This window comes from Dipteris shenzhenensis, chromosome 7, assembly GCF_047967505.1.
Source record: "Dipteris shenzhenensis isolate YYH24624 ecotype China chromosome 7, Dip_SZ_1.0, whole genome shotgun sequence".
In the NCBI taxonomy this organism is placed as follows: domain Eukaryota; kingdom Viridiplantae; phylum Streptophyta; class Polypodiopsida; order Gleicheniales; family Dipteridaceae; genus Dipteris; species Dipteris shenzhenensis.
Genome location: NC_141602.1, coordinates 54,694,695 through 54,766,783, shown reverse-complemented (window position 1 = coordinate 54,766,783; position 72,089 = coordinate 54,694,695). Strand labels below are relative to the sequence as shown.

At 41.5% G+C, this 72,089-nt stretch overlaps 1 protein-coding gene across 4 annotated transcripts; it reads right to left on the bottom strand.

Annotated features, from left to right (window-relative positions):
- Nucleotides 1-45,732: 45,732 nt before the first annotated feature.
- On the bottom strand, nt 45,733-68,008 carry SE (C2H2 zinc-finger protein SERRATE (SE)). Of its 4 annotated transcripts, XR_015541295.1 has the most exons (14): nt 67,857-68,008; nt 67,179-67,623; nt 66,036-66,148; nt 55,385-55,454; nt 55,165-55,239; nt 54,998-55,072; nt 49,320-49,367; nt 49,083-49,151; nt 47,750-48,544; nt 47,555-47,597; nt 47,096-47,463; nt 46,259-46,498; nt 45,970-46,141; nt 45,733-45,939 (listed from the first exon to the last, which is right to left on the bottom strand). XR_015541295.1 is itself a non-coding variant. In XM_087376767.1 (13 exons), the coding sequence occupies exons 2-13, from the start codon at nt 67,613-67,615 to the stop codon at nt 46,081-46,083; spliced, it is 2,394 nt and encodes a 797-aa protein (XP_087232893.1). In that variant the 5' UTR covers nt 67,616-67,623; nt 67,857-68,008; the 3' UTR covers nt 45,733-46,080. The 4 variants fall into 4 exon arrangements, 3 of the variants coding, with proteins under 3 accessions (XP_087232893.1, XP_087232894.1, XP_087232895.1); XM_087376767.1 differs by having other exon boundaries at nt 45,733-46,141; XM_087376768.1 differs by having other exon boundaries at nt 45,733-46,141; nt 66,036-66,115.
- Between the last annotated feature and the right edge of the window lie 4,081 nt (nt 68,009-72,089).

Below are 72,089 nucleotides of genomic sequence, written 5' to 3'. Positions count from 1 at the left end.
AGTAGAAAGAAGACTAGGCACAAAGTCAAGGTCCAAAAAAAAAAAGAAGAAAAGGCATTTCGACTCTGACACAGACTCTAAAACAGAGACCATTAATGTAGAAGACGAGTATAGTGATGATACAGAAGATGAAAAGAATGAAGAAGAGTGCTCAAAGAAAAAGAAAAAATAGACCAAGAACAGAGAGAAATCAAAAGCCAAGAAGAAGACAGACAAGCTCTCTAAGTTAGAGCAAATGATTAAAGAGCAATTGAAAACTTTAAAAACACTCCCACCCCCACCTAAAGTTGCTTGTGCATTTTGTGGGAAGGACAATCGTGAGAAAGAGAGATGCTAGTATAATCCAAGTTATAGGGGGAGATTCATCCTCATGTTCAATATTCAAACAATCAAGCCCCACCCGTGGCAGCTAATCAAGTTGTAGTAGGCAGGCAAGGACGACAAAGATTCCACAATGCAGCACCAAGAAGACCTAATCAGCAAAATTGGGAAAATCAACAAGGACAAAACTAAGATCAAGCATGCACAAACTATGGCATAGAAGGCCACAGAAAAGGAACTCAATGTGAACTTTGCTGCAAACACAGAGGAGAAAGAGGAATATCTATAATCAATTATAATGCAAGAGGTAACCAAAATCAACAGTAGCAGCCACCACCAAGTGTTCATATAGTGTACTTGGCTCCTATCAATGAGGATTACAATGAACAAAATCGAAGAAATCGGTGGAACATACAGGCACTCGTAGTCACAAGATCCAGAGGTACAAAGCCAATGCCCGGACTTGGAGATGCACCAAGAGAGACAGCAAAGCCAATGAACTAGCCCAATCAAATCTGAAATAAACCACACACTTTTCCTTTTTTAGAGCTCCTCAATCCAAGCTACGGATCTCAAGTTATGACCATGGGGATCCCCATGGACATAACATGTGATATCAAGGAGCTGCAAAAGGATAAAGTATGTAACTTTTTATTATCTATTCAATGAAGTTATTCTACTTTAAAAAAATATTTGAATTTATATTTATATATTTTATATTATAATTACTATGGTATTTATTTAGTAATATATTTACCAAGGCGTTTACTATAGACTTATCCAAATGATGCACTGCCAAGATATTGGCTTTAATGGTTTATAATTTTATTTCATAGAATTTATTCATTAAAAAACTATATACATAAGAATAAATTTTAATTTACTCACATAAGAAATAAATTTATTTCACAAAATGCATTCACATAAACTCTTTTCACATAAGAAATAAACTAGTATATATTCACATAAGAGAATTACAATTACAACCCAAAAAATTTGCTTATATATTTTTTCACAAAAGAAAGAACACAAACAATCACATTTCACACAAATAACTTAAACTAATATAAATAAATACACAATTTACAATTTACACAAGAGTTGAAGATCTCAAACAAGAGATCTTAAGAATGCTAATAAATAAAAACACAAAAATAATTTACACAAGAGGTTCTAAGAAATTTAACAAACAAAAACACAAAAGTAATTTACATAAGAGATCTTAAGAAATAAAAAACAAGAGATCCTAAGGACTCTAATAAACAAAGGCACAAAAACAATTTACACAAGAGATCCTAAGAACTCTAATAACAAAAACATAAAAACAATTTATACGAGAGATCTTAAGAACTCAAAAAAGAGATCCTAATAACTCTAACAAGCAAAAACACAAAAAAATATCACAGAAGAGATCCTATGAACTCTAACGAACAAAACCACAAAAACAATTCACACAAGAGATCTTAAGAGCTTTAGAAAAGCTCCTAAGAACTCACACATACAAAAACAAAAATTCCATCTTATTTTAGACCTTAGAGATTGCTTGAGCAATCTAAGAGGCCTTCCTTGTTTTCTTTTCCTTCTTTGATCTCTATTGCTCAGCTAGAGAACCAAGCATGAGATGACCAAAGTACAAACAACTGTTGGCCTATATAGGATAAATTATTCATACTATTAGCTTTATTCATACGAATAAGCTATTTGTATGAATACTTATTATTTGTACAAATATTGATAGATGACGTGGCGAATTGTGAAAAAAACGTGACATGGCAGCAAAATTTTGCTCGTTTTTTTCCCAAACGAATTATTCGTTCGAATTTCTTGAATTTTTCAAATCACGGATTCGAATTTTTCTACTTAGGGAGACCTTGCCAACCCCAAGATAGTTTTGTTAAGTACAGGTCTTCGTCCACCTTTCAAAATGGCACTAAAGGAGATGATGTCCCAGTGGTGCAAGGAAGATACAAAATGAATCCCAACTATGCAAATCAAGTCAAAGAAGAGATTGATTAGTTGTTGAGAGTTGGTTTTATATATCCTCTCGCCCATGTTACATGGATTTCAGCTATTATCATCGTGCCCAAAAACAATGGAAAGCTCAGAATATGTGTGGACTACAGAAAGTTGAATGCTACCACCATTACTGACCCTTTCCCTCAAAGCATTTGGACTACAGCCAATGAAAATTTGCAAGAACTTCAAGCAAGTGTTAATACAAACATAAGAGACTCTAGCAATAGAAAGATCATGAACTAACAACCTCCATCCCAACTTTGAGGAATTGCAACAACAAGTGACTCTACATCAACAAGAACATGACCAGGTCTCATGGAGGAAAAGTAGGTGTTGGAGCTATAGGACTGACAACAGGCTGCCCTAATAGAGAAACTTGATGCAGCTACCCAACAAAGAGAGAACTGAGTTTAGACAATGAAGGTGTACCTTCAAATGGCATTGGCTTCCTTCCCTCCAGCATGATACCCCGATCAGAGGCAGATCCGCAATAGGTTGTAGGAAGCATCATCTCTCATGCCTCCACCCTCTACTTCACACCACACACAATGCTTGACATGTACACGTACTTCTTGCCCACACTCATAGTTGCACTACTCCCCACAGCATCAATTTTGATAATACACTAACACTGTATGACCTCAATGAGGCCTTCCACCACTCCACAGTACAAGGACATCCGATACTAGTCATGGCCTACTTCCACAAGGATTTAATTTTGGATGTAGATATGGATATCCTAACCCTCTACTACCACCCCATCATCTACAATTTTATGCATGTTGTAGAGTGCTCTGGGACTCGGCCAAGATTGCTCAATGCAAAGACCAACAATGCTGGCTGCTGCTGCACCTAAGAAATGTAAGCCTTAATCTTCTCAACATTGAGAGAGGCCAGTCTTTCTCTCTATCCTTGAACTTAAATACAAGGGCCCAAGCTAAGGTCTTTAGTAAAGAGATACATAAGCAAGCAAAAAGGGACAAGGCTAGTACATTGCAACCTAGAGAGGTAACTCCATCTATGTGTGGAAATGCTAAAGGTGTCCACTAAGATTGGAAAGGGACATGATAAGCAGGATGGGTCTAATGAAGACATGGCCACCCTAGCCACATCATCTTCTTCTAGTGGTACTACCTCAAATGGAGGTGTCATCAATTCCCCTCCCAAATAATTCAAGGAATCACTAAGACACCCTATCCAAGGTAGAGCCATAATGTCTAAAGTTCATGATGAATACATAAACCCATAGGTAGAGAAACAATGCCTTTGCGAGGCACAAAACTTGGTGTGCACAAGTGCCAAGAAGAGTTAAACTTGGTGGCAAGTGCCATGAAGATTTGAGAAAAGACTCAAGACAAGAAAGGGAGCTGACATGATCTATTCAAGGCACTAGGCAATCAATCGAGCCTCTAAGTCCTTGCAAGTTCCTGAAAGAGTGGAAGAAGAATTATCTCATGTTCTTCAATGGAGGCGTCCAAAATAATGCAATGGAGATTTAAAGAAGACCCCCCCTTGCAACAATTAAAGGAGGACAACAACATGTCCTTATATGGATTTAAAGAGCTAGAATCAATCAACTTAGAGCCAATCACCAAGCTCCAAGACATTTTTGAATTGGCCTGGTTCCTATCCACCAAGGTAAAGATGTCCATTGCGGTACTATTACGAGGTAATCATACTCTATGGAGAAACCTCTCAACTTGCATGAATGGACAAATAGTAGCTCATGAGCCCACTAATCCTGAGATGGTGGAACCCCCAACACTTTTCCAAGGTACCTGTTAACAAATTGGGCTAGTACTACAAAAGTGATGACACCAATGTAGTACTTCACATCTCCTACCAAGACAAAAATGCTATGATAGACTTGGATGGAGGAGAGGTTGTAATCATAGTCACTAAGTAGTGCTAGGACAAGTGGGGATGACCTAAGATGGATAGTACAAACCTCGTAGTCAAATTGGCTGGTGGAGCAACATCCCAACCGGTAGGAGTTCTAAGTGACATCAAGATTAAGACTTTCATGGTCTTACCTACCGAGTACGGTTTGTCATAATGGATTTCCCCAACCAACCAGATGGCTATGACATCATCTTCGATAGACCGTTCATGTGTACTATAATAGAATATATTTGCATAAGGATAAGCAAATCATGAGAGTGGATCTTTAATTTGGAAGGCTCACCCTATGTCTGGAAAATCTATTCACAATTACATATGACACCACCAATAGGTCAACATCAGTAAATATGTTCAATGCTTATAAGGACAAGGACAAGGAGAAGAGTCCTAAAGGCTCTTGGTATGCTCCTTTACTTGAGTTAAAAGACTCACTAAATTGGATGCATACATTGCCACAATAGCTCCACCAATTGCTAAAGGACACAGATGATGCACCTTGACAATGATCAACCTACTTCCATTACACCTTTTTATACCATAAGAGCAGGACTTGACAAAATATGAAGAGGGGAGAGGAGAAGAGTGGAGATGAGGAGAGAGGGCACAGCTAGAGAGCACACCACAAATGACTAACTGTACACTAGATTTAGATGAAAAAATAGAATATATACGAACCCATTTAGGGTTAGGGTTAGGGGATCTAACCCTTTCCTTTATAGCACTCTATAAGGTTATTGCTATGCACATATGATCACGTGATGGTGCTATGCACACATGATCACATGATGTTGAGTGTGAACTCTCAACACCTTCCCTTAAGATCAACATCATGAAGTAGGCCTTCCCTCAAGATGATGATTCTGGGGAATCGAAGAAGGACTGAGCAGTACATTCCATCACACCCCTTTAATGGGAATGTCCTTCCTCTGCATCAAACCAAGTGCTAGTCAGTGTTTCTCAAATAGCTCTTTACTGAGTGATTTTGTAAAGATGTCTGCAACATTCTCTTTGCTATCACAATGCTATAGTGTGATGTCACCAAGTAACACTCTTTCTTTGATGAACTGCTCTCTGACATCAATGTGCTTTGTCCTGGAGTGATATACTGGATTCTTGGCCAGTGCTTGAGCTAATTGATCATCATAGTATATTGTTGTTGGCTTTGACTCATCAAAGTAAGCTATTTATGACAATAGTCTTTTGAGCCATATAGCCTCACATGCACCTGCAGTGAGTGCTCTATATTTTGCTTCAGCCGAAGACAGAAAAATAGTTGGTTGTTTGACAACCATGATATAGCACCTTAACCAAGGAAAAATGCATATCCTTGTGTCGATCTCCTGGTCTCATGATCTCCGCCATAGTCACTATCATAGTATCCATGCAACCATGGATGACTGCCTCTATATTCTATCCCAAACTGTCTTGTACCTCTTATGTATCTCAAGACTCTTTTTGGTTGCATTCCAATGAGACTGCTGTTTTGGATTTGCCATAAACTGTGCTAGTGAGCTTACTGCATAACAAATATCTGGCCATGTGATTGTCAGATATATAAGAGATTTGATGAGTTGCCTGTAGTATATGTCATTGACTATAGGCTTTTCTGAATCTTTAGTAAGTTTCCATGGGAGTGGCTGCAATCTTGCAATCTGCCATATGAAACTTCTTCAAGACACTCTCAACATACTTGAGCTGACTCATGAATGTGCTATCTGAATCTCTCCATAACTCAATTCCAAGACAATAGTGCATAAGTCCAAGATCTTTCATGTCAAACTCTACAGATAAGTCTTGTTTCAATTTTCTAATGAAGCTATCTTTGCTTCCTGTCACAATCAGATCATCTACATACAAAAGTGCAATAGTAATGTCTTCCCCTTGAACTTTGTAGTAGAGGGTATGATCTGCATTGGACTTCATGTATCCCAGATTAGCAAAATACTTGTCAATTCTACTATACCAACTTTTGGGTGCTTGCTTTGAGCCATAGACTCTTCTTGAGATGGCAAACCTTATTCTCTTTTTTTGGTTCAACATAACCTGCTGGTTGTTGCACGTAGACTTCCTCGTCTAGATAACCATTGAGAAATGCATTCTTAACATCGAGCTGATACACATTCCATCTGCTAAGGACCATATGGAATCCATCTTTGCTATTGGAGCATAAGTCTCATCATAGTCTTGACCATATTGCTGTGCAAATCCTTTTGCAACTAGTCTAGCTTTGTATCTTTGAATATTGCCATTTGGATTGTACTTCACTTTGTATACCCATTTGCTTGCTATGGCCTTCTTTCCTGGAAGGTTGCATAATTCCCAAGTATTATTCTTATACAAAGCATCCATTTCTTCATTCATAGTAGTTTGCCATTCTGGCTTGTCTACTGCATCTTCAAAGTACACTGGCTCTTCTGTAGCCATGATGGTAGTCATAAGGCCATAGTTGGTGGTTTCCACCTGAATTGCTTTTCCTTTCTGAGCATATGTCTATTTGGCTGGAGGTTTGCTTTCCCTAGTAGACCTTGTAAGAGCTGCTGTGGCTTTGCTTGGGGTGTTGCTGGCAATTCTTGCTTTTCTTCATCAACCTCTTTTCTACATGACTGTGAAGTCGATGCTTCTATCTCCTATGTAGGTTAGGTTTTCCATTTTGATTCCTCATCAAATATTACATCTCCTGTGACAAAATATGAAGAGGGGAGAGGAGAAGAGTGGAGATGAGCAGAGACGGCACAGCTAGAGAGCACACCACAAATGACTAACTGTACACTAGATTTAGTTGAAAAAATAGAATATATACAAACCCATTTAGGGTTAGGGTTAGGGGATCTAACCCTTTCCTTTATAGCACTATAAGGTTAGTGCTATGCACATATGATCACGTGATGGTGCTATGCACACATGATCACATGATGTTGAGCATGAACTCTCAACAGACTACCTAATGAAATTGAACTTGCAATTTCTTTACCATTACACCTTTTTATACCATAAGAGTGGTACTATGTAATGAAATTGAACTTGTAAGCTCTACTAACTCCAATGATACTAAGGAGATAGATATGATTTGCCTCTCATTCCCCTTCCCCTTCTCTTGCCTCTTGCTTCCCATCCCCTCTCCCTCTTCCTCTCCCTTCTCCCCTCGGTCCTCCATCTTCTTCTCTTGGGCATTCACACTTGCAACAACTCGAAGAGACATTTGATTGACACATTTGGACCATTCATACTTGCATAGCCCCCACAAGGAGTAGCTTGGACTAGGAGGCTCCATTGGCATTCCTTCAAGATCCCCATGACACATGAGTCACACCGTTGGGACTGCACTGGATGGATTGGGTTGGAAATTTTAGATAAGTTTTTAGTGGGGAAATGAGAGGGGGACCAGGGTTGGAGGAGGGATGTGGGAGATTGGCAAGTTTGAGATGTGTAGTGGATTGGAAAATGGATAGTGTTGCATTATATTCTACCTCATTTAGATTTGTAGGATAGGCACATGCTCGGTTTGAATCAGTTGAAATCTTCCTAAAGCATATGTTGCATGGCCTCCAAAATTCTATTATACAAAATGAGGATACCGGAGGGGTGTGTTGAGGATGACTCCTCCACCCACGTGGACCTCAACCAAGGACGGTTAGCAGACCTCTTGTAAGGGGGGGTGTGGATGATATGCTATTGGCTAGCAAGAATACTTATGAGCTAGATGCATTAAAGGTCAAGTTGCATGAGGCCTTTGATATGAAGGATTTGGGACTTGTAGGCCATATTCTTGGTATGCGCATCACACATGATCGGAGTAGGAAACTCCTTTGGCTTTCACAAAAAGATTATGTTACAAAAGTATTGCAGCATTCAATATGGAGGGGGGGAAGGCAGTGAGTACTCCATTGCCTCCATATGTGAAACTGAGTCACACAGATAGTCCCAAATCAGATGAGGAGAGGGCCATGATGGCCAAGGTTCCTTATGCATTAGCAGTTGGGAGTCTTATGTATGCTATGATAGCTACTAGGCCAGACATTGCATTTGCAGTGGGAGTTGTTAGCCGGTATATGGCTAATCTAGGAAAGAGGCATTGGGAGGAAGTTAAGTGCATCATGAGGTACATGAAGGGTACCATGGAGATGTGCATATGCTTTGGTAGAGGAGACATGCATGTACGTAGGTACACAGATTTAGACTATGCAGGGCATGTGGATAGTAGGAGATCCACTTCTGGTTATGTGTCCTTTAAGTGGGAGGTTGTGGGGGTTAAAGGTCACTGTGCCTTTACCCCGGTTATGTACAATACTCAAACACATATATAAATGAATGAAAAAGAAGATTAGGTGGTTCTACACCCACCAAAATACTTATGATGACTGCTTTATGGAAGACTTACCCACTAGCCTACCTCAATCTAGACCTGAGGATCATAAGATTGACCTTATTCCAGGTAGCACACCACCATGTAAATCACCATATAGACACAATCCTACTGAGTAGCAAGAGATTCAATCCCAAATAGAAGATATTTTGGCTAGAGGCCTAATTCGACCCAGTAGCTCACCATTTGGGGCACCCGTTCTTCTTGTCAAGAAGAAAAATGGAACTTTCTGAATGTGCATCGATTATCATGCCTTAAATAAAATCATAGTGAAAAATCGATACCCCATTCTGAGAGTTGATCATCTACGTGACAAGTTGAAAGGATCCACAATCTTTAGCAAGATTCAGGATATCATTAAGTGAGAGTGATCGAGCTTGATATTTTCAAGACTACTGTTAAAACCATATCTTCCTACCCTATCAAGACTTTGTGGTAGTTTTCTTTGATGATATTATGATTTATAGCAAGAGTCGGGAGGAACATGAGAAACACTTGGATCTTGTTTTCTCTCTCTTACGTGAGAACCAACTGTATGCCAACCTAGAGAAAAGTTCTTTTTTCCAGCTTGAAATTGAATATCTTGGACACATTGTGTCAGCTGAAGGCATTCGAGTAGATCCCAAGAAGGTAGAAGTGATAGTAAACTAGCCATTGCCTAAAGATATCCATGAGTTATGATCTTTTCTAGGTCTGTGTAGTTTCTATCGCAGATCTGTTCGAAATTTTGCACACAAGGCACATCCATTGACCAAACTACTATGTAAAACTCGTGCTTTCTCTTGGGGTGAGCAGCACACTTTAGCTTTTCAACGACTTAAGGGTGCAATGATGCACACACTAGTTTTGACCATGCTGGACTTTACGAGACCCTTCTTTGTCATGGTTACTGATGCTAGTGGATAGGGTTTTGGGGCTATGCTCATGCAAGATAACCATCCAATTGCATTCGAGTCACATAAATTAAAACCAGCAAAGCTAAACTATTCCACGTATGATAAAGAATTAGCCGCTATGGTGCATGCCCTTAAACTCTGGAAACACTATCTCATGGGTTCCAAGTTACTCATTAAGACTAATCACCAAAGTCTTAGACATCTCCTTACTCAGCTGGGATCTCAGATCGGCACATTCAATGGGCTGCCTTTATTGACAGTATTAAACCGATGATCCAATATCAACCATGCAAAGACAATGTAGTTGCCAATGCGCTGAGCCATTGACCTAGCATAAATAATATCTCAGTCATCGAGGGAGACCCTTTCAAGCCTATGAAGGAAGACTATCCTACTGATCGAGACTTTTCAAAAATCTAGCATAAGATTAAGCAAGCTAATAGCACCCCTATGGCCTCGTATTCCATTCATAATGACTATCTAATCTATGAAAAGCATTTGTGTGTCACTGCACCATTTTGATGCTTGGTACTAGAAGAGGTACATCAGCCACCCTACATGGGACATAGAGGCATCGCTACTACGTATCAGACTGTAATTCAAGATTTTTTTGGCCTAAGCTTAAAGTTGATGTTGCAACTTTTGTTGCACAATGTCTTATTTGTCAAAAAGTCAAGAGCTACAAGGGCAAATATCAAGGTTTACTTATGCCTTTACCAATTCCTGATGGCCCATGGGAGCAGATTTCTATGGACTTTATTACTAGATTTCCTACGACTAGCTTAGGTTTTGATATGATTTGGACTATCATTCATAGAATTAGCAAGCAGGCTTACTTTATTCCTTGTAAGAAGACCTTGACCACAGTTTAGGTTGCTCATTTGTTCATCAAGCACATCTTTCTACACCATGGCCTTCCAAAAGTAATCATGTCAAACCGGGATAGTAAATTTTGTAGTAACTTCTAGACCGCACTCTTTGACAATCTTGGTACAAAGTTAGATTTTTCCATTGCTTTTTTCATCCCGAGTCTGACATGTTATGTGCTTACGAGTCTGGTCAGCCAGGAAAATGGGACAAATTTATACACATATTACAATTTGCCTACAACAACACTAAGCACTCTGCTACAGGCAAATCTCCATTCCAATTTGTCTATGGAAAGACCATTCCTACTCCATTGACCTGCCTTAAGCACCAAGTAGAGGCTGTTGATCGATTTACTGAAGATTTCTCTAGCATTTTGGCTACTATCACAAAGAATATCGAGCATGCTCAAGCTGTGTATACTGCATGTGCAAACAAGGGTAGAAAGAAAGTTGTATTTGCTGAAGGTGACCTAGTCATGTTACGTATTGAGAAGCATAGACTTAAGAGTATTGAGACACATCCTGTAGTTAAGTTTGCCCCTAAATCCTATGGTCCCTTTAAAGTTTTGGAGCGCATTAATGACAATGCCTATTGGCTCGAATTACCACCCGATTGGAAAATTCATAATTCTTTTCATGTGCACCTCCTGAAACCTTTCCATGGAGACCCACCAGTTCAACCTATTTTAGACGATGCACCATTGCTTTAAGGAGAGACCCAGCTCTTAGAGCCTGACCAGATCATTGATCAACAAATCACTCAAACGAGATGTGGAAACTCATATCCTATTTATCTTCTTACATTTAAGAACCTCCCCATTGAGGATGCTAAGTGGATGCCTGAGTGATATTTTCACCAGTACCCTGATTTATTGACTACTTTTTTATCCCGCAATTGAGGGCAATTGCGATTTCAAGCAAGAGGGATGTTACGAGAATTGGAATTATCCCATTAATTTAATCCTTCAGTATTTAGTTTAGTGAGATCCAGCATTTTTGTCATGCAGTTGATGCATGTGCGCTCCCTGCTCTAAAGTGATGCATGTGTGCTCCTACATGGCTGGATATACGTCTGTAGCTATATGAGTGTGTAGATTTCTGTGCACCACTTACACGATGATGGTATGTGTAGCATGTGTGCACCATCCATCTGATTGTATTCATGTGTAGCATCAGGCGCACCATGAGATGGTATGTGTCGCATGCGTGCACCATTCATCTGTGATTTATTGATTTGATGCTGCTATAATACTGAAAGGTTGATTGCTTATGGTGATGAATTCCAAGGTTATCTTATGCTTGAAATATTTCATTACTATTGATCGTGTGAATCCAAGGGAAGAGTAATTGATTGGGCGATGGCATCTGGCAAGCATGATCCGCCATATTTTGGGCACGTAGGCGCAACTCTAGTGATGTGCAGATGAATAAGGTGTAAGCCTAATTTTTGATATTACAAAAGCTTATGCACATATTTGAATTTTGGAATATTAGTGGCTTGGCTAAGTGTATAAACTAAAGTTAGAAAAAAAGCTTTATTTTTAGAAAAAGCCAGCTATTCTAGAAGGTGGATGGGCTTTTGTAAAAGGGTGCATGGAGGAAAGCACAGGGGCTTTGGTATGATTTTTGCTCGAAAGCTTTTTGAGAAATATACATAAATACATAGGAGGTGGAAGGAGAGCACCACTCCTATGGGGGAAGAGTGTACCTAGTACGCTTGTTCTATCTCTTCTATTTGTGAGTTTTGAGAGTTTGTGTGTATTTTCGAAGAGTGTTGCTGTGTTTTTCAAGAATTTGCAAGTTCTGTGAGCGTTTCCCATCGTAGTTTTGCAAAGTGTAAAGTGGCTGGTCTCAGCCAAATGTGCATTTGCTCTATGAGTAGAGGAATTCTCCTATGGAATATTATTTCACAGGAGGGAATGGAGATAGATCCCAACCAAGTGTCAGCCATACAACATGCCAAACCACCCAAAAAACATAAACCAGCTTCAGATATTTATAGGCCAGATTAAATGGCACTGCAGATTTCTTAGATACCTTGTTGATATATGCTATCCACTGACAAAACTCACAAGAAAAACTGAGCCATACATCTGGGGTGATCCACAACAATATACTTTTAATATCCTAAAGAAAATGTTGATGGAAGCACCTATACTACAACTCCCTGGCTGTGGACTCTTCCATTTGAGGTTTTTGTTGATGCTTCTGATGCAGTAGTAGGTGCAGTGCTTATGCAGCAAAAAACATCTAAGTAGTTCACACCAATTTACTATGCCAGCAGAACCTTAACAAAGCATGAAAAGAACTATGCAGTCACAGAGAGGGAAGCACTTGGAATTATCTATGCATTGCACAAATTTAGGCATTACTCATTGGGCAACAAAGTGAATTTTCATATAGACCATCAAGCTCTCGTTTACTTGGTGAATAAATAGCAATTAACAAGAAGATTGGCCAGATGGATGCTCTTGTTGTAGGAGTTTGACTATAGAATTGTGCATAGGCCTGAAAAGCAACATGCCATTGCTGATTACTTGAGCAAGCTGCAATCAAGGGAACCAATAGGTATACCAGATGAACTTCCTGATGCATGCATTTTTATAGTAAGAATTGAAGAACCACCAAATTGGTATGATAAAATGTTGTTCTTTCTTACTAATGGTTTGATCCCTGAAACATTAACTAGGGATCATAGAAAGAAACTTGTTTTACAGAGCAAACTTTTCCTAGTAATTGCTGGTGTTTTGTATAGAAGAGGAATTGACCAGGTGATCAAAAGATGTGTGCAAGATCATGAGCAGAAGGCTATCCTAGCTGAAGCCCATGGAGGACCAGCAAGAGGACCTTTCTCTAGAGATATTACAGGTAAAAAGATTTTGCAAGCTAGTTTGTGGTGGCCTACAGTTTTAAAAGATGCTCATAATTGGGCCAAAGCATGTTTTCCATGTCAGAGAGATGATAGGCCACTTAACAGTGACAGGATGCCCCATCAACCAATTCTCCCCTTGGGACCTTTTCAAAAATGGAGACTAGATTTTATTGGACTCGTCAAACCTCTGGTAAAGTTTTCATGTAATCAATATATTTTGGGTGCCACTGACTATTGTACAAAATGGGTTGAAGCTATAGCACTGAAAACATGCAAGGCTAGGACTGTGGCACATTTCCTTTATCACAACATTGTCATTAGATTTGGTGTTCCTATCAAAATAGTGTCTGACAAAGGGACCCATTTCATCAATAAAACAATTTAATTTAGGAAGATGACTAAAATGCACATGAAGTTGCATAAAAAATCTGCAACCTATTAGCCACAAGCCAATGGGAAGCCTGAGAGCTCCAACAAATTGATGAAAAAGTGTATCAAAGAATACTAGTAGCTGATTACCCAGAAAATTGGGATCAGCACTTGGATTTAGTGCTATGGGCACTTAGAACAAAACAAGGTTGCAACTAGATTAACACCTTTCAGATTGGTGTATGGTTGTGAGGTAGTAGTGCCTATGGAATTTCTTGTAGGTAGCTTGAGAGTGGTAATAGATAATAGACTATCCCCAGAAGATCCCATCAATGCTAGATTAGAATAACTTCTACAATTGGATGAGGATAGGCTCACAAGCTCACATATTCCTAATATTGTTTAAAAATTTTCAAAAAAGGAGGGTAGCATGGATTAATAGAAACATAAAATTTAAGTTGTTCAAGAAGGGTGATTTAGTGTAAATGTTCAACACAATGTTGGGAAAAATGCCAGGGAAGTTTAAGCTGAGATATGATGACCCATTCAAGGTAACTTTTTGATGCTTTTGATCAAGGCACCTTCCAATTGGCTTACCTTCATGGCAATACATTTGATAGACCAGTGAATGGTTTTAGGCTAAAACCTTATATTGGGCCTGACCCCACTCAAGCAAAGATAAATACAATCTCTCTGCAGCTCTCTACTGACATCAATCAAGATGATGTTTGTGTTTCTGGCCAAATTGGTATGAGACACCCAGAGGTAATCGTTCAGTACCTAGAGGAGCACACCAAAGCAATACAAGACAGCCATCATGAGGAAGAAAAGACAAAGCAATCCATGCTTCAAGCTTTGGAAGATGCTCAGTACTCCAAAGATGAAGCTACTATGGTTGTGTATGGCCAATCTTTGGTAGAACGCCTATGGGATACACCTTTAGCAGGAGAAGAGCTATTAGCTAGCCCGACAGAGCCCAAATCTGCCAAGAAAATTAAATTAAATCCTCGGGCAAAATCCATACTTGCAAAGATAGATACCTGGAAAAAACCAAAGGACATTTCCAGTCTATTGCTCACATCGCCTCCCAAAAGCCCCTTTGAGGCCTTTTCCCCTGTCCACAAATTGACAGATTTGCAGCAATCCCCAACACAAGATGTGACCAATCAGCCAGTAGCAAGAATAGTCTCCAACATGGAGGTAGAAAATGCCTTGCATAACTATTTTGATAAGCAAAGAAAGGTACAGATGCAGCTATGCAAAAGCAAGTGCAGGAGTTGACAGAAGATAAGAAGGTGGTACACGAGTATATGCTTAAGCAGTCAAAAATGCAAAAGAAGTTCAATGACACTCAGTTGGAACTAGAGGCAATCAAGAAACAATATGCCCAATACAGAGAATGCAGGACAAGCAAATCTCAAAGCTCACTGCCCAAGTGAGAGTACAAAAGGAATGCCTGCCAACTGTAACAACTTGGCTACAGGAAATGAAAGCAAAAAATTTTTTACAACTAGAACGAATGGGTACAGCCCACACAGACTTAAACATTGAAAATATGAGGCAGTCCATCAAGCGAGCGATGTCGAGCGAGCGGGACCAAATAAGCGAGCGAGAAAAAGCGAGCAAGGTAGAAATGGTTGGGCTACCAACACATAATCTCATTGTATGTATGTACTTATCATTAATAAAGATTTATAGTGAACATGATTATAACATAATATTGCAAGTGCACATTAGTAATAGTGTTCTATATTCTATGAGATGAGCTTAAATAGAAATACTTTGGCTATTAATAATAGGTACTATATAGTTGAAGTAAATCACTTGAGAAAAACATAACCTCACTGTATGTATGTATTGATCGTTTAATAAAGCTTTATCGTATCACCATAATTTTAAAGATGACTATAACATAAGCTTGTAAGTCTACATTAGTGATGGGATTATTAGATGAGCTTGCATAGAAATAATTTGGCTACCAACAAGTAGTATATATTTTAAGTGCATCATTCATTAAAAACTTCAACATTGAATATGATTATAGCATGTTATTACGAGTGGCCTTGGTCTAAATCTAGTGCAAGAAACTGGCTAAAAATTCCATTAAATTCACATTTTGATGGATGATTTTTTTCTAAATGGTGCAGAAGTTCATGATAATCATCTAAATCATGCCTTGCCATTCGTTTTGATATGTAACATGACCCCATTTGGATTGGTAATTCAAAAGATACAGGACATTGAAATTCTCATGTTTTGGGCCAAAAGAGGGAGCGCGTTAACGCGCTGCCTGTTTTGGCACAAAAGATGAGAATCTTGGATGTGTGCTACCTGTTTTGGCCCACGCAGCTATGCAATATAAACCAGACCTGCGCTACTTCTTTCTCACGTTAATTCCTTCATCCTTATCCCTGAGACCCACAATTCCCTAGATAGTTCCTGGCCACATGTCTACATTTTAGGCCCTTACTTAGATGCATCCTTTTTCACCCCTCTCTTGGAGTTCCTTTTAAAAACAATTGCCCCTTGGCAATTTGCACATTTAGATGCACCTAGGCCCTAGCCCTATTAGAACTATCTAGTCAATGCCATTACGCCCTCACCTAGGACCTTGGCAGTTACTTCTCTTGACCATTTAATTACGCACATTAATTATTACAAAAGTTGGTCATCTAAGAGAAAATGCCCACCGATCTATCCGAGGTCATGCTATTCTCATCTTTTGTGCCAAAACAGGTAGCACACATCCAAAATTCTCATCTTTTGTGCCAAAACAGGCAGCGCATTAACGCGCTCCCTCTTTTGGCCCAAAGGATGAGAATTTTGAGGTCTTGTATCTTTTAATTTACAAATCCAAATGGGGTCACGTTACATATCAAAAGAATGGCAAGGCATGATTTAGATGATTATCATGACCTTTTGCACCATTTATTAAAAATTCATGCATCAAAATGTGAATTTAATAAATAATTAGCCGATTTCTTGCATCGGATCTAGAGGAAAGTTTACCTAATAGGGACAATGCCAATATATTGTCTATTTTGGATTCTACCATTGATTTCTATAAGCAAAGATTGATTTTTTTTGGAATTTAATTCATTTTAAAGAAAGGGATGTACTAACACTTTAGATTTTGTTGGATTGGTGGGATGTAAGAGTGATTCGTTAGGGAGGGTTTTTTTGCAAACAGAAAAACATGGGTTTTGTTCCAAGAGTGAATAGAGTTTCAAAAACCAAGCATTTGCATATGCATGTAATGTGGACTATTCCATTCAAGAAGTCCTAGGAAACTTTTGACTTGTGTGGAAGATTTCATTGGTGATCTTACTTATGTTGGTGGAGAGAGAGAACTTGATTATGGAGGATTACAAAAAATCGAATGAGTAAAAGCTACTAATGATGCCTTGGCAATAACATAGGTCCAACTCTCTGATGGACTTTTGAAGAATTTAGATAATTGCTAAAATAAGTATTTGTCAATCTATTATTGTTTTATTTTGATTATTTTTTTCGCTCGCTCACTTTTTCTTGCTCGCTTTTTTGGTTCGCTCACTTTTCCTTGCTCGCTTTTTGGTAATCCTCTGAAAATATTATACTGAAGGAACGAATCCATGCATTGGAAGGAGTTGAAAAACACCTCAAGGACATGGCAGAAGAGGTAGATGGAGTTTTCCTCAACTCCTCCAAAATCAAAGATATGAAGAATTAGTTGGTAAAGACGTTTCAAGACCTATGGTCAAATCTCAAAAAACACATGTCCATAATTGCTCAAAGACCTTATGATGCCTTTGTGTCTGCTACATATGTATATGATATCATGGCACATGAATTAGAGACGCTCCGATCTAAACCACAGGATGCAAAACAGAGATAGATGCCCCATGCATGATGACACATCATTGTTTGATTTGAAAGCACAGTTTGAGAAGCTGGCCGCAACACACTAGTAGAACCTATCAATAGAGTTGGGTGCAAAGCACACCACCTGCATGGATGCCATATATAAGGACACAAAAAACACAACAACCCCAAGCCATGCCTTAGCCCCCGGTGCAGATATTGCAGAAGAATAGACAACATTTGAGGAGGAATCAGATCTGAACAAGTACTACAAAGAGGATGCAGATGAGGTAGAGCTAATTGTTGCTAAGGGACTAGTCATAGTCCAGAACTCCACCCACACCATCAAAGTTTAGTTAATGGATTACTTCCAGTGAAGTGTTTGAGTCCTCCACTTTTTTTGTAAAAATGTTTTACCATCAGGTGTGTCAAGTGTTGAGGATGACTCCTCCACCCATGTGGACCTCAACCAAGGAGGGTTAGTAGACCTCTAGTAAGGGGGGTTCTAATAGCAAGTAGTGGATACTCTTGTAACTATAGGGACAGCTATAAGTATCCCTAACAGCATGTAGTAGTGGCCTTATCCACCACATCATTTCTGGGACTATGCATGTTTTTTATTATTATTTGACTGAGGCCGGAATACCATCGGATGTTGTTATAAGAAGTTGGTCATCACCTCTTGCATGGAGTGAGTTGTTGCTATCTACTATAATACAAACTATATGCAATATTTCCACTCTACAAATGATTGTCTTGGCTATTTGTATGCTTTGTACTATCTCTTTCTTTTTCGACATTAGTCAGATTTAAGTCCCGTGACCCTAGCATTCCCATTGCCAGGAGTGGATGTGTGTAGGTGTTTTTTAGTCTTTTGGAGACACCACTAACAGGGTGATATTGGGTAACATTATTTCAAATGAGATAATTCCTTGTCCATTCAACTTCTATGTGTTCGCATTCCCACAACCACCCAAAGCCTTTGGCCATGAGATATGGACTACAAGCCCACATTGGCAGGTTAGCTAGTACTACTAGCTCTAGTATGTCCTCTCTGGTGGGGAAAGCTAAGGACTCCTAAAGGATACAACACTAGCCCCTAAAGTTAAGGATTATTGGGTGTAAGGGTAGGATCTTGATGTTGGCATCATTTGCAAATTAAAGGTCTCCACTAAAAAAGACCATGGAAAAAATTGGGTGGGCATGGTTGGAATGGCAGTGAAGGATAGAATCTAACTCAGAGGGAGGGTGTTAGTGATGTGAGGTCAAGGTAATATTGGACAGAGGCTACTCTAAGGATATTTAGATGGAAATGGAGTGTTTCCTCTACCCTATGTGGTTTTGGTACATGAGTTCCTAAATCAACGAATGCCCATAGGATCCGGTCATATTCCTCTTCCTACTAGCTTTCAATCTCTGGCTCCTCTTTAGGTAGGTAGCAAGCCTCCCCTTATTGATCTCATAATTGTAAGGAGAATTCATTTTGTGCATGCAAGTTGGCATGCAAGGCTTCTATCTGTTATTGCTAAGTTGCATGGGCTTGCTTTGTGTTATTTTTGTAGGCCTTGAAACTTTCTTTTGATCTCTTTTCAACGTTGTTTGAGTCTATCTACATGGCTACTAGTTCACCCTTGAGGAGAGTGAGTTGCTCCTTTAGTGCAATGGTAGTAGTACAGCCAGCTTGTGCCCTTTCTTGCAATTCCTTGCTAGCTAGTTGGAGAGACACCACCTTGTTATGCTCTTTTTGCAATTCTTGCACCAAGTTTTTGGCCTCGAGCTTGGTGAGGGCAAGGTCGGTGGAAATGGTTAATAGATTTTCCTACCCCCATTTATAGATATTCAAAGCTGTTAATGTCCTATGCATTAGTAACTCCATGAAGCAATATTTCATGATGGTGGTCTTCTCAAGGGCCTTGTCTCTGAGCACCCAGTACTCGTCTGGAGAGATATATCTAGAGGAAGAGCCATGGCCCAAGGCTTCCATTCCAAGCAAGGCCTAATGGATCAGGCTATCTTTTGATGGGCTCCTTGCCTTTGATAATGGTGAGCAAGGACTCCATTTGTTGTGTTATGTCATGGGACTTGCCTTCAGGTACAAGGTCAGAAGGTTTATCAAAGTAGAGCAACAATTCTTGATCTAGTTGATTCTTATGGGGATCCACCGAATGTTGTTGTTGTTGTGCTAGAACTTTGAAGGTCACAATTGGAGGCATGGGCACTTGATAGCTATTGCTACCCATATGAGAGGTTGAGAGTTGGAATTTAAGACCAAGGATGGAGGCTGCCACCTTTCCTTGATGTAAGACATCTACACACCAAGCCACAGCTTCAACTCTCCCTTTTTGGTTCTTAGATTCATCTTGTCCTTCTATAGCCATGGATTTATATAGGCCTTCTCTTGCTCCTTCTTGGATTCATCTTGGCCTTCTGTGGTCATGGCCTAGTTGTTGGTGGGTATTACAAGAGCGGGTTAGAGAGGCCTTGGATTTATCCAAAGGTGCCGAGAGGCCACCTTTTGTGCAACATATGAGTGATAAGGGGCATGATCATCATGGGATTCCAATTTCTTACCTCGGCTTGGCACATTGTAGTTGGAAATGAATGGTATGCCTTGATTTTCCAATTCTCTACCTCAGCTTGGCACATTGAAGTTGGAAATGACTGGGATTGCCAATTTTCTACCTCAGCTTGGCACATTGTAGCCCATATAGAAATAGTATGCCTTGATTTGAATTGAATGGGGGTGTTGTGGTAATCAAACATATCCATTTTTGTCAATAATCTAAATACTCGAGTGGGTTTGGCATAGGCAGGGTCCTTGATGTCATCAAATGGAATCCCCCCTTTGTGCTTCCTATCGGCCTAGTATATGAGCTTACTCAATTTTTCTTCCAAAGCTTAATGTTTTACAAATGTCTTTATCATTACACAAAGACCAAATACATGCCAATGGCATCAATAGTCGGGTAATGCGGCAATGGCTTACTTGGCTTGGTGGAGTTGGATCTCCTATATGGCGGTGCTAGTCTACAATTAGACTACATGTTGAAGCGTCAAATGCAGCGAAAGGAGTTTTAGTTTGTTCATTTTATGTGCTAGGTGTCTTGATGCTAACTTGTGAAAATTTTGACTGGTAGATTGAGGTTTTGATGAAGAGGATTTAATGATGCTGACTTGTGAAAATTTTAGCTGGTAGATTGAGGTGTTTAGTGCATAAAGTGTGAGCTAGCAAGCATTTTTGCTTTTTGGAGCGTTGCAAAATTCCCTCTGGATCAAAAGATATGGCACCAGGAAGGATAGATAGATTTTGATCACAAGAGAGGGCAAAAATGATGATGGTGGCATAGTGATGATGTAGCGCTGTGGGTCACATACTATTGAATGACTGTGCCTGTGGAGAGGCAAGGGTGCCTAGCTGGCACTGATGAGGTGTCATGCTAATGTGGCATCTAACACATGTCAAATAAGGTTGATGATATGAAACTTGTATAGAGTTGCCAAGTGGCATAAAATTGACAAACCTTATCTAGAAGGCTAATCTAGAGTTAACTCCACTCGTGTTAGAATGACCATTGACCAAACCATAGATAAAGTTAACCAACCTTATCTATAAGGTTGACCCAAGTTTTTGTTTATCCGCATTAGTTTAACTAAGGTCTAGAGACTGCCACATGTGAGATTTATAACCACCCTCTGGTGTGGTTTAGGGATTGCCACGTGGTGGTGATTCACCTAAACGTGGATGAGGCTAAAGCAGTTGGAATCGTCTGAGCTACCGATGGAATTGAAGGAAATTCCATCAGAGGGGAAGTCCGTTGATGAAGGAGTCATTTGGTCATTCGAGCTCGTCTATGTGGTCTTTGGATCTGCCAGTTGGTAGGTCGTGGAGCTGGAGCATCGCTGGGGTGTCCGTCCTGCTAGTTGGCCTTGCAAGTCAGTCGTGCATAGTCTTGGCATCTTGGACCTTGATGGTGGCCTGGATGCGCTGTAGGGAAAGCGTGAGCCATCCTTTGGTTGTGTAGAGGTTGTGTGTGGCTGTACGCCAGGAGGCAGCGGGTTGATCTTCCGTGTTGAACCGGCTTCATCTCCTGGCTCATCGACCGTCGTGAAGCAGCCACCGTTAGGAGGTCGACTGCAGCAAGGCATTATGAGCCGTGAAGATGGCTTGTCATCGGTTGGAGAAGGAGCTGGTGGCATTGCTGTATGCGTCATCGGTGGCTCTAGCATTCAACTCGACTGTTGAGCATTCAGCGGCAAAGAGGAGCTTGCGGGTCACCTTATAGTCTGCGTACAGTCCATGGGGGGTGCCAGTCATAGAGCAGTCGCTTCTACATCATTTGTAGGATCTTTGTGTTGGGAAGCCTTCGTGTGGAGATCCTTGGAGATGCCTGGATAGTCGGCTATCGAGTTGAGGCATTGAAGTAGACTGGCTAGAGTTGTAGACGTCTGAGGAAGAGCAAAGCTGCTAGTTGTGGAGGCTGACTCTTTTGCCTTGTACCCTCAACCCTTTGTAGAGTATCGTGTCTGCAATATACTCCAGCACCAAAACCAAAGTGGCTAAATCCTCTCAAACCAAGAAGTGCAAAGGAACCATATAGAAAGCATAAACATATCTGAAGTTCCGAATGTCAAAATTGGGCGCTTTCTGCTTCAATACGTATATGGCCTCATAATTAAGGGCTTACTCCTTGATGGAACAAGGTCTTGGACTCTCAAAAGAAATTCTCTCTCGAAGATGAACCTTAATCTCGGAGATGGAGGAGGCCTCGCGGAAGGAGGGCTTGGTGCCTTGACCTCGTGCTCTGATACCATGATAGCAGAAGTGAGAGAGGGGGAGAGAGAGGAGTGCACAAAATCTAGCTACCTGTACACTAAGTTGTATTGAACATGAACATGAAGATAGTGAACCCCTTTGGGTTAGGGTTAGGGTTTGCCCCTATGCCCTAGAGGTATGGTGCAATTTACACCATCCTCAACAGTAGGCCTATGGTGGCCCATGATTTTTGTGTATGCAATTGGATTTTTTTAATGCTATGACTCTTGCTAGAGAGTTTCTATACCATAATAAAAGGATTATATGCCCCTTACTAGTGTACTTATCAACAATCAACATTTTGAGAAATGGGGTATTGACTTCATCGGCCCAATAAGATCAACGGCAGCCAAAGGCACATAGGTGGAGTATGTTATTGTTGCAATTAACTACTTTACCAGGTGGGTTGAAGCTAAGGTGACATTAAAATATGATGCTACAAGAGTGTCATATCATGCTTTGGATGTCTTATGGGTTTGCCTAGAGAGTGGCCTATCAACCTTGATGGTCAAAGTAAAATCCTTGCCATCTACCTCCACTATTTTGATGAACTCTTGCTCATCACAAACCCCACCTCAGCCAAAGCAACCACCCCATGAGCAAAGCAAATATGGATGAGGAAGGATGTGCTACAAGATCGACATATGTTGAATGAAACACACCCTTCAACGTGAGTCTCTTAACATGCAATTTCATTCTAAGGGGACTCATTATACAAAGTAAGGAACAAGAAGATATAGTCTCACAAGGTTTCAAAGGCCTTACTATATGCCTAGGGATGCTACGAGGGCAACTCATAACTCTGGATACCAAAGCTTTACTTACATGATACACACTGATTCCTTGTCTGCTCCAAAAGTGTCCATGCACATCTACAACCCCAAGGGTAGGAATTGAGGCCCAGAAATATACAACAATCCCCACACCAAAAGCACCCACAATAGATACACAAGAACCTACTCCTAAAAATGGAGTAGAACCACAAGAACCTACTCTAAGGTCTACCTTAACCCCACCATCATTGGGGTTCCACTCGCTCAATACTAGAATACAATACAACACAAGGAATCTCAAAGATAAGGTTTCAAAGCAACATCCCATCCACATCCATGATAGCAATTACACAAGAACGTGCTCCTTAAAATGGAGCAGCATCACAAGAACCTACTAAATTGGAGCGTTCGATGCATCTTAAGGCACACAGTTACCGCTAGAGAAGAATGCTACACAAACCAAGGTCCTCATCAATGACTCTACAATGCCTTTACCTAGCAGTCCATGATCATTCCTGAAATCCCACCTAATTGACACATCACTTCATATTCTTCATAGTTGTCAACAAGGTATGTGGCATTATGAAAATTCAAAGATTTGTTGATGTTTGATGTAATGGATTCATAGGCACTCACATGCATTCATCACTTTTAAGTCTAGGTGAGACAAAATGTTATGCCTATCCGTACTGAGTGCATGCATTAATACCTCATATTGTCTCTTTTTTGTCATAATACATGTCACATTGCATCTTTGCACAAGTGATGTCATAGGTCTACATTGCACAAGTCACGTCATAGCGTCCCCTACGTCAGTCCTCACACTTTGTAGTTAACATGTTGAGATAATACTAGCTTAAAATAGTAGATCTACATTGCACAAGTCAATTCATAGGGTCCCCTACATCAGTCCTCGCACTTTGTAGCTATAGGGAATCCTCAAAAACACACAATCAGCCATAGGTCAAAACTCAAGCCCACACACTACACTAAAATAGGTTCATAAAGTCATCACAAAATTGGAATTATTCATAAAATTTGGACATTGAAGTTTTATACTTGAAGGGGACAAAAAAATCTTCATGGGAAGCCCAAAACATGTAGAAAGGGATTAGGAATCTCAGAATCACCACTCAAAGAAGGCAGTGAGGAGGCATTGAATTAAGGTTATCTCATGACACCCCACTCATCTATTATCTCGCCCCATTGAGTTAAGGTTTATTTTAGTGCCGTGGAGTTAGGGATTATTTTAGCATTATAGGGTTGTTATTTCATTGCACCAAATAATGGCTAACTCAATGCATTGAGTTAGCAAATTTAATAAAAATAGGCCCTACGACCTCCACACTAGAAACTCTACCAAAAGTTACTTTGAATTTTTTATTCCCTCCAAAATTCATTCCAAGTCTCCTTGACTACTAAAAATCTTCTCTTGAAATTGGATGATAACCCTAATGTCATGGCCTCGATGGTTCCTAGCTCTAGCTCTGTTAGATCTCAATATGCCGCTTCTTCCACCATAGCATCTTGGATATGAGAGACTTTATCACCAATATGATAGGAATCTTTGGCCTTATGAACTTGCAAGTATGGTAAACCCTTTTACTAGGAAAAACAAAGTGTAAGCGGAGTTGCAAGTCCCAACACAACCATCTATGATAGAAGATATGTAGAATGTATCGATTCCCACCATACCAATGAGTGATACAACACTACCTGTATGATATTTTGAGGGAGGACACTTGTATAGCAAAACCCTTCATCCTTGAGGGCTAGGGAGCTGCCAGCCACCACAAGGCTCTAGAACACAGATGAGTGATTAGAATGAAGTAAGGAAGTGTACACTGTCCATATTACTGGTGTCCCAACCTCCACCATTCAACTTGGACAGGAGGCCAAGAAGGTACTCCATATCCATCAAATGCTCCATAGAGACCCATGCTTGGCATAAATATGCCAATTCCTAGGGCATTTTCAATGCAAACTATGATGGCTAGCCAACCTCATGGGCCAATGCTAGGACTGAGTAGGTCTAGTTCTACAAACCCTACTTTGGCTCGACCGTCAGAGCTTTGGAACCATCCATTGGGACAACTTAGGTATCGAGGGGCATCTCCCTAGCTTGTAAACCCTCCTATAACATAGATGATGCTTTTGGATGAAGCCATGAGGATCCTAGTGCAAGCACTAGGAAGGGGGGCCACAACCAACCTTTACAAGGAGGGGAACTAATCCCTTAAGGAGTAAACCAGCCATCATGATCTCCAAACTAATCATGCAATTTCTAGGTGAAGGAAATCGAGTATCCCATGTGGAAAGGTTTGAATAGATTGCAAAACATTTGAGGATATTGGAGACCTAGATAAGGTGAATTCCTTTGGGTTGGAGCTTGGATGGCAAGGCCGGACGGTTGTTCAAGGCTCTAAATCTAGAGGAGAAAATCAATTGGGATACATTGTGAAAATCATTTGTAGTGGGGTTTTCCCCTAGTAGACCCAAGTGGATCTTGTCTAAAAAAATTTACAAGGTTTTAAAGAAGGAGACACAATCCCTTCGAAATTATATTGCCAAGATAAAGCACCTACACTCACAATGTGAACCTCATGAGAGAATTAGTGATGCATAATTACCGCCATGCTTCCTCATAGGGTTATGAGACCCTAAGCTTTATGATCATTTTTTTCCAATGAATCTTATGGAATTTGAGATTTGGAGCAAGATTGCCATATGCCTGGGTGACAATATGAAGGAGAAGGCTCAAAGGGAGAAAGCCTCATCTACCTTATCTTAAGTATCACAAACCTTCAAGGACAATATGAAGGAGAAGTATCAAAGGGAGAAATCCTTATCTACCTTGTCAGAGGTATCACAGACCTTGAAGAACACAGGCTAAGAATACGGGTCAAGCCACCCGCTAGGGGTATGGACATGGAAGAGTTGGCTGCCAGCCTGCTAAAACAGCTAAGTCAAAAATTGAAGGGAGATCAACTAAGGAACCCCCATCAATACTCACCTATTTTAGAGATGTGATAATGTGTGGTGTGGGATCTGCACTGGAAAACATCCCACCAATGAATTCCCCCACCTTAGGGTCAGGCGTATACACTATTGTGCTCATTGTCCATGAGGGAAATTGTGGTACATCCCAGTGTCAATATCCTAAGACAATACTCACCAACACAAGCCATCTCTTACATTGCCCACACCTCCAAATTTGTCCAATCAAGGACAAGGAGCCATTCCTATTGGAAAGGTCACGATAGGCCCAAACAAGAGAGGAGAAGTGGCTACAACATGGACAGTAGGTTGCCATGTGGGTAGCACATAAAGTGAAGCCTCTGAAGCTACATCAAGGGAGCAAATGTGCAAGAGAGATGGTAGGGCAATGTGCCTTGAATCTAGCCTAGCAGAAAACAACTAAAGATCAACAAAAAGGGCACAAGAGTGGAGAGAGAAAGAAGCATGGTAGGGCACAAGAATGGAGCTAGAAAGAATCATGGCAGGGTAGGTGTGCAGGGCATCCAAGAGTTGTGCAAGGCAAGGCAAGGCATCCAAGCATGGTTGGGTAGGTGTGGAGGGCATCCAAGAGGCCAAGCGGTACAGGAAAGGGAGGACACAGCTAAGATGCTAGTTGGCTGGCCAACCAAGTCAACCAGCACACATCCCCATAAAAGGGGAGTATGTGGGGTCAGTCAAAGGGCCAGTATTTGGCTGATGTGGCCCTACTGGCCAGTAAATTTTGGAGCCCCCTTAGGGCATATAAAAGGAGACCCTTGGGAATTTCATTTATCATCCAACAAGCAGGAGATTAGGGAGAAGGAGCAAAACCAGCCTTACCTTTGGACCTACATCCAAGAGGCAAATTCGGGCCAAAGTTGCTGCTACAGGGATAGAGCGCACTTAGGGTTGGAGCCTAGGCTCTGACTTCTAGGGCAGCAAGGTGCTGAGGTCTTTGGATGAAGAGTCTACATACACTCAAGGTGGAGCACATGGGCAAGGAGATCTAGAGATATCCTACAGATAGTAGAAGGAACCTTGTGATGGTAAGATCAGAGGACCACATCTAGGTGGGACTTTGGATCTATCTTTTGTATTGTGTCCATAGCTTTGGACAAAAATATATCATTTTGGTGGATTCTATATCTAGCTTGGATCATTGTCTCTTTGCTAGTCTGCACATGTATGTGAAGCACATTAATTTAAGAAGTTTGTGATTCCACACACACTATGTGAGATCTTGGGCTATTCTATCAATCTTTTGCTATGCATACCCCCTATTGGTTGATTTCTAACATGGCATCAGAGCCCAAGTAGGTGTTGGGATAAGTATGATCAAGGGCTTGCTCTATGGTGCATATGTGCATCTAGGGGAGTCACATGTGTGTTTTTGTGTGTTGTAAAGGCACATCAAGTGCTATGATGTGTCTAGTGTGTGACCTAAGTGATGATGTAAGACAAAGGCAATCCCACTAATGTAGGGATTGATTCCCACTGATGTACGGATTGATTCCCACTGATGTAGGGGCTGATTGCCACTTATGTAGGGAAGGTATTACCTTCTCCCCCTTTCTATAAGAGAGAGACCTCTCTCTCACAATCATAATAGAGAACTACCATATTTCTTTCATTGTTCTCTCACACCTCTTGCAAGATGCATCTATTCTATCCTATGGGATTCTACACTTGGTATCAGAGCTTTAGGTTCTAGATCTAGCCTAGCCTAGCATTAGATGCTATCTCAAGCATAAACTACAAGTTTCTTCATCTTCTCCATTTTCCTCCTTCTTCCCAAAATCTTTGAGAGCTCTATTCTCTCCCTATAAATGACCATTGCCCAAACCCTTTGAGCTGCAAACTCCTCATATATGGGCAAAATTCTAGCTACAAGCATTTGGTGAAATTTTGTCTGTATGCATAATGCCAACACTCACACTCCTCGATGAACATTTGCACAATTTTGCCTCTATACCTACCTATTTGCAAATTCCTCTGAGCCCGTTTTGGATACACTGAGGCCTGATATCTAGATGATTGACAGATCAATAGAGGCATGGACCATTCTAAAGGATCTGTATGAGATAGATAATACATCCCGGATCTTGACTCTTCAGCATCAACTCTATAACATGGATATGGATGAGGTAGATTTTGTTCATGACCACTTAACGAAGGTCAAGGTGATAAGGGATCAACTAGCATCGGTTGATTAGAAGGTAGACTCAAGCCAGTTGGCCTTGATGGTACTTGGGATGCTGCCTCAAAGTTTCAAAAGTTTTGTTATAGTTGAGACAATAGTATAGAGGACCAAACCTCTAATTTTTTAGGAGTTGGGTCCATTATTGCTACAAGAAGAAGCTAGGGAGAAGCTATACAACAAAGACAACAATGACAAGGTGTTACTCTGGCAAAGGACAAAGTGAGGGCAAGCCCTAGAAGGATGATTTTGGAGATGATGATGAGACTTCTAGTAAGAAGAGGAAGTAGAAGGAGAATTGATTCTATTTTGATGAGCCAAAAGCCATTTTGTAAAGGATTACAGAAAGAAGAAGGCAAATTAGAAGAACAAGGAGTCCCGACTCAGATTCAAATGGTGTTATGAAATCCAAAGCTAATGTGGTAATCAAAGAACTGTTGTTGGTGACATCTCCATGTGTTACTGAGGTCACACATGCCAACTTAGAAAATCATAGTGAAGAGGTCTGATATTGAGATGTGGGCTGATGTATGTGTGTAGAAACTAATGCCAAAAATAGTCAACAAATGTGACTATACATGGGTGGCATGTGTGCATGCAAGAAGAATGCAACACTCTTGAATCGAAGAGGAAGATCACCCTACTAAGTGTCACACTAAGTGATGAATTGTTGAATGCCTGGTGTACTGAACTAGTGCCAGATGTGTGAAAGTGAATACCCATGATAAATCTGATGGGACTAATGCCGCTAGGAACTAATCGGGTATTGTGGCAATGGTTAACTTGGCTTGGTGGAGTTGGATCTTCTCTAAGGCAATGCTAGTATATAGCTATACTACACGTCGAAGCATCAAATGCAGCAAAAGAATTTTATCTTAATTCATTTTATGTGCTGGGTGCGCTGCAAAGGATTAGAAGATGGTTCCGATGATGCAGATTTTATGACGATGATGATGACTTGTGGAAATCTTAGACAGTAGATCTAAGGTACTCATCAATGCATAAAGCATGAGCTGGCAATCATTTTTGTTTTTTACAGCTCTGCAAAATTCCTCTTGGATCAAAAGATACAGCCCCTACAGAATAGGCCAACAAACTTTAATTTCAAGAGAGGGCAAAATGATGAGGTGGTCCAGTGGTGTGGCAGGTCACATGCCAATTGAAAAATTATGCCTGTGTAGAGAATTGTGCCTACATGGCACTACCAATGTGGCACATATGGGTAAGGTTACTGGCCAAACCTAACCCCACTAGCCACTGGCCAAAACCTAACCCCAAAGCAACTTTAACTCAACCCCAAAAAATAACTTAACTCAAGGAGTAACAAGGTCAACCAACCCTGGTCTAGCCTTATCTTCCACGTGGCAAGAAGGTGACCATACCCTCTGTCTGTGCATTAGGGACTCTAGTTCGGGATAAGCATAGATGAAATCATGGAGATTTTGTCAGAATCATAGAGGATTCCATCGATTGCAAGACTCCATTAATCATCATCATTTCTATGTGAGAGCTGCCGGGTCGACTGGTGGTTGTCAATGGAGGTCGCAACTCATGCTGTTGATCTTTTGTATCTCATTGTGGATGCTACTTGTAGGTCGCGTGGGAAACAATGTCGGTGCTCAGAGCTACTTAGGCCTGGCAACTATGTGCTAGTCATTGTGGTCTTGCTACCCATGTTGTGTGGAGACCATTCTATGGAGCCGATTGTGGGTATTGTGCTTGCATTTGTTGAGTTGCAAGAGCCCATAGTTGAAGGGAGTCACCATTAGAGGTCAGCTTGTCGGGTTGTGAAGGACTACATCGATACCTTGGAGGTTCCCTTGCCCCTATTCCCCTCCAAAGTCTATTCATCCTCCTCAATACCTTGGCCATCATGGATTCATCCTCCAAAGTCTATTCATCCTCCTCAATACCTTGGTCATTCTACTCCTTCGGACCTTATTTTCCTAAGCACTATTCTTCATCCTTAGCTCCTTGATGAGCCCACTCCACCAAGTGCAGGAATTGTATTTTGCCATTGTACTTGGCCAGTCGTGAGCTTGTGATATTGCATACAAATATATGGACCGAGTTTATAGTGGTTTTGTCTCTTGCTGCTAACTGCCTTCAATCCAGACTCAAATGCCTTCTCAAAATTTGTGAACCAATCCATTTCAAGATCATCCTCTAGGATTGCCACCAACCGAGCTAGCTGTTGACGTGACACATAGCTTAGACTTTTCTTTAAGACAACAAAATCTAATAAAAAACTACAAACCAAGTGTAGTACCTCATCTAACACCTTGCTAATCAAGTAGCCATGTCATCTTGAAGAGCTATCTTCATCAAAGTAAATATCGCCCCACTGAGCAGAGGCTAACTGTCCTAGGTTTAGGTGTGCCCTGAATCAAAAAAATTCCTCCAGCAGTGCCACACTTAGACAAATAGGGACATCATCAATTATGATCATATGATCCTTAGCATCAAAGTGAGAAAGTGGGGAGGGAGAAAAAGAGAAAAAGAGAGAGAGAGAGAGAGAGAGAGAGAGAGAGGAGTGCACGTGATATAGCTACTTATACACTAAGTTGTATTGAACATAATCATGAATATATATATGAGAACCCCTTAGGATTAGGGTTAGGGTTTCCCCCTAATGCCTTTAAGGTATCGTGCAATTTATACATGATCCTTAACACCCCCTCTTAAAGTGCATATGATGGCATCCAAAACTAAAAAAGAAAATGGAAAAGAATTAGAGTAGTATGTGCATGTGTGAGCATAGTAACTACATAGTAGAAGCATGTACAATGAGTATAAGTTATGATCATGTACATAAATGTGAATTTCCCCCTCTTAAGTTGTGGATAATTCTTCACATTTGGAAATAAAACTCAAAAGATAAGATGAAGGAAATCCAAAAAATAAGATGCATGCCTAGATCAAAGACTAGTCGATCAAACGATGACTATGTGAAGAACGGAGTGTATGCCTCCATGCCGAACATGTCAAAGTTGAACATGCCATATGCCACCGTGGACTATGTAGCTACTCTATAGAAGAGGCATTTGGAAGTGAAGCTAGTTGATATATGTGTGAAGAAAGAATCTGGTAGGTTGTCATGAACAAGGGTGTCACCAACCCAAAAGAACTGACAGCAATGTCGAAAGTATATTACAATAGAACTATCAAATCTATGAAATGATGTGGGGTTAAAGAAGGCCGCATAGTCAATGTGGATGCAGAAGGTGCAAGTATAATACTCTGCTCTACTGAAGAAGAGGCCCATAAAAATGACAAGGTATGGCAACCTGTCCAACTTGTATGCTCAGCTATCATGAGCAAAAGGTCGTCTGATATGTGCATGGCCAAACATCCATTGGCATGGGATGTAGCATTTGTCAAAGACTCAAGGTGGAGATGATAGAATAAAGGCAAAGAATCCTAAAATACAACTAAGACTGCATAAGATGCCTCATATGAGGTGCCGAATGTTGATGTAGGGAGGATTAATCTGAAGTCCTAGAACCAACCACTAATCTTCATCAAGTATGAACTGTATACAATAGCCATAAGTGCATGCTCAAACACTGAGGTTTCACAAGTTGCACTATGGCTGAACCTGATGATGTCCACTCCATTGGGGCAGGACTGCACTAATGCATAAATGTCCTCATGCTAAGGAATGATCTGATGATCGAAGGTGGTCATAATTGGTTCCAAGCATGATGCAATGCAGCATGACTGAGCCAATGCTGGAATGTCCTAAAGACTAATCTGTTGATTTGAACTAGTGATAGAAAGTGTCCAAGGACATAATATGCTCCGTATCAGAGGTGTAAGCATTATTTGATGGGTGATGGTATAGAATCACACAAGGAGCTGGATGCACTATGGCATGTATCTCCGCATGGGGCTAGAGGTATGAGAGCCTCATACTGAGGACTTACCTACTAAAAACTACATGACCATACATGAACTCTGTTGTGTATCTATATCATCTATGGGTACAATAGATGGAGTCAGATCCATGCATAAATGTGATGGGGGCTATCCACCACCATCACTAGAATCAGATTGTGCTAATGTAGATGGGGCTGCCTTGTGCTAAGGGCTTACCATCAAATGTGCCTCATGCCGAGGGCTTACCACATCAAATGTGCATGATCAAAAACTATGGGCTGATCCATGCTAACATGTGGTACATGTACATCTAATCTATTAAGACCAATGAGACTCAAGTCATCGTCGTAAATTGGTACATACCCTATGGCAATGAATGGTCAAAGTAGGTTCTCTTTCCACTCATGGATCTTGTTCAAAGTCATGGCTGGTGTATCATCAACTATAGGATCTAAATGTTAGAGGCTTACTCATGTAGTATCTACCCATGAGAACAATTTATGAAAGCTACCACTAGGGTCTTATGCTCAAGCTGCTGCCACTAAGGGCTTATGTTGAACCTGTAAATTTGAACCAAGTCATGTGATGGAAGAACAACTTTGTGCTGAGGATCAAGCCTATAACATAATGGTGACAACTATGTGTTGGGAGTAGCCAAGAGGCTATATAAGGCTGATGTGTATGTGTGGAAAACAATGCCAAAATATGGTCAATAAAAATGATTGTACATGGGTGGCATATGTCCATGCAATATGAATGCAATAATATTGAATCCAAGGAATATGATTGCCAAGTGTCACAAAGTGTGATGAACTACCAAATGCCAAGAGACTGAGCTAGTGTCAGATGTGTGAGTGTGTGTATAGATGATCAAACCGAATGGACTCACGCCACTGGGAACTAATTGACAAAACATGCGTGCCTCAGGATCTATGGAGCACTCTAAGGTGGATGGAACCTATGTGGAAACATGATGAAGAGAGTGCTCATGACATGTATCTCAAGTCAATTAGGTTCCAAGATAGATTAGCTTGGACTCATAAAGAGAATCTTGAGATAGTGCAAAGTGCTTGATTGATTTTACTTCAAATGAACCTCCCTTTTATAGGTGAGGGTATTTACATCCATTTTGCTTGCTCACATGTGGGATATCTCCTCCATGCCATGTGGCAACTTTCCCTTTGCTCATACCTTTGCTCTACATGTGCTCATGGCACCATAACTCTCAACACCTCCCCTTGGTGCCATGATCCTTTGGCTACTGCAAGGTGGTCAGATGTGAGTTACATTCCATCACCTCCCCTTAGTGCATGCATTGCTACTTAAGGTGGTCAAGTGTGGCTTTTACATGTCAATACCTCCCCTGGGTGCTTTCATAGCTACTCTCAGGTGGTCAGGTTTGATTACAAAACATAGGCAAGGTTGGCAAGGTTTTTTTTTCTTCTCAACACATTTCATTTATGTCATCTTTTGGCTCATGGCTTGATGACGACTCATTATTCTTTGCTTGATGCATGATGCTTTGTTCTTCCATGTGCCTTGATGCTTTGTGTGGATGCCATGCTTCGGGCTATGGTCATCTCATACACTTGTGCTTTTGGCATGCTTATGACAATAATGTGTGCATTCATGCTTTGCTTTTCCATTTGTTGCAAAGGTCTTACCAATTGAATTCTTTCAATATTGGCAGTGTCTAATTGCATACAATGATTCTGACATGACAGGTGCGTAGAGCTTGAAAAGACGATCACTTTTCCTTTTTGGAGCGTGTCCAAATTCTTCTTGGATTGAGAGTTACGGCTTGTCGAAGGTTCTATGAAGAAGAGGGCCTTTGATGATGTGGCACAGGGATTCACATGCTGAATTCCATACTGTGCTTACAAAGGGACTCTGTGCTTGGAAGGCACTGCTGACTGTGCATGCTTATGTGGCAATCTTTTGACCCAAGTAGGTGAACCCATGGTTACATTAATTTTACCATGGTCCAATTGAACCTAACCATAAACTTTAACCAAGGTTAACTTAACCATAGTGATTTCAAACTCAACCAAGGGTGCATCTAACTAATCCTGGTTAGTTATTATCTGACACGTGTCATTCAGTGGAACCTTAGCAAGAAAAACTTTAGAGATGCAGAGAATTGCAGCGACGACGGCTCGCAAAGGAGATGATGGCGCACGATCTCTGCTACTACCTAAAATCCGTGGTTGTTGGAAGGAGCTGCCCTTGAAGCTGAGCGTTGGAGCTTGTTGCAGAGTCACGGGTAGGTAGGCCCTTTGCTAGTACTGCTGGTCGAGCTTTGGAGCTCTGTGGATCTTTCTGGTCTGCAGCTAGCCGTAGGTGTCGAGGGAGCACAAAAGCTATGGCTCTGTGGAGCTGCTGGACGACGAGGATGCTGGTGGTTGTGTAGAAGCTTTGGGTTCTGGAGCCAGCCGTGGAGACGAGAACCCGTTGGCATTGAGTAGCCAGTCTGTGGCTGTGAGCGCTGGAGCAGCCGGTCGTTAGCCATCTCGGTTAAGCTTGGAGAGGTCGATGGCGTTGGAAGCAGGAGCTCGTTTTGTTGATTCAGTCGAAGATTGTAGCTAAGAAGAAACACTCTCAAAAACTCATCACATCCACACTGGGTGTCGAAAGAAGCCTGGCGTCGTTCCGCTATGTGCAGCCTGTGAGATTTAGAAGTCACTGGGAGCTTTCTTTGAAGCTTTCGGCTGTTTTGTAGATGGGAACCTGTCCGCCTTGGTGTTGCAGGAGCCAACTGTCTGACGAGGTTCCAAGCGAAGGCTGTTGGAGGTGGGCTCAGGGCTAGCAGAGCGCATAGCAGAGATGGGCAGCTGTTGAGCGTTATAGAGCCCGTCGTGACTAGATTTAGGCCGTCATAGTAGCAGGGTCGTCGTTGAAGACCAAGGTTGAAAATCTAGACTATGGTAGTCGCTCGAGGCATCTTGGCATCTTGGGCTTGCTTGTAGTGTGGGTCGACTACTGCAGTACTTGGCGAGGCTTGGCACGATGGAGAGGCTTGGAGCGGCTATTGAAGAGAAGCCTTAGTTGGAGATGCGCCTTTGTTGAGTGCTTGTTGATGAAGCAGAAGGTCGGCTGTTGGAGAGAATGCTTGACTCTAAGGTTCTCTCAAAGAGGGAATTTCCTCTCAGAAATCTCTCCCTATATTTCTCCCAAAATGAATACACTCTCTCTCACAAAGGATTCTCACAAAATCTCAAAGCTCTCAATGAACACTCAAGCTCACAATGAATCTCATGAAATGGATGGACGGAAAATTTCTCTCTCAAGGGATGGAAATTTGTTCTCAATCTAAAACTAAAACTAACCTATAACAAAACACGTGCTCCTAAGGCAACCTACAACTAATCTAGGAGACTAGACCTAAGCTCTGATACCATGACAAAACATGCGTGCCTCAGGATCTATGGAGCACTCTAAGGTGGATGGAACCTATGTGGAAACATGATGAAGAGAGTGCTCATGACATGTATCTCAAGTCAATTAGGTTCCAAGATAGATTAGCTTGGACTCATAAAGAGAATCTTGAGATAGTGCAAAGTGCTTGATTGATTTTACTTCAAATGAACCTCCCTTTTATAGGTGAGGGTACTTACATCCATTTTGCTTGCTCACATGTGGGATATCTCCTCCATGCCATGTGGCAACTTTCCCTTTGCTCATACCTTTGCTCTACATGTGCTCATGGCACCATAACTCTCAACACTAATCAAGTAATATGGCAATGGCTTATTTGTCTTGGTGGAGTTTAATCTTCTCTAAGGATGTACTAGTCTATAGCTAGACTGGGCATCAAAGCAAAAAATGTAGCAAAATGAATTTTAGTTCATTCATTTATATGTGCTAGGTGGTTGCAATGGATCAAGAGGTGGTTTTGATGAGGAGGATTGAATGATGCTAACCTATTCATAATTCAAAATGTAGATGTGAGGTGTTCAACGCATAGAGCATGATTTGCGATCATTTTTGCTTCTTGCAACTCCTCCAAACTCCACCTAGGTCAAAAGTTATGGCTTCGAAAGGACGACCAAACTTTGATCTAAAGAGTGCCCAAAAAAGATGATGTGGATGCACTAATGATGTAGGAGTGGTTGGTCACATGCAGTGTGCTTGTGTGGATACATGTGCCTAGGGAGCACCGATGATGTGGCAATGCCACATGTCCTAGTGATGTTGCAACAGTGAATGGACTAATGATGTGTCACGATAGTGATGTGATAGGCCTACGTGGCTGATGACATAACCAATGAGCTGGAACTGTTGACATGTTACTACCACATGTCAGATAATGTGGCACAAGCATCATTGTGTTGGTGCATCAAGATAAGGTGTGCCACATGGCATAGTTGTGACCAACCTAAGGTAACGTGACCCTAAGGATAAGATAGGACATGTGTCATGAGAAGCATCACCAAAATCTCTCCAAGATTCTGTTGTTTCTTTGAAGATTATGTTTCCTAGCTAAGAGATTTGTCAGTGTGCGGATCTTTGTAGATGAGCTCGTGTGTGTGCTTGTGGCTATTATTTGCACATTTTAGGCCATTTGTTTTGATGGAGATGGAGCGATTGTGGCTGTTGCTAGGGCTAGTGAGCTTTGTTGGGCTGCACCTCTCGTTGGTTGAAGTCATCGAGCTTTTATCATCATCGGGTGTTTCTATCATCACAGGTGCTCTCCATCAATGGATCTCTATTTGGAGGAGTCACTTGTGGTTTGCGGTCATTGTGTGCATGAAGCTGAGATGTTGTGTTGCCATTTGTGCTAGGATAGTAGATGGAATTGGAGTTGCTGCCGCTCAATTACGTTGAGGCTAGCCATTGGAGTCGTGTGAGCCAATTAGACGATTGATGGCATGGTTTTGAGCTTTGGTCATAGCTAGCCATTTGATTTCGAGTATTGCACTTAGTCGAGCTATTAGTCAAATGGTGGTATGGATATCACTGTTGAGAAGCCGGCTTGTTGATGGCTTAGCCATGGTAGAGGTGGCCTCTGTTGGTCGGTCGTGCAGCTGCTAGAAAGGTCAGCCATATTGCATGAATATTGTAACCCTTGCTAGTAGTTTCTTGCATGAGTTGTGGTGCTAGGAATGTCACTACTATGGGGCTACTATGTCTTGCTTGTGGGCAATGTAGCTGCTTACGTTGATTGGTGTTGCCCATGTAATGAATCCATTGCATTAACTTTGAGCAAGTGTTGGAAGTTCAAGACTTTTATTCATCTGCTAATACTTGACTAGTTTGAAGTGATAGTTGAAGGGAATATGCCCAATTCTTGTTGTTATTAAATGAAACTCTAACTATTTCAAGAAGAAGAAAACAGTTTTTGAGAGGCTTCGTGCTTGAAAATAAGTACAAATGTGTGTTGAGGTTGATGCATTGATAGGAGACTTCAACATTGAAGCATAACATGGTGGAGACATGCCAACTTATATGGAAATGAGCAAGTATGGTATGCATATGGTGATACAAACTTTATGGAATTCAAAACTCTGCTTTTGTTGTGTTGCAAAGCTTGGTAGTCATAGTTTGAGAAGCCATCTTGCTATTATGTCCTCTTAATAGATCTCGGTTGAGTTGATGATGGCGCTCCTCTTGCCTTTGGCTAGTCGATTCTCTACTACTTGTGAGCCGTTGTGAACATGCTATGTAGAGAGCCTACAGAGAGAACTTTACAGAAGTCCTAAGGTCTGAGATTATTCATGAAATCACTCAAGGAACCTCACAATGAACATAACACTCAAAATATTGAATCTCAAGCTCCAAGAAGCGGATTCCTTAGCTTTTTGAACCAAAACGTAGAGGAAAGGGACTCTACAAGAAGATCTAGAATAGAAATGAAGATGCCTCATGAAGGAAGGCTTGTTGCCTTGATGGAGCAAGGGCTTGCCCTCTATCGCAATGGAAAGAAATATGCCTTGCATTAGGAGGGCTTAATGCCTTGACAAGATGCAAGGGCTTGGGAGCACCATAGGCTTTGATACCATGATAAAGTGGGGAGTGAGTGAGTGAGTGAGAGAGAGAGAGAGAGAGAGAGAGAGAGAGACAGGAGTGTGCATGGCATAGCTAAATGTGCATAAGTTGTATTGAACATAATCATGAATACATACATGATAACCCCTTAGGGTTAGGGTTAGGGTTTGGGTTTGGGTTTGGGTTTGGGTTTGGGTTTGGGTTTGGGTTTGGGTTAGGGTTAGGGTTTTCCCCTAATGCCCTTAAGGCATGGTGAAATTTTCACCATTCTCAACACGTAGGAGTCCAATATCTCCTCTGCCAAAGTTTCATCCCACACCTGCTTCCACTGTAGACGAAAAATGTTAGGAGCTTATTGTTCCTCAAAATTCCTTTGACAATATCATTGTTGAAATCCTCAATGGGATGCAGAGGCAAACACAGGAAGGAACCATGTGCCTCTTTCGGTGATCTACACAATCTCTATGCTCCTCCCCCATAACAATGAACACTGCATAGAGGGTGATGGAAGGTGATGAGTGACAAGATGAAAGAGGCAAGAAAGCAAAGGAAGCTGTCAGGCATGACAGAAGCTAGAGGGCTGTTCTAAGTGACAGAGGCAAGAAAGCTGCAAAAAATTGCAATTGCAAATGATGGAGACTTTTCACTATCACTAACAACTAACCGGTGCCCGTGTTAGAGTAAATTTCACCAAGGCATTAGCAACCAAGTGACCAGCATCTAATTTTTTTTTGCATAATTAAGGAACATCTTAATGGACTTTAGACCTTAGTGCTAACTAGGAGTTGGTCTATCTATTACTTAAAGTAAGTGTCAGTTAGTTTTAACTGATCTAGTCTAGTTAACCTAATTGAATTAGTTAATCTAACCTACCCTAGCTAGCTTAACTAGATAATTAGTCCAACTGTAGTTAGTCAAACTAACCTAATATAGCTTACCCACAGTCAATTCAACTAACTAAATGAAGGTTAACCTAACCTAAGTGTAGTTAACTGGACCCAAGTCCAATTTACTTAACCTAGTTACAGTTAGCTCAACCTAAATCTAGTAAAACTAACCTAACCTAGACTAACACTAACTTGACTAAGGTTAGTATAACCTAACTCTACTAAACTAACCTAGCCTAGACTAACAGTAACACTACCCTAACTAACTCTCTCTTCTTTTTTTTAATAAAATTTAGAACTCAAGGGGGGGGGGGGTAGCTGGTACGAGTGGGGGTAGAGGGGGAATGCGAGGTGAGAGGTGAAGGGGGGAGGGATGAGAGGGTGGGGGGACTGAGGGGAGGTGGATGTAGGAGGGAGGGAGTAGGAGCAAAGGGAGTGAGTTTGATCTGCGATCGGGTGGTAGAGAAGGTAGTAGGCAAAGAGGGCGAGGCGTCGGGCGATGAGAGGTCGGGCGCCGGAGGAGGGGAGTGTGGGCGGCCAAGCAAGCGGAGTGTCGGCGGGTTGGAGAGCACATGCGGCCGATGGAGAGCACATGTGGCCGATCAAAGTGGAGCACAGGGGACTAGGTGGGCGGAGCACCAACAAAGGCAACAGGCGAGGCGGGCACCTCCTACGTGGCAAGCATCGCAGTCATCTGGGTGGTGGTTGTCGCCTTGGGCAGGCCGTCGATGGCACACCGCGCTAAAAAATGGCACTGCAATGCTGTGCAGGTGGTTGTGAGGGTGGGTAAGAGAAGTGGGTGGGGGGTGAGAGGGGTGTGTGTGTGTGTGTGTGTGTGTGTGTGTGTGTGTTTTTAAAAAATAAAACCTATAAACAACACGGCACATGATGCTCAAATAAGGGTGGATAATAAACTTCTCATCTTATGGGTGTACATAAAATCTATATACAATTGGTAAAAAGTGTCGAATCTGTCAGATAGTCTAGGCTCCAAGGTCAAGGTCCACTTACCTAGCACCATCCAAACCCATCAATTGTTAGAACAATGAAGTTGAATTTGGGAAGATAGGTAATGCCTGTATCCCCTGGCTTGTTATCGCTTTACCAAAGAACAAGAACAAATCTTTTGGAATTCTATGATAAAAAGGAGCTCGAAATGAATTTAAGAACGTAGCGGGGGTTTATATTTTAAAGAATTCTGATAGATTGAACACATCCTAAGGGGGGTAATCCACAGTCTTTAAATGACTCATCACCTAAAAAAAATTAACCATCATGAATCACAGGGCATAATGACAAGTAAAATGATAGAATGGGGGGTATTCCACACCCATTAGTGCAAACATTATCCTCTTTACAACTGCTAAGGGGGGTAGTCCACACCCATACAAAAGTGACTTCACTTTTTGAAAATTTTAAAACAAAAGGGGAATTACAAGGGGGATATTCTACTCCCCTCAGATCAATTCTTTTTGTGAGAACTAAACCATTATTCAAGGGGTGGAATCCACACAATTAATTAAAACCCACCCTAATATTTTTTAATAGAGTACTTGAAAACATTAGAAAATTTTGAATAAAAAATTAAATTACTAAAGTATATGTATATATATATATATATAGAGAGAGAGAGAGACAGAGATAGAGACAGAGACAGAGACAGAGACAGAGATTTTGCAACAATGAAGCTTAAAAATAAGCACCTCCAACACAAGGTACAAGATCCTTCTTACATGGGCCAATTCACAAAACTATCAAAACTGATGCTGCCTCCCATGAGAGATGAACCAACTATCAACTACTTTGAATCTTCCAATTAAGATGGACTCATTGTGTAATATAGATACAAATGTAGCTTTTTTATACTCTTTACAATGGAAGCAAAACCTGAGTCAAAGCACGAAGATAGAACATGCTCTCTGCAAACTATGAAGATGTAAGTTGGCTTCATGCATGCACAATTTCTCTTCATAGGTTCAAATAAGATACAAATGTAGCTTTTTTATACTCTTTACAATGGAAGCAAAACCTGAGTCAAAGCAAGAAGATAGAACATGCTCTCTGCAAACTATGAAGATGTAAGTTGGCTTCATGCATGCTGTGTATGGGTTAATTCCAAAGCCACTAAGAGACAACATTACCTAGATAAAACAATTCTTATAAAAAGAATTTATGACAGATTACCATTTCCAGTGTGACAAAATTACTACCATAGTAGGCATTCTATGAACACTTAGGCATTGTACATTTAGTAAGCTAAGTAATCATACCAAGAAAATGATAATCACAATCATTAGCATAATCAAAGGTAATGTGCTAAATATCTGGAAAATGATGTCAGATTGCAAGAGATTGCAGATCAAGACCAAAAGGCAACTAGCAATAATTCATGCTAAACAAGCAGTTTATACAACTTAGCAAGGGCAAGTGTAACGAGAGCATGCATGCCACTTCATTTAGTTTTAGCAATGACCATTGATAATAGCACTCAAACTCACATTGAGTTACTATAGAAAATAACTCGATTGAGTTGCTATAGAAAATAACTTGATAAAAACAGTCATCCTCAATTGCACCAAATGGCACTATGGCATTAAAGAAGTAAATTCTGATAAGGGAACATACAATGTAAAAAGCATTCTCAATCTCCTTGGCCACCAGATTGTCTAATACACACATTTGGTACATAGATTCAAGAGCATTTGTGCACATGAGCTTAAAAAATTGTTGGGTCGAATCAATCGAGCCATTTGACTAGAATATATATCTTGGTGATAATAAAACATTTCCTATTAGATACATGGGAGATACCGCATTGAAACACAAAGACATATCTACCAATGGTTACATGTACCAAAATTAGCCCAAATTTTGATGTTTGAGAATCATTGATCAAAAGATCAAGGTTCACTTTGACAACAACAAATGCATAATGTTCAATTAATATGGAATTCTTGCACATAGTGTAAGAGATAATACACTCTATGGGCTAGTACTACAACCTTGTAAGAAAATATGCATAATTGCTCACATTGAAGCAAATTTTTTGCATCAAAGGCTTGGACACTTCTATTTTGCAAATTATATAAATCATAGGATTATCCCCATCTACATGGGCTTCATAGATGTCTTGTAATGCAATTTAAGTCTCATACCAATGTGGGTTTTACCTTATTTTACATTGGACCCGATTCATCAATGTGTGTGGACTTCGGGGACCAGTTGTTGCAAAGTGCCTTTTGAGCACTTGTGACTTTGAGATCTAAAAAGAGATAGAAGCCCTTCAAGATGTTCAATTTGGGCATTTAAGGTTGATAGGGCAAGTATTTATATTCAGTGAGGTTGCAAAGTGCCTTCTAATGAGCAGTTGCGACCTTGAGCTCTAAAGAGAGCTAGAAACCCTTCAAAATGTTCAATTTTGGCATTTCGTTTTATTTCGTGCCTAATGTTGGTAGGGCAAGTATTTAGATTTATGTGCCTGAGGTTGGTAGGGCAACTTTGGGGACCAGTTGCAAAGTGCCTTCTAAGCAGTTATGACTTTGAGCTCTAAAGAGAGCTAGAAGCCCTTGAAAATGTTCAATTTCGTCATTCAAAAGGGTCTCTTAAATTCCTAATCCAAGAGGCCCATTTGAGTCTGAATTTCCTTTAATGCTTTGGATTGTTCTTCTTGATTCGATCGATTGTTGCTAAGTTTCTAATGATTGCAGTTGTTATCAAAGGTTGAATTGTCAAAACTGTCATGAATTATAGGGTTTTACAAAGTATGAATACTTTTGATAGTGTGTCATTTGAGGCATTGAGAACTTCATAAATCAAAGAATTTTGATTGAATATTGCATACCGGTGCTGGTGCAATGTTGGTAACTTCTTATAACTTGTTTTCATCTAGAATCTCTTTTAGAAGTAAATCCCATTGCTCTGATTATAAGCTTGATTGTCTATTTTTCAATAGTTTTGAAGTTGCTAGAAATTTGAGTCCTTTACATAAGGGTTGATAATAATCTCGACCTTCTTTTGACATTGTTTGTAGATGTGGTTCTTGAAGGATGTTGTTTGATTGTTGTGTTTGGGATTTGTTCTTTTGAATAATCTTTTGATATGTTGTTAAACTTTAATTCTTGATTGAAAACCTAGAAAAGGCTAACATCCTTATGTCATGGAGGAGAAACGCAATTGAAAACTTTGATTTCAACAAGCAAGTTATCAAGGAATTGATGCCAAGAAATGAGCCTTGGAAGGATTTCTTCTTAGATGCATCCATCCTTGTACACCCTCCTCAAGTGGTGACTGGCTAGACAACATTAGATGGATTTTTATCTATAGATATCAAGATGCCTTCTACTCCAATAATGGGAGCTACAACTACATCTAGTCACAATTTCAAGGACTCTTTCTGCATTAGATGAGATTGATAGGCATCGTATTATGTAGAATGATGCAGGTTTGGATGATCAGTGTATGCCTCTTGGATGTTCTGGGTACATGCATTGGTTCAAGTGGAAAGGTGGGTTGGATAATCAAGGTATGCCTCTTTGGTTTTCAAGTTATTGTTGTGGGATCTTGGAAGGCATTTAAGGACTTTCCTAAGGATCATAGATCTTACATGATACATCGTCTCAAGCGACAACAGAACTATCCAAATAGATACAACCATCCCTTTAGAGTGTTGGAGGTCAAGCCAGACTTGTTCATGGTTGTCGATTAAAATTCCTTTAGGACAATCCAAATACATACAACTGTCCCTTTAGAGCATACCACAAGTGTTGGAGGTCAAACCAAACCTATTCATGACAATCAATTAAAAACTTAGGCAACCTTAAGATTGTGAAAAACGGCAACCTTAAGATTGTGAAATATGGCAACATATGGAGATTTCTTATTGTGTACTTACTAGAGGCACTAGACTATTGGTTAATTGCTTCTTGATTTCACTCTCCTAATGGCTTTCACCTAATTCCACTGACCTATAGTACCCTTTAAATTGTTCTAAAGGCCCTTACTTTCCCCAAATTATTCCATTTCCTTCCTTATCTGAAGAAGAGATGCGCTCATGAAATCTTATGCTGTGGAGAGAAACCTTGGGAGAAATATTTGAAATTCATCTAATGTGTCCCTAACCTCAATGTATTATCTCCCTCACTCATTGCTGCTACTTCTCGTGCTCCTGCATTTGGATGGATGCGGAGCTTCATAATATGCCTACTAATGAACTTCGAAGGGGAAGATGTTGGAAACATGACGATGCATTTCTTATGTCTTTATCATGACAAAATCTCATACGTGCCTAACATGTAACAACCTAACATTTTAGAAATTTGATCAAATTGAAGGAGCGAAATGATACAAGTTAAAAGGCTCCTCTGCCCTTGAATCACCCTATAGACAAAAAAACATAGCAATTCACCATGATGTTGAGATTGTTGAATTCAAATTGTGGATTCTTCCCCTTTGTGATTGTCTCACAACTGATCAAATTATCTAACACTTTAAACATAGCTAAGCTATCTACCACTTTCTTATGTCTGTAACTACTAGCACATTTGTGTAATCTGCACAATTTCGATTTCCAACATATAGGCCAGCTATTTTCATCTTATAATTTTAAACATTAAATTTTCAAATACACATGCACCGATTTGTAATAGAATTCTCATTCTTGACATTGATTATCCAAGTATGTTTAACCCTATCCACACCATGACACATCCAATGTTTTATGCAATCTTTGAAGTCCATACTTCATAACTCTTTCATGTTAACGTACTAAAGAGTAGGGGAAACCAAACAATTAAGAAGACAATGGGGAAATGGTGTTAACACAACACACAACACTCACGACTAGTTTATCACCAAAAAAGTCACAAGCTAGCCCTTGATGCTTGATGTTGAAGCTTTGCTCATCCTTGACAAGTACAGTTCACTCCTAGCATGTAATAGCCCTTGTAATATATGATTCCAACATATGTTACTCTAAGGGATATTTAGATGACCTTAGGGTGCAATCGAACTTTGGTGTGCAGTGGCTTGACATCTTTATGGACACATCTATGGCAACCATCCGAGGGTTCAATCTAGTTCACATGTCACCAAGGTTGTGTGACTAAGAACCATACGGTTCCTACAAGTTTAAACTTTGCCATAACGTTGCTTGTGGATGATTGTGTGGTCTCACTATTGCATAACTAATAATATGTATCATGGGGTTCTATCGTCTCTTCTATGCTTGTCCCAAACAAAAAACTATTGTTCCTCGCTACAATCCAATGGGAACAACACACACCAATAGCAGATTCATTCATGCAATACCTAATAGACACGTGTAAGCTTTCATGCCTCTTACATGTACACATCACTAACCAAGTAATTCACCCCTTAAAACCACCCCATGCACATGGGCTCCTCTCTCAAAGGTCACCATTTTCAGTGGGGCATCACGTGTACAGAAGACAGACACATGGGGGAGAGCCAAGGCGACAATAACATAAAAGATAAGGTCACATCTGATAATCATCTGAAAATGCAAGGGGGCAGAAGGTCAAAGAAGGAATCCTCTATGCACCACAGGTCAAGAAGGAACCCCCCTTGAGTATGCAAAGAGCCCTTATCCTGTAGTGGCTCTCAATCGTGGGGCACCACCCCCTTTTCACCCCTTTCCCTTTCTCTAACACACTTGAGCCGAAATACAGATCAGCATAACTAGATAAACACATGAACCACAGAATCCAACACATAGTCAAAAATCAAAACACAACATAAAACCTTTCTGTCATTCTGCATATTCACAAGGTGAATAATCACAAGGTTTTGATATTGATCATGCTGTTCCACTTTCCTGAATAATTCATCCTGATAGCATGTACCTCCATTGAAATGTGGACAATTACAAATGGAAAAGAGTCAAGGCCATGCATGCCAGAAGAAGAATTTTTGTCACTGGCACCATCAAAGATATTACATAGTTTCTTGGAAAAAAAAAAGATATTACATAGTGGGATATGCCCACTTCAGAGAGAGTCTTGCTACTACCCAATTAAAAACGTTTGACTCAGTTGTCTAAGAAGCGGGCATGAGCAAGCCTAGGGAAATGGAGCTCTTTCTACCTTATAAGCTCCTATAATCAATTACTGTCACTTCATCTTCTGGAGCATCAAGATCACGGTAACTGCACATCAAAAGATAATCATCAAAGTCAATCTAAAAGAAACACACAATATTTATTATGAATTAAGAGGAAATGAAGCCAATGTACTTGAAACAAAAAAGATCAGGATAATTATACCTTCGAAGAGCACGACGAGAGTCCTGACGGAGATTAGGAAGGGGAAGGACCATGGGAGGTGTGTCAATTGAACCAGTTCCTAGCCGACTGCCAGACCGCTTACGGCCACCGCGGTGACCACTTGAATCGCCGTCAAAAGGGCCATCATATACACCTGGATGAAAATGCCCAGCACTGCCCTGTTCTCTCCACAAACGCATAGCCACCTCAGGAGGTGCAGGCACAAATGGTCCAAGTGGTCTACAAAATAAATGCTCCTCAGAAAAAGAAAAGAAAAGAAGTGGCGACATGTCAGTTTACAACAAATCTAGCCAAAACAACAGTCCCATACAAAAATTCCTTGAGAAGGGGCAGCTCTTTTCAAATCTATGTATTGCAAGCAGAAAGCCTCTGGTCGAATATTCAGTTAAATGCAATTTCCAGGTAGTAAGATACATGAGATCCACAGCTGAGTTCTACAGATTATGCACGTCTTCTGCACCTCACAGCTCTCGTCTCTACAATCAGGAATGTATTGCAGCAATGTTGACATATATTTGGAAGGTGAGACCTATAAAATAGTATCACCTCTACAATATTGCCCAAGGTAGTAAAAGAATGGATTCCAGACTAGCAGTTTCCTGTATCTGACAAGCGAAAAATCCCACACTTTCCTTATATAGTGCAATCTTATACTGTTAAGCCTGAATTGCAATCTTATACTGTTAAGCCTGAATTTTCCTACCTTCATTCTCTCAAGTTTGGAAAAGCAATCTTGAAGGTTATCTGCTCAAAAGAAAAACAAACTTCTTTTACCTTCGAATAAATCTCTGCAAACTACTCGGACAAGATACTCACCCGGCACCAGGAACAGGCATCAAAACAGGAGGGGGCATGTTCATGTCTGTGCCAAAGGGGGGAGGCCCTCGCATTGTAGGTCCGTTGAAAGGGTCAAACATTGTGGTATCACTCCTTCCTCCTTCAAATGGCCCATCATAGAGTCCACCTGACAAGGTTGCCTTGTGATCATGTGAAGGTGAGCGTTCACCCTCCCTATCATAACGCTCTTCATCACGGGTCCTTTCGTACTTATCATTTTCTCTACCACTTCCCCGACCACCCCGGTCTGCATCCCTAGATCCACGACCTGAGGAAGCACTTGCTTTTAATCCTGGGGCAAGCTCATCAGGCCCACCTGGTCTCCGAGACTTGCCAGATCTGTCTTTCTGCAGCATTTGCGCGTAGCAATCAGAGCCAACATCCACTAACAGTTGCACTGCTGTAAAACATTAAGTTCTTTTATTCAAAAAATCAAACCTGTGAAGCCATGACTGGAGTGGATCCAGGTGCATCTGGATCACTGTTACATGCAGTAAATAAAAATGTTATTCATGCATAGTCAAGCAACCCCAAGTTTCTTATCATACTTTCTACAATTCCCAAACATAGGAGAAAAGCAAGTTCAGAAACGTAAATCTACAGTACATAGATATTGTGACAGTAATAGCATACCTCATATAGTTCTGAAAATATAGCTCCTCCCGAACTTTAAGAGATAGCTCACTGACAAGTTCTGTATGTTTAAGTTTCAAATGTTTATGCACAAATTCAGGCCCATGAAAAAGCTTTGTACAGCCCTTTGCTCCACAACCATATTTCCACCCATACTTCTCATCTTTGATTTTTCTTACATAGGGTTCCAAGGCTTGAATCGTTGAAGCCTCCATCTTTTCTTTATCCAGCATTGCCTCCAAAGGATCCCGGCCCTGCAATCTCCCCTGCCAAGTCCCATCGAGCTTTTTCTCCCATTCTGCAGAGGGTGCAGTGTCCTCATTGCCTTTTCCTTCTGTTCTGACGTGCCGCAGCACCTTTGGAGGCTCTTTATACTCTACCGACCCATAGTAGTCAACATAATGAATACGCCATAGATATGTTATTACTACGTCTAGAAGCTCCAGTCCTTCGTATCCCTTTACCTGATTGGCACCTCTGACTATGACAATGGAATTCATGCCAACTGCGCTTAAGGTTTTCTCCCCTTCAGATTTGTCAATATCGGAAGTTACAAGAATGTTCTTTTCAATGCCTTTCTCACCATCCAGCTTCTTGACAAGTGCACGAGCCTGTTCAATGTCCTTTGCCACCCTTCTTGGTTCAGAAGAAACAGCAGGTGCCTTTGGAGCAACATCAGATTCTTGCTCTTTAGCCGGACCTCTACCATTCCTTCTCCTCCTGCCTGTACCGTTAGCCTCCTCATCAGAAATCTGTTGTGCTTCTCGTGTGATGTTCCCTGCGAAGCTAGGGCCCCTGGAAAATAAAACACCTCAAAATATTTCACTAAGTACAAACTATTTTGAGTAGAACAGTTTTTCACACAAACCTGTCTTTACCCTATCAAAATAGAGCTTTACAGTTCAAAGACCATGTAAAAAGAGAAGAGCACCATGTATTTTGAAGTTTAGATTCGACTTAATGTGAGACGTGATAGGTCTGGGCAATGAGGAGTGCAAGAATACAATGCACCTAGAACCCTTAGTGCAAACCCTAAAATGACCTTGCCTTAAAAAGAGCTCACTAGCCCAATGTGGCAATTTACTTTTGAAATTTGGACCCTTATATGGGGAGTAATATTATATTCATGCAGCAATGCACACTCGAACCAATAACTTCCTACCGAGGTATTGAAACAATGAGGACAACTCAAAATTAAAAAGAAAGACCTTACCTTGTTTACAATGCAAAAGCTAATCTTTCAAAGGCTTTAAAATATAAGCAAGACTACAAATATAAAATCAAGTCAATGAGCACTTTGACTTATTTTGAATACAGAGTTTATTCAGCTTACATGTCCAACGTTCCAGATTCCAACTCCATCATGAACTCTCTGGCAGCTGCTCTACAAGATTCATTTCTCCTGAGGAAGGTTTATGAATCCAATGAGAACAAATAAGATATGTCGCTGCTTAAAAAGGAAAAGGAAATTTCAGTGCCAGCATACAAACAAACCACAAAAAACCCACCCAAAAAAAAAAGACTTAGCCTTCATTTACATTTTAGGGGACCTTAAAGCCTAAGTCCATACCTTTGCGTGACCATTTCTAAACGTGAAGGATCATACTTCTCCCGTAACCTAGCAAAATACAAGTGACAATGTATAAATTCATAAGAATTCAATATATGAAGGCAAGGAGGTACATGACAAACCTTCGCATATACCAATCTATATCAAAAACACATGCTACGCATGCCTATTAGCATGTGTTTTCTTGTAAAAGAAAGCTAATAAACTAAATCTAATATTCTCTTAAATTTTAAACATGCTACAATGCTTGAGAATGTATTGCTTCTTACAAGACAAAGGCTAGCTAGTAGCAACCTTATTAATAAAATTATACAAAAGCTAAATAATACTATCACATGCATGCAAAGCCATCATCGCATTTAATGGACCTTGCTAGAAAGAGTCTATTTAGAAGGAAGGAGGGAAGGGAAGGGGACTGGGGGGGGGGCGGGGGGCGGCGTGTTGGTTTGCAGAGAGAGAGAAATAAATAAATAAAGTCTATTAATGTCCACGGGAGACCAAAGGTCTATGGGACAATAGAGAAAACCATGCAGTACATCAGCTGAGGGAGGGCACACGGCAGCTCCCAAGGAGCGCAAAAGCAACTCCATTTATTTAGAGTACCTAGACTATGTTCTAAGACCATATTTTAAGACTGAGAGTCTTTTGGTTTGGATTTAAACTCCTTGATAAGTGCTATTCCACCACGGTAAACTGCCCACTTTCCATCTTTCCTGGCAGCTTTAACCTTAGCTAATTCCGCTGCTTTATCTTTCAGCTGGGCTCTTGTGAGTTCCTCGGCTATCCATAGTTTAGTTCCTTTCAACTTGTAAGACTGTCTGAGGACTTTAAGCCGTATATCTCGTGAATTAAATGAATTACAGCATGCCCTCTCCGATAACCAATATTGACTACTCTAGCTTCACCTTCTTCATTAGGATTGTCTGGCTTATCATCTTCATCTGCTGTCAAATCAATGTTTGGCAAAGCTGCTTGAACCTGTGCTAAAGTATCATCAAAGGAATCCTCCACCTTGTACCATCCATTCGGAAGCCCCCCAATTCTGATTTTAACCGTCTGGCTTCATGTTCTTTGATCTGTTCCTGAATATCATTTTATTCACCTTTGCTTCAACCTCTACAGTGACCTCTCGCTTGGCTGTCTGTACTTCATTTTAAACCAAATCTTTGACAGCAGAAATTAATTGAGGAGTAGGGGGGGAAGCATTGCAAGACTCGACAGCCTCAAGGCTCATCTATTACTGCTTGCTTACCAAGACCGTTATTGCATCCGCTAGTTGTAGTCTCAAATCTCGCACCTCAGCCTGTAAGAACAAAATCTGTTCATGATCCCAACAATGGGTAGGTTGGAAAGACCTCCTCGTTCATACAAACGTGCATACGGAGAGGGTGTTCAAGCTGCAACAGTGGCATATCTGGCTCTGCGGGGCTGTTGGAGAGAGAGAGAGAGAGAGAGAGAGAGTTCATTAAAAGTCCTCGGAAGACCAAAAGGGTCTATGGGACTAAAAGAAACTGATATAATGAGCTGAGGGGTGGAGCCACTAAGCGGGCATCAACACCCATGACGAATACAAAAGAAAACTTGCAATCCTGATCATAACAGCGTCAATACATACTCTCCGAGCTCATGAAGCCAGAGCCGGTAGGAGCGCCAACCGTTGGAGGGGGCCGTCGATGTGCGAGACTGCTGTGGTGGCATAGAACTTGTGATAGAGTGTTGGCGACTGACGACTCGTGTGGTCGGCTACGGTCTCTTGGCTATAGCCCTACGTTGAACAAGTGCCACCATCACTCCTATTGTTAGTGCCCCTGGTATAGTGAGCATGGAAGAAAGGTGCCCTGATGTGACATGTGCTAACGTGTCTCGCTTGGTCCTCGCAACCGTCGTCTCCATGGGTCCTGTTGGTCGGTGTTGTCTAACTGGAAAAACTCAGTGATCGTACTCTAAAAGAAGTCTATGGGTTTGTGTCTTGATCTCCCCTACGTGCCCTAAGCACACACTCCCTGTGTCGGACAGCCTCATGGATGAAGGCTGCAAGGCATCTCTGGTCTGGGTAGGACAAGAAGCTGGATAGGGATCCAAAATCATCTCTAAAAAGGCAGTGATAGCGACCTCTAATCCCATAGTACACAAGGCATCTGACAGCGAAATTCTCCTCTGACTCGATCTCCCGCGACTCACACAAGGTGCAGATACGGCCCTCTCTGGGTATGCCCTCTATCAGACCACTCTCAAGATTGAGACAGTGTCATGATATCCGAAGCCACCCTCAAGGAGTGGGGAGGTCGATCCATGTGTACCCTGGACTCTTCGACTTGGACCCCTTTGAGGGAGAGACATTGGGTGGCCCAAAGGGTGGCCCAGGAGGTCCGTTCCAAGTTTTGGACCGGGCCTTTGGTCCAGTTTGCGGCCGAGGAAGATCTCCTACTTCTTCTTGCTCGCCGCCCACAGAGGCTTGCCCATAGGCCTGTGGTTGGAGTAGATGCAGGTGTAGGGGCAGTGTCATTGCTCCTCTGCTTGAGTTCTGGAGACGATCCCTCACTGCCTTTGGAGCTGTCGTAGCGCAATGAGGATCTGGATGGGAGCCCTCAGGATTATGACCACACGCAGAGCCTTCAGAGGTGTAGTTTCAAAGGGACTACACCTAGGGGATGGTGGCCTAGTTCACTGAGGGAGGTCACGCGTTCCAGATTGATGAGGTCTCTCCAGCTTACCGGATACAATGTCAGAGCATTCAGAGGGTGATAGCCCGGATCCTCATTCCCCTCCAAAGGATAGTGTGTGGGACATAGTAGCCAGTATCACGGCGTGGAACATTTGGTTGCTCACTGCAGTCTGGTGATGGGTGACAATCCGGTTCTACCCTCGACTACCTTGGTCGCCATCTGGCAGAATATCATTTACACCCTACGCTCCACTCAAGAGTGTGGGACCCCGGGCTCTAGGACGATTGTCGTGAGGCACGCACGTTTCTGCAAGGCTTGGCTTGCAGGAGTTTTCTACATATTCACTCCCGAGGGATTCACTGGTTGTATAGTCACCCAGCTGGCTGTTAGCCCTTGTACTAGAGCTGGGTTTCTCTCGAACAGGCTGGTTTTCTTTTTTCAACCTTTATCGGTTTTTTCCATACTCAGCACCTTCGAAGCTGCTGTTTTGTATGAAGTTTTTCAAACATTAATAGAAGGTTCCTTTCTTTGCAAAGGATTTAAAAAACATTGGTCCTCTATGGATGTCCAGCCTGGGCACCTGGGCTCTCCAGGGCTTATTGGAAAAGAATAGAAACAGTGCATAAACGCTTTATTGTAGGCAAATTGGGAGTTAAAACGCAGACACCGTATCCCATCCTGTTAGTTGAAACGGGTATGATACCACTTGAAGGTGAAGCACTCTGCAGTTATCTAGAGTACCTCAACAAGGTTCAGACGATGGATGCACACCGGATACCACATAAAGCAATGGAAGCCACTAAGACCACGGGCTTGTACAAAGATGGGGAGGAGTGGATGGAACTACAGCGGATAAAGGCGGCTGATATACCTGAATAATCATGTGTAATCAGGGACTTAGTGACACTGAGAATGATACAGAAAATATGGCACGATCAAGGTACAAAACTGCAGTTCTACAAACGGGAAATCAACCTGATGGACAGCTATGCAATGCAGAAATATCTTGGTGAGGACATCTCGATATTCAAGGAATTGAATATGCAAAATAAGGACCAGCTCACATGATCTAGAAGTGGAGAAGGGTAAATGGATACGACCCAAGATCCCAAGGGAGGCGAGGATATGCAAAATCTGCCCTATAGAGGTAGAAGACGAGCAGCACATACTCCTAAAATGTCGAGCATACGCTCACATAAGGGGCAACAATAGTTGTAATCTAAAGAATCTATTGCAACAGCCAGCCCACAAGTTTGGAAGCTATTTAAAAGAAACCTTGGAACATCGCAGCAAAATTCTCGGACTAGCACAGAAAATAGTCCAGCAAATACTCACAATGTAGAAAGTTTTGGGAGACTTTTATTTCAATGGTTGTAATGGACCACTATTTAATTTAATAGTGGTCAACTCAGGGTTCTAGAAGAGTAGCAGATAGAGAAGGACCTTTGGTAAGATCAGAGGACCACACCGTTGGTGGGACTCTAGATCTCTCTCTTTTGTTGTGTCCATAGTTTTGGACGGAAATATATGTCTTGGTGGATGCTATATCTGGCTATGCCTACTGTCTATTTCCTGATCTGTACACACACTGTGTGAGCTCTTGAGCTATTCTATCACTCTTCCACTGTGCGTACCCTCTGTTGGTCCATTTCTAACTGGGGGGGGGGGGGGGATCATGGGTTCATCTTTTCTCAAGCAACGTTGTGCATTTCAATTTCTGTTCTTTCAAATCTATGAAGTCGAGCAATATTCTGCAATGATATGCAAATATTTCCCCTTCCCTTTAAGAGAGCACTTTGAGATCAAAGCGCACACGTCACCTACAAGGGGTGGAGAGCAAGGACAGCATGTTGATGAGATGAATAAGATGCTAGATTTGAGGTCGATACCTCCACTACGAGTTTACTCCGGGGTTTCTAAACATGTGTTAGTCCACAACCAGCACTGTGAAGCCCTCTCTGTCTTGAGATCTGTTGGAGGTGGTGGCCTTCACCCCTCACTTGAGCATGGTTGGGTTGGAGCATGGTGTATTTGCAAGGGGAGCCCGCAGCTGTGACACGTGGGTTTGGGGATATTAATCCCATAAGCACAAGCAATATCGTGGGTTCCTTGCATATAAAGGGCCCTTGGACCCTCCTCAGCTATCCCGTTGGCCATTTGGGGAGACTGGGGAGGCATGTGTGGCTACATGTGTGGCTAGGAGGCGAGGGGATTGGGACCCCCTCGTACTCGGCACACCTTGTGACACTTGGCAGCCTCTCACTGGCTGCAACAAGATCACCCAAGCATGGAGGTAGATTCATGAGCCCCACAGCCAGAACAAAACTGTGACACAGACACACAGATTTCTTCCAGAAAGAGCCTACACATAGTGGACAGTGCAAGGATCCGAGGCAGAGCCCAATTTTCAAGGGCGCCAGACTTAGATTCATGCCTAGCTGACCAGCCTTCATGATGCCCATGCAATGCTCATTTTGCCTGCACCTACACGCCCAAATTAGCGTTGACACACAATCTGTGTTCGTGGACTTCCATTTGAGTTTGATAGTTTTAAGAAGTGCACTAGGCACGTCTAGTTCCTCAGGTTATGTCTTGAATTATTGTTGAAGTTTTGTCTGATTCATCTTTATTTCAAGTCCAAGATTAATAAACCTAATGTATCTTTCAAGCTCTTCAAATCTGCAAAGTTGATTCCAAGCTTACATGAGCCTCAACTTTCAGTCGTACATTTACTATAAATATCAATATATTGCCCTGAGTATCTTCAGTCGCATACTGAAGTTGTGTTTTACAATTCTGTTGCCATCGCACAAGGAGGAAAGGACTTCCTGTGGGTGAACTCGGCTTCCACTCCTTCAAGGATGAAGTGTTAGATATCCATGCGAAACAAAGAAATTAAAATTTGTAACCCTTTCTATCAAAATCTTGAAATTTCAGATTTCTAAGATACATCATACAGATGACGTCGAAACATATGGTTAAATTAATAGTATAGATACGGCAAGAGCTTACCAATCTTCATGCTTGTTCTGCTCAAAAAAAGTGTGCTTCTGAGTGGATATAAACTCACTTTTGTATTCCTCATACCTGATCAATAGCCATTCAGAAGAAGACTTAAAAATGCCTCATAATAAGGATTCATCCCTCTCACTCTGGGAATCACAACACAAGAAAGATACCTGCGTTCAGCCTCTGCTGGGGATATGTCATCCTCCAACTCCGAGATGAATTGCTTATATGTCATCAAACCCTCTCTGCATCATCCAACATAGTACAAACTGGAACACTCAGAAGCAAAAACACTAAGCAAAAATAGTGAGCTGCATCTGAATTCAAGAAGACTCCATTTCTTATATTTGTGCAAATGTGGGGATTTCATCAGCATCTATTCACACTTACCGACGAGATGGGGCATCGTATGGAGAGTAGGGCCCATCACTATATCCCCCACGTCCAGAATCAGGCCAATCTTGAGAGCAATAGCAAGACACAAAGAAACAAATCCATACCCAATGTTAATGAAAAAGACCTGACAGTAACCAATTTATTTGTCCTTACAATATGGGACCAGTAGTATTTCAAAGAAAGGTGCAAGAGGAGCAAGAATGTCAAACAAATGGAATGCTCAACTGGCAAGAAGCCAAACCACAATTTTCCTCCCAATTTATTTTGAGAACAAGCAGGAAGGTACATATGTGAATTTAGAAGTTAAGAACATACACTTTTGACTTTGGTCAATCAAATTCAATTGGTCAAAGGTCAAAGAGACGTTTGATTAATTCCTAGAAGCAATCGAGTACCAAAAACAAGTATTTTTTACCCCAATCTACTCAAGTCAAACTCCATCAACCTAGCTCACATGATCCGACTAGATCTTAATAGCCATGACCCATGTCACTAACATCCCTAGAAGCCTTCTATAAGAGCAGAAAGTTTACCAACATGTCTTTGTGGGGCATAATGAGCCACTGTGGGTTAAGGGGCTCAGTTCTCGTATGACACGTCGGTTATATTGATAGATTGTTTAACAGTAGAGGTGGAAAAGAGACCTCAAGGTTGCCACACACATGACAAGGGTTGATCAAAATCCTCTAGTCAACCGTGCATGTGATGCCCATCTCAAGGTGAAAATCCCAAGTATATATAGAATCTAACTATCTCAACCAGCTCCCTTGAAAGAGTGAAAGTCTCATACTAAAGCTGAACTTCACTAGTGTTGACGATCATAACCTGGGTTAAAATTGACCTTCATGTCTCTACTCTCACAAAAGGCCTGAAGGCTATCAGATGCATATATAGTCCCTTTGTTGTGTCTGAGACCAGCACCACACCATTAGCATGAGAGGGAAGGGATGAGGGAGAAGTACAACGGGGAGAGAGTGAGAGAGAGGAGTGACACCAAAGATGTGGGTGTGAAGTGATGAGCCACACCACAAACTCTTAAGTTTTATTAGGATTAGGTTTTTCACCCTATGAAAGACAGTCATAGGTGTCATATCTTTAATAAAGGGGTGGCAATGTGCCTTTACCCCAACAACCTCCCACCTAAAGGCCAATGTGCCTAAAGGGGAGAAAAGAATAAAAATTACAGCAATATACAGTTACTGTATACAAGACCATAAAATAAGAATGGTCTCATCCTAACCCATGATGTGGCGGCAATGTGCAAACCGCTCTGTAGGCAAGCTCTTAGTGAGCAAATCTGCAGGATTATCATCAGTATGCACCTTCACAAGCTCAAGTCGCTTGTCTTCCAATACCTCCCTGATGAAATGATATTTCACATCTATGTGCTTGGTCTTCTGATGAAAGACCGGATTCTTTGCCAACATGATAGCACTCTGACTATCACAATGCAAAACTGGCATATCTCCTGTAATGCCCAAATCTCCCACCAGCCGAGTAAGCCATAATGCTTCCTTACAAGCCTCAGTGGCTGCAACATATTCAGCTTCAGTGGTTGACAGTGCAACGCATTTCTACAACCGAGACACCCATGATATAGCACCTCCTGCAAATGTGAAAATATAACCGGTAGTAGACTTCCGGTTATCTGCATTCCCTGCATAGTCTGAATCTGTAAAACCATGCACCAATGCATCCTGCCTACCATAGCATATGCACAAGTCTTTGGTACCCTTGAGATACCTCAAGACACCTTTCACTGCTTCCCAGTGCCGCTTGCCTAGATTTGCCATATACCTGCTGATGACTCCCACCACAAAAGCAATATCCGGACGAGTGGCAACCATGGCATACATCAAAGAACCAACTGCAGATGCATACGGAACCTTGGCCATTTCAGCCTTATCATCATCTGAGGGATGAGGGAGAAGTACAACGGGGAGAGAGTGAGAGAGAGGAGTGACACCAAAGATGTGGGTGTGAAGTGATGAGCCACACCACAAACTCTTAAGTTTTATTAGGATTAGGTTTTTCACCCTATGACTGTCTTAAGACAGTCATAGGTGTCATATCTTTAATAAAGGGGTGGCAATGTGCCTTTACCCCAACAACCTCCCACCTAAAGGCCAATGTGCCTAAAGGGGAGAAAAGAATAAAAATTACAGCAATATACAGTTACTGCATACAAGACCATAAAATAAGAATGGTCTCATCCTAATCCCATGATGTGGCAGCAATGTGCAAACCGCTCTGTAGGCAAGCTCTTAGTGAGCAAATCTGCAGGATTATCATCAGTATGCACCTTCAGAAGCTCAAGTCGCTTGTCTTCCAGTACCTCCCTGATGAAATGATATTTCACATCTATGTGCTTGGTCTTCTGATGAAAGACCGGATTCTTTGCCAACATGATAGCACTCTGACTATCACAATGCAAAACTGGCATATCTCCTGTAATGCCCAAATCTCCCACCAGCCGAGTAAGCCATATTGCTTCCTTACAAGCCTCAGTGGCTGCAACATATTCAGCTTCAGTGGTTGACAGTGCAACGCATTTCCACAACCGAGACACCCATGATATAGCACCTCCTGCAAATGTGAAAATATAACCGGTAGTAGACTTCCGGTTATCTGCATTCCCTGCATAGTCTGAATCTGTAAAACCATGCACCAATGCATCCTGCCTACCATAGCATATGCACAAGTCTTTGGTACCCTTGAGATACCTCAAGACACCTTTCACTGCTTCCCAGTGCCGCTTGCCTGGATTTGCCATATACCTGCTGATGACTCCCACCGCAAAAGCAATATCCGGACGAGTGGCAACCATGGCATACATCAAAGAACCAACTGCAGATGCATACGGAACCTTGGCCATTTCAGCCTTATCATCATCTGATCTGGGGCTGTTTTTACTGCTGAGTTTTAAATGTGGAGGCAACGGGGTACTAATAGACTTCCCCCCTCCATTTTAAACCTCTGCAGTACTTTGTCAATGTACTCTTTCTGTGACAGAAACAAAAGTCCCTTGGACATGTCACGAGTAATCCGCATGCCAAGAATATGATTTGCAATACCCAAGTCTTTCATGTCAAAAGACTTATGCAGTTGTTTCTTCAAAGCACTAATCTCCTGCTGAGATTTACTGGCAATCAACATGTCATCCACATATAGAATGAGTAGCATCAAGCTGCCATCCTTTGCCCGTTTGGTGTACAAGCAATGATCGGTCTCACACCTATGATACCCTTGGGACTGCATGAAGGCATCAAACTTCTTGTACCATTCTCTTGGCGCCTGCTTGAGTCCATACAAGCTCCTCTTTAGCTTACACACAAGCTGTTCTTTCCCTTTAACAGCATATCCCTCTGGCTGACTCATATAGATCTCATCATGAAGATCTCCGTGAAGAAAAGCAGTCTTCACATCCATCTAACATAAATCCATGTCCTCATGAGCAACAAGAGCCAACACTGCTCTCAAAGTAGTCATCTTGACTACAGGGGAAAAGATCTCATCAAAGTCAATGCCCTTCTCCTGCTTAAATCCCTTGGCAACCAATCTGGCCTTATACCTCGGTAAAGCATTTGAATCCACTTTGACTTTGTAAACCCACTTGCATGGCAAAACCTTTCTGCCTGCAGGTAGCTGCACCAAGTCCCATGTATCATTTTGAAGTAGGGAGTCCATTTCTGACTGCATGGCTTTCTCCCACTTCCTTTTTTCTGTTCTTCCCATAGCTTCCTTGAAGCTGGAAGGCTCACCACAATCTGTCAGCATGATAAAATCAGCCACATTATTGGCTCCTGGAACAAACATGTCAGGAGGCCGTTGTACACGGGTGCTTCTCCTAACAAAATGTTCCGGATTAGGCTGCTGTCCAGCCTGTTCGTCATGCATGACGGGTGGCTGTACCACCATATCTGGCTGTTCTACAGCTCCATTTGCTGGCATATCCAGTGGTGCATCATTGGCAAAATTATCTGGCTGATTTTCAGCCTGTATACCCTCTTGAACAGGGTTATCTGCAGCAGCCTGCTGCTGCATATTAATGGGCATGCTTTGCTGTCCGACATCATCATAAACAACCCTCCTGTATTCCACAGGTTGCACGGGTTCTTTGTGTACACTATCCTCTTTAAAGATGACATCATTGCTGCGTATAATCTTCCGTTTAACGGGATCCCATAACCTGTACCCCATTTCACCTTCGTCACCATAACCCATAAAGATACATCTGGAAGACTTTGGCTCCAGTTTGGTGCGCAGTTCTTTGCGTATATGAGCAAAGCACTCGCAGCCAAACACACGTAAGTGCTTATATGAAGGTGGCTTGCCAGACCACACCTCCTCTGGCACTTTCAACTCCAAAGCCTTGTTCGGCGACCTGTTAATTATGTGAACTGCTGTTTGCACAGCTTCTGCCCAAAAGCCATGGGGCAATGCAGCATAAGACAACATACATCGAACCTTCTCCTGAATAGTTCGATTCATCCGCTCACTCACACCAATTTGAGATGCATTATGAGGGGCTGTGAGTTCCTGTTTAATGCCCTTAGCTTCGCAAAACTGTACAAAAGCATTTGACACATACTCACCCCCATTATCGGATCTGAGGCATTTCAACCTGCGACCTGTCCGATTCTATACCTGAGCGACAAACTTCTTGAAAGCATCTAAGGCATCGCTCTTATGCTTCAAGAAATAGACCCACACTTTGCGTGTGGCATCATCAATAAAAGTAATGAAATACTTTGCACCCCCTAGTGATAACTGTGGCATCTCACACAAATCAGTGTGCACTAGATCAAGCGGTGCTCTATTTTGGGAAGTTCTCCTCTTATAAGGAGTCATAGAATGCTTGCCAAATATGCAATGATCACAAGTAGGCAAATCTGAAAAAGAAAGAGACGGCAGATAACCCAAACGTGACAGTTCTTGCATTCCTTTAACGGACATGTGTCCCAACCGGCTATGCCACAATGAAACCTTTGGCAGCTCGGTTATGGCAACAACATGATTACCTACACTGGAAACATAAAGAGGATACAAGGTATCACTCTTATAACCCTCAGCCACTACAACCTGGCCATCAGTAATCACCCATTTGAAATCCCCAAATGTGGTGTGGTAACCACTGTCATCCAACAAGCCAATGCTAATCAGATTTTTCTTGATTTGCGGCACATGGCGAACACCATCAAGCATAAACATGCGTTCATCAGGGAATACTATCTGTATACTGCCAATCCCTGCAATCTGACATGCATAGTTGTTCCCAAGGTGAACAACTCCATGAGTACCTGTATAGAAAGTAAACCACTCCCTATGAGGAGTAACATGAAAAGAAGCACCTGAATCCAAGAGCCAGGTGTGCATGTCATGGCCATCAATAACCAAAGTATGTGCAATTACGGCAGAAGAGCATAGAACATCATGTCTGTCACTGTCACTGTCCTCTGCTGCAACATTCACTGCATCCAAGTCATCTACCTTGGCCTTGCCTTTGCCTTTGCTTCCACTGCCTGCATCCTTTGCCTCAGCCTTCTTGGCTTTCTGATCCCGTATAAACTTGAAGCACTTAGACTTCACATGTCCCTTCTTGCCACAATAAAAGCATTCAATATCCTTTTTGCCACGGGACTGACTGCGGGATTTGGACTTACTAGCAGATCTCCCCTTCAGCTGAGTCCTGCCTCTTTCCTGTACTTGCAAAGCATTTGAAGACTTGCTGCCCGCATTATTCTTCCTGCTCATCTCCTCCATGAGGACAGAGCTCTCTACATCAGCATATATAAGAGTGACATTTGAATTAGACAGGGTGGTCTTGAAAGTGTCCCAACTCTCAGGGAGGGTACATAACAAGAAAGTAGCCTTGAACTCCTCATCAAGGTTCAACCCTTGTGCAATCAGCTGTGTAAAGATGGCATTGAACTCACTCAAGTGTGAGGTCATAGCTGTACCTTCCTTCATGCGAAGATCAACCAACTTCTTCAACCAATACACCTTACTGGCTGAACTCTTTTGGGCATACAACTCTGCTAGCCTCTACCATACGCCATAAGAGGTCTTTTCAGCCTGAACATTATACACAAGAGTATCAGAAATAGTAAGCATGATAGCTGCCCTTGCGGACAAATCAAGCTCCTCCCATTCATCATCTGCCATGTCAGATGGCTTGACACCCTTCACCCTTATGGGCTTAGAAATCTTCTTTAGCAGAAGTACATTCAAACACTGTTCTGCCCATAATGCATAATTGTGTGCTCCTTCCAATTTTTTTATGTTCAGAATTGAAGATTCACTTCCCCCTGATGCCATATCAGATAAGGAAAGTTCCTGACTCCCTGTAAATCAAAAAATGACTGAATAAAGTTCTGATTTCTCAGAAAAAAAAACCTGCTCTATCAAGAGCCAGGAGCACTCACAATAGTGCTGTTTTTACTGTCAAAAGAATCTGCAGCAAAACAGAAAATTTCCCTCCAGTTACTGTACCTTCTGACACACTGTACCGTGCTCAAATAGGCATAAAACAGTAATTTCAGAATGCTGCAGCTGTTCCACAGGTGCTTTAACAGTGCATCATCATCTTCCACAGGTGCTTTAACAGTGCATCATCATCTGATGAAGCATAAAACACTGCTGTCCTGATCACTTCTCCCACCTCAGATGAGGTATTGCACTGATTTTATATGCATAAACCACTTGTCATACACTGTTTTGTTCACTTAAAAAAAAGAGGCTCCAGACACTTCAGCCTGTCACAAACCTGCAACAGAAAATGGGACAAATCCCAAGCAATCACCCTTCTACCAAGGGGATAAAAGGCATCTGAAGGTCTTAAACAGTAACTCAAGTGCTCTCAAGCAAAATCTGAGCAAAAGCCCCTTGATTTGACACCTGTGCCAAGTGAAAAACACCTCAACACTGAGGTAGCATACAAAATACAGCGCTCTCCTGGCACTTTCACCTGACAATGCAATGCATAAACAGCCCTGTGTACACAATAACAACACAGATCCCAACGTACAAACACTGAAGAGAAAATCTTTTGAGCACTGTCAACAATGGACAGTTAGGGACCGAGTTAACTCGATGCGCCCTGGCCAAGCGTGGCTCAACTGAGATTTTCCAAAGTGTCGTACACAAAATGTGACCTGCAGAAATGTCACTGAATACACTGCGGAAACAAGATCAATGTGGGCTCCCTGGCTCCACACTGCCTCAAGGCATACACTGCATAAGCTTTCAGGCAAAAGCCCTTTGAAAATGTCACCCAAAAGCTGAGATTGGCACTCAGCAAAAGCATACAAAATCCTCTGCAAAATCAAGGCATTACCTTCCCGAAATAAGATAACTGTGCAATCAACCACACATTGTGGTACTAGTCACCTCAAGCACGAGGGACTCGAAGGTACTTGCTGTACCTTCAACACACAGTTTTGAGAACTGAAAATGATCCGGGAATGAAGAGCAGAGTGCTCTCTCTCCTTTTCCTTCTTCTCCCAAAAAAAAAAACTGCTGTACCTGCTGTACTTTCTGTACACAGATCAGGACTCGGTACTCTATGATTGCAGCCATGACACCCTCTCCATATGCACAGAATTACCAACAAGAAGGCTCAAAACGACCCATCCTTGGGCAACAGGATCAGATTTTTTATCTGCAGCAGGCAGTAAGAGAGCTACGATTGGAACTGGCAGAAGTAAAGCCTCGACTTCACATTCTGGAAGGGCCTGGTGAGCAAGCAGTAATTGATGAGGCTGTAAAATCTTGTAAGGATTCCCCACCTACCCCGCAACTAGTCTCTACAGTCAAAGATCTTGTCCACATTGAAGTAACAAGCTGCTAAGAAGGAGTGATTGTGGAAGTGGACACCAAAGCAAATAACACTGATATTCAAGCAAAGATTAAAGAACACGAAGCTAGATGTGATAATGCATTGAAGATTAGAATAGGGGGGACTCCCGGTACAAAGAGGACACATAGTGTGAAATATTGACAAAGATCAAAGCAAGCTTGCCCAACATTAAATGGGTGGATGATGATGAGCAGGATGATGACGACTCCAGGCCAACATCTATTATGCACTATAAAGGTCATGCAATCCTTACACTGAAGTCAAAAGATATGCGGATCAAGCTTCTTCGACAATCTTACAAGCTAAAGGGTACCAAAGTATCGATAGCAGAGGAGCTTACACAGGCTCAACTCAAGAATAAGGCAACTGCATTAGGCTGCCAGAAAGGATGGAAAATGGGCAGTTTACCGTGAAGGCGTATAGCTCTAATCAGAGAGTTTAAATCAAAACCAAAAGACTCGGTCTTAAACTGATGTATGACTGTTTACTCCTTCAAACTATTATGCAAGTACTCTAAATAATGTGGGTTGCTTTTGCACTCCTTGGGAGCTGCCATGTGCCCTCCCTAAAGCAGATGTACTAGAGGGTTTCTTGCTGTCCCATAGACCTTTTGGTCTCCAGTGGACGTTTAGACTTGCTTTCTTTCTTTCTTTCTCCACTAAGGAGTTCCCACCCCATGCTCTTCACCCTTACCCTTCCCCCTGTTTCTCTACAGGTGTCACTCCCATGCTCTCCACTAGGGAGTTCACCACCCTTCTTTTCCTGAAAACATTGCCAGACATTCCTGTCACAACTTGAAGGATGACATTGCCAATATATTCAAAGATTTCAGAGAAACTTTAAGATTCACACTTTACAACGATGACTCTGAAACTTAGGAATTACAATGCAAGTTGTTCACGTAAGCTGCGACTGTTACATGTCAAAGGAGAGAAGACAAGGCACAGGCTATGTGGGGTAAAGTTTAACAAGGTCACCTCAAGATACACCAAACATTCGTATCCCTTTCTAAGTAAGAGGTATGGCGCGAAACCTCTTCGAGGCTCCAAGAAATGTATGAGGTGACAAATGAGGAGGCACAAGACACCCCCCCCCCCCCCAAAAAAAGGTGTTTTTCCCTCTTTTATATTCCATCAGGGAGACCTTCTAACACAGCAAAGATCCCTTGTTGACAGAAACATGGCCATGGTTGTTAAGACACTAGACACGTGTCTTACCTTAAGACACCTTTAGACACTCTCAGTTTTTTTTTTTGGGTGATGGGTAGGGTGTAAAAACAAAAATTGAGTTTGACTTAACCATGCTATCATTGATGGTGACTTTGGATCCAGCAGTGGGAGTGACCTCATTAGGATGAATCTTGAGAGCTTTGACTCTTGAGAGTCAAAAGTTTCCTTTCAATTATATGTATTGAGATGCAGATTTCATTCACGTCACAGATTGCTGCCATGATATTTATGTTTATTGATATATGATGATTGGTATATAATCTATATAGCCTTCTAGGCTCTTGTTAAGTTGTTTATCTGGATTTTCAATATCAAAATTCACTTCTAAGTTTAAACCTTTAAAACTGTGAGACGTGACTTGCAAGCTCTTGAGTCGTGAGTCTTAACTTTAACTTTTAAGTCTAGAGTGATAAGTCTTGACTCTTAACATTGTATGAGTGCATTGTTACTTCTTGCCTTGTTTAAGTGTAGCTTATTGTACTTCTAGAATCTAGCAACTAGCTAATGCTAGCAAGTTGTACACACTTGTATACATATATTAGTTAAATATTTATTATTATAACCACAATGACGTGTCTTATCTTCAAGACACTTTAGACACTCGTGTCTGAAGCGTGTCTTATGTGTCATGTCTTACAACCATGAACATGGCCTTAAACAATTTCATAAACCCAACGGATCTAGCCTGTTAAGGCAGTCCAATCAACAACGTTTGAGCAGAAATTGAGTGAATAATCCAAAAATTGACGGTGGGCACCAATGTCCTATCATGGATGTAAAAACTAGTATTGAAAGAGGCCCACAGGGTCTATTGTAGTATATAGCAAACTATTTAGGGTTGGACTCCGTATAGCTCAGCTGGGTTTATGAATATGAAGATAAGCAGACTTTTGTTCTGCGGGTATCTTGAAAATGGCAAAAGGCTCTTTTATGTTCTGTCAGGGAGACCTTCTAACACAGCAGAGATCCCTTGTTGACAGAAGCATGGCCTTAAACAAATTCATAAACCCAGCAGATCTAGCCTTTTAAGGCAGTCCAATCAACAACGTTTGAGCAGAAATTGAGATACTCCAAAAACTGGGGGTGGGCACCAATATCCTATCATGGATGTAAAATCTAGCATTGGAAGAGGCCCAAGGGGACTATTGTAGTATATAGCAAATATTTACGGTTGGACTAAATATAGCTCAGCTGGGTTTATAAATATGTGTGGTCATCTCATTGTATGGGCGCTTAGCACATGAATATAAGCAGACTTTTGTTCTGCGTGTAAATAGGCTCACTCCCAAGAACATAGACCAATGGTCTAGGAGTAGTGTGGTCAAATCCGAACAGAATATAAGAGAGTTTACAAGATTTATAACCGTCTCAAGCTTTCACCACAAACATTCGGGTTCAAAAGGAATGCCTCTGTCTCCTACCCGATTTTGACTTTGCCAAAGTAGCCTAGCAGTTATTTAAAACAAGCATTTTTGTTACCACATCCAGCCACAAGGAAATTGAAAATTGTACTAACACTCAGCAAGTATACAAAATGGAACTAGCCAAGGATGGGTACCTGAACGAGACCCAGGATGCCTTCCGTGACTCTTCTCATCTCCACTGTAGCTGTTACTTCTGCCTCGACCACTTCCTATCCTGTCATAGGGACCAAGCCCATCATATTCATACCTGTCAGACCCGATTCATAATGCTGTAAGACGTCCCTGACAATCAGCTGCTTTCCTTTTACCGTTCGATGTATCCGTACAGACCCAAAGAAGCAAATGAGATCGATGCGTTTATTAATAAAGAATTCAGTAATGATCCACTACCCTTAAATAAAGACTACAAGACCACTCTAAGGAAGGCGAGCATGAACAATCATCTTCCCAATGTAAAGACATAAAGGCAAGTAAGGACAACTAATCTCCAGAACTTGAAAACTCATGCTCTTACTTGCCGATTGGAGGGCGCCACGAAAACCACATGTGGGAACTAATTCCATTCTTGAGAATTCAGCATTCATTTGCGGTGTAAAGAGGAGCCTCACAAGATATGCTACTGGCCTTCACCAATTACACTCAAAAGTAACAAGTTGGAAAGCCACTTGCTTGGCAAAACTCTCCCTACCTTCCACTCACAAGAGAGATCCTACTACTCTTCACAGATTTAAGAGGTTGCACACAATAGAGAGGAAGTCTAAGAAGGCCTATCAATCTCTTGCGTCTCAAAACTCAGGTCATAAGTCTTGCACAAAGAGCCATCTCGCAACCATGAGAGAATTTGCCTGTACGAACATCAACCTGTTAGTCCCTGTACAAGGTTTCTTGAGAAAGGAACAACTTTGTGAGCATTCGCACTCGTTGAAGTTAATGCAATTGTGAATCCACTAGAATTGGAAAAATCAAAACAATAAGTTCTTATAGATTCCAGCTAAGCTCGAATTCCTTTGTATGCAACCAACTGAATTATCATAAACAAGCCATATCCGTTCAAAAACTGAAAAATTAGTAAGCTGAAGTCAAAATCATCTGGTAGGATAATCAGCCCACGAAAAATACTCTCTCAGAATCGTAGAGAGCGGAAACCACGTATGATTCCTAGTGTTAGAATATCAAATAAATGGGCAACTAACATCAGAATATAGGACGCAATATGCCCAGTTTTCAACGAAACAGATGCAAGCGTAAAAGTACAAATGAAGAAAGCTTAGCCTCACCTCCGATCGTAACCGGAAGCCTTTCCTTGGTCATCGGATGGCAACATGCCACTGCGAGGAGAGCTTCCCCGACGGCTCAACTCATAATCGTCCTCCCTCTTGGACCGCTTGTGAGTTGGTGATCGCCGAGAGGGAGAGTACCTTCGGTCTCGATCTCTATGAGCATACGGTGGTGGACTGGGGCTCCTGCGCCTTTTGTAATCCCTGTCTCTGTCCCTACGTTCGTCTTCATCCACGCTTCGTCTATCATAATAATCTCGTCGCGTTCCTCGGTCCTCCCTGTCATCACGAATGCTTCTCTCGTCTCGCCGGTCCCGGGGGTCTCTGTCCCGCCTACGTTCCTCCACAGATCTCTCTTTGCGATCTGGTGCCACTCGGTCTCTCCGTCGGTCGTCGCGTGGAAGGGGCTCCGGTGGCAAATCCATAACGTCCGCCATATTTGGCACTGTCCAACCATGGCCCTAGCACAGAGTCAATAATTTCTTTCCGGGGAGCCTCGGAAAGCGCGAGCTTGAGACCAACAGTTAAGCGCAACTACGAAAGGAAGTTTTGAGAGGAAATGGCGATGTAGGTTGAAGACAAAGAGCTCAAATTGAGCAGAAAAATGCAGGGCAGACTGCAGAAATGGAAGGGAGAGAGCGAGGAAGAGATGGTGAGCAAGAAATTTGAAGAACCGACCTGGAAATCGAGAGATTGGTGAAGATGGAGTCGATGGATGGATGGATGGATGCAGCCCAACCCTAAAATCAAACTGGAGTGTTTTCTGCTTTGCAACCGCTGGCTTTGAGGTCCAAAAAATAAAAAGGGCGCTCAACCCAACAAAAAAAACGAATGCCCCCCCCCAAATTTATTTTCCCCCTCCTACTTATCAAATCTGCAATTCGTACCTCAAGTGCGGTTGGTATCCCTCGCCCGTTTTTATTGGCGTCCCCTTACTTTAGAGGGTATCCCCCCCTATGATTTTCATGGTGTCTCACACACAGGAAGACACAGCGGAACACGGCTTGGTTGAACCCACGGAGAATTGATATCATGAATGAATATTTCCTTGCAAATTTCAAGTTTTCATCTTAAGTGGATCATCTAAGCTTTTCTTTGTTTAGATGCTCATTTGGGAGATACTAAAACGAAATTGTATAAGTAGAAGTCCGATGTTTGCGGGAGTGGCAGACTGTATTTCACCACTCCGTAGCAATAGCATGCAAAGCATTTTGACGTGGGAATGCTCTCTTAGAAGCTCTTCGCATGTCATCCGATGCATGCTAATCGAATATCCCATCTGCTCCAAGGATTCGTTTGGCCACCTCCTTCGCATGTGGAAGATGTCAACATTGAGCACCAACGTGAGCGCACCTTCCCGTGCGAAAATAGCCTCTTAAAGCTCTTCCCAACCCGGAGCCCGGGTACACACACCCAGTTGGTCATCCAAACACCTCGACCAATTCACATACACAAGTGCTCCTTTGGGCTCCGATGTGCTTATCAATCCCTAGAGGCCATTTGAGCACTTGGTGGCCCAAACACCACTTTGTGCTTCTTTGAGCACTGTGTGTGTGTGTGTGTGTGTGTGTGTGTGTGTAAAGAACCACATGAGAAAAAATAATCGTGGAATAAGTTGTGCAGCAAGAAATAAGCACATAGAGGCTTGTTCAGGGACTAGTATGCTAACCTAGAAAGGAAGGGAGCATTCCCAAGGAGAGAATGTCTAGTCACCCGAGCATGCTAACTAGGCTAGTATCAAAATGACTGGCTAAGAACCAGTAGTTAGTGTAGGACTCAAATCACAAATCTACTTTACTAGAGCTAGGCAAAAACGTAGGAGTCACAAATATACCATATTAATCATCATGAGAATGAAGTGGCTTGATGTTAGATGCATGATTTGTAGGGTTCCAGATAGTTTTAGTGGGCATGTGAAGGTTTTCGAGGGAAATTAGTGTGTAGGTAAAGGCTTATCGGATCATATGAGGGGAGAGTGTGGTACATTAATGGTCAAAATTATTTACTTCATACCATTTGAGCACCAACCTATGCCCACTTGATAGGGTGGTTGGGTGTAATTGGTTGTAATAGGTAGTCCATGTGTAGGATGTAATAGTGTACTTAACTAGCTTTCATGCTCAGTGACTAAATTCATAGTGTAGAACATAGGGTATAAAAGTGAAAATGATAATATCATAGTGGAGGTTATAAATAAAGGAAAGAAGCATTTGAGCTAAGTACCACTTCTAGCTATACATAGCCTTTTTGGTTTTAAAAAATTATCAAGGCTAAGGCTTTGTTATGAGATAGGATTAAAATAGGGTAGCTGGTGCAAATTTAGAGCCATTGTACCTTTCTTGAATGAAAAAATGTAGTTATACCTTTCCATGAAACAACAAGAAGCAATTATCTCAACTATCTCTAGGAAATGTGCCTACATCAACATGTAGGCCATCCTTTCTATCTCTATTCTTTAGTAACCCTAATTGTGTGTGGTGTTCAAGAGGTCAGTATGCTTGACACATTGCACTTTGCACCACAACAAAATAGGTAGAGAGGGTTCTTAATGAAACATTATGAAGATATTTTCTATGATGCAATAAGTGCCCAAGTTCTCAAGTTCTATGCTATAAAGTGCATGTGCTTTCCATCTCTATTGGCCATGATGGTGTGCCTCTGTTGCTAGTGGTTATGCATTCCATTCTATTTTGCCATCAAAATGGAAGGTCCTTGTGGCAGATGCAAAAGGGCCTTAATGTGTGCTACAAGTATTTGCACTGGTGAAATAGGCTTGATGGACATGGATTAGATGGAACAACACATCATAGGAAAGTGCAAGGGCTCCAAATCATGCTCAAGTACAAGCTATGATTCACCTCTAGATTGATATTTCACCGACAAAATAGTCATGGTAGAGGGCTATTGTGTTGACTATAAAGTTCATTGATGTGTGGTAAAAGTATTTCATTGGAGAAAGAGGATTGATAATGGAAAGTTCAAGGTATCTAAATCATGGTCCATTACAAGGCCATTATTGTCCTCCAATTAATATTTCACTAGCAAAATAGTAAATGTGGAAGGTCATTGTGTCGGCTACAAATGTGTGATGCAAGGCTCCACATCATGAGAAAGTGGTATGTTTTTGTGGATTACCCTCCCTAGTTCACTAGATAAATAGTGGCTAGGGCTTCTCAAATTTCCATTTTGAGTCCATCATTGAATAGATAATGAAAATTTGAGCTTTTTTCCTTTTTACACCTCGTTCTAAGGTATGGTTTACAAGTTATAATGCTTTTTGTCTTGGCTTCCCTCCCAATTTCGCCAACAAAAGTCTTTGGAGCTTCTCAAATTGTAATTTTGAATCCATCATTGGAAATGAAATGAAAATTTGTGACACCTCGTTTTGGCATAATCGTGTTTGGGGCTTTTCAAATTTTAATTTTGAATTCATCACGAGACACAAAATGTAAAATTGAGCATTTTTTCTTTTTACACATCCTCATTCCCTCATTTTGAGGTATACATCACAAATAGAAGTGATGCCCTAGTGATCTTAGCATCATGAAACTTCAAGATTTGTTCTTGCTCCCTCTATTACGATCATCTTGGGAGGTGATCTCTAGTATCACTCTTTGGAGAATCTAGTGTTTGAGATGTGCCCATGTCATTATCGCTTGCTCTCAATTGTCTATAGCTAACCAATCATTGTGTGGTTGGTGGCCTATCAACACCAAGACTTACTCTGATACCCTGTCACAAAAGTGTGAACTTACTATAAAATCTTGCTAGAGATTCTTGGAAGGTTCTTCAATCTACTTGATGAAGGGCAGGCATCCCTTCATTTAAGGAGAACTTGCTGTATTATGATTATAGCATTTGGCAAGAATTGAGTATAATGAATAAACGGCTTGAAGAATTATTATGCCTTGGCCTTGTATTAGCAACAATGCACTACATTCACGACCACAATTGCAAAGCGTCATTCAACAAAGTAGGAGGAATATCTCACCCCAGGTATCCTCCAATCAAGATTAAAACTTATACTTAGTTGTATGTTTAAACGTGATAGGCATCATTCAACAAAGTAGGATGAATATCTCACCCAAGGTATTCTCAAATCAAGATTAAAACTTATACTTAGTTGTATGTTTAAACTATGATAGGCATGGAAGTATCCTACAATTCCGCCTAACAGTATATTAGACTTAGCATTTCACATTCACAGAAATAGTAAGATAGCATTCTTAAGTTTGAGTATTCAGATCAAAGTAGAAAATGGAATAGATAAAGGTTAAGTATATGATAGCTTTGGCATTCATTCCCCAAAAACAAAGAATAATAAAGTAGTTTCAACTATGTTCTGTTGAGATATGGTGCCATCAGCACATAATTAGAGGTTAAGGTATGGTATAGGAATGTATTAAAGTAGCCACCCTAGGATGTGGACTACATGATGTGAGGATGTGGATCAAGGATATCCACAAGGAGAGATGTGGATCAGAGGATCCCACAAGTGTTGACTATTCCAAGGGCACTCTCTATATAAGACGCCTATCAAAAGTATTGTTGAGTAGAAATGCACACTCAAGATTTTGTTTATGAGTCCAAGCTAATCTATCTTGGAACCTAATTGACTCGAGGTACATGTCATGAGCACTCTCTTCATTATGTTTACACATAGGTTCCATCCACCTTAGAGCGCTCCATAGATCCTAAGGCATGCATGTTTTGTCATGGTATCAAAGCACTAGGTGCTTTCAAGCCCTTGCTTTCGTCAAGGCACAAGTCCTCTTTGTGAGGCATCCTTGTCATTTTCAAAGCTCAGCTTGTAGAGCTCTTTCTCCTCTACATTTTGGTTTAGAAAGCTCTAGAATCCACTTCCTGGAGCTTGAGATCTAGTGTTTTGAGTGATTGTGTTTCTTGAGAGGT

What these genes read in the sequence shown, in the direction of transcription:
- SE (XM_087376767.1), bottom strand. Translation starts at nt 67,615, where the DNA reads ATGGCGGACGTTATGGATTTGCCACCGGAGCCCCTTCCACGCGACGAC. An exon ending in CTCCAGTCATGGCTTCACAG is followed by an intron (nt 47,464 to 47,554) that starts GTTTGATTTTTT and finishes CAAATGCTGCAG; the next exon opens with AAAGACAGATCTGGCAAGTC. An exon ending in ATGCCTGTTCCTGGTGCCGG is followed by an intron (nt 46,499 to 47,095) that starts GTGAGTATCTTG and finishes TTTATTTTGTAG; the next exon opens with ACCACTTGGACCATTTGTGC.